This window comes from Microchirus variegatus (assembly GCF_963457635.1).
Source record: "Microchirus variegatus genome assembly, chromosome: 6".
NCBI lineage: Eukaryota > Metazoa > Chordata > Actinopteri > Pleuronectiformes > Soleidae > Microchirus > Microchirus variegatus.
Genome location: NC_139807.1, coordinates 26,194,208 through 26,249,562, shown reverse-complemented (window position 1 = coordinate 26,249,562; position 55,355 = coordinate 26,194,208). Strand labels below are relative to the sequence as shown.

The 55,355-nt window shown below is 41.8% G+C and overlaps 1 protein-coding gene across 1 annotated transcript; it reads right to left on the bottom strand.

Moving 5' to 3' along the window:
- Positions 1 to 5,037: 5,037 nt before the first annotated feature.
- Positions 5,038 to 27,206, bottom strand: ankrd11 (ankyrin repeat domain 11; the record flags this gene model as incomplete). Its single annotated transcript, XM_083891236.1, has 12 exons — positions 5,038 to 5,223; positions 5,315 to 5,407; positions 5,837 to 5,980; positions 6,521 to 6,619; positions 6,756 to 9,462; positions 9,570 to 14,046; positions 14,149 to 14,296; positions 15,282 to 15,424; positions 15,516 to 15,716; positions 16,704 to 16,877; positions 24,611 to 24,743; positions 27,120 to 27,206. 12 exons carry the CDS (start codon positions 27,204 to 27,206, stop codon positions 5,038 to 5,040), a joined length of 8,592 nt encoding a protein of 2,863 aa, XP_083747362.1.
- Positions 27,207 to 55,355: the final 28,149 nt, after the last annotated feature.

The window sequence follows — 55,355 nt, the reverse complement described above, 5'->3', positions numbered from 1 at the left end:
AGTGTATATATGATTCATTTAATGTTATATTCATTATATTCATTGTTATGTTATATTGAAATAAAGTGCTTTTCCTTCAAAAATAAGGACATTTCTAAGTGACCCCAAACTTTTGAACAGTAGTGTATATTTCTAGCAACTTTTACACCAAAGCATGACTGTGTTTGTTACTCACTCACTACTACCAAATAAAATCAGAGGAAGAAGAGTTGTTAAATGCTCTGTATTTCTATAACACTCCTCTCGTCTTTACACCAGTGTCTTTCAACCTTTTTTGAGCCAAGGTACATTTTCTTCATTGAAAAAAATCACACCACCAAACAAATTTTTTTTTTAAATGATACTCTGTAGCCTATATTAACAATTTAGTCATTCTTATCAGTGTCTTGAATATTTATTATTACATTTTTTTTTTCAAAAGATGTTTTTAGACCAAATTAGGTGAAATTTGATAATTTCCCACGGCACACCTGACGATCTCTCACGGCACACTGGTTGAAAAACACTGCTTTACACAACAGTTTTCATCCATAAGCGTTCACATGCAGCCAGCACAGACCAGGTTAAAGGACAATGGTAATGGTCTAACACTCTTTCTGATCAGATGTGCTATTGGGAATGTAGGATTCTCCATCACGACATCGTGAAAACGGCGACACAAGAACACAGAAGCAGGAGGCAGCAGGGGGTAATATTTCAAAGTTTTATTAACGAACATAATCTCTGAGGAACAACAGCAGTTCTCGCGCTCTCTGTACATGCAACTGTAGAAAATAACAATTTAGAATTTTTTCTTTTCAGTTTTAGTCTTTTTTTTTTTTCCACCATCCATCCTCATTTTTCATGTTTTCATGTTTTTTTTTAATGATTTTTTTTTTTTTTTGCAGGAAAATCAACAACAGCTAGAGGTGAAAGTACTGGATTTCTGTTACAGCACTGACGATAGCATCAACAACCCCCCCCCCCCCCCCGCCCCGAACCCCCGTAGCTGCTCCAACAATATGTACACAAATAAACTACATTGTACAGATAAAAAAAAAATGTTACATTGTTACATCATTATCACCGGCAGCGAGCGCACGCAGCTCGTCGCTGTTAGAACCCCACATTCTACGCAATTTTTCAGACTAGTACAAAGAGGAGGGTGCAAAACGTCCTGGGAGGTTTGTTTTTTATTTACAGAGCTATGTACAAGTATGTCTCTTTCACGCATTACAAGGAGGAAAATTTACACAGCGGAGACCACAACTTCAACTCAAAACATACCACAGGTGTCAGAGGAAAAAACAATTAAAACAAAAAAAAAACAATAAAGGATAATAAATAGGTTATTTCTCACCATTTAAAGAGTAGTTCTCCATGCTTTTTATTAGTCATTTTCATTCTAAAAAAAGAAGAAAAAAAAAGAAAAGAAGGAACAAAGAAACAGCTACAGTCTGGGTTTGAATTTAAAAAAATAAAAAATAAAACAAACAAAAGAAAACTAGAGAGAAATAAAAGGCTTGAAATCGTGATTCTACATCATGAAAAAAATAGCAATTATGTATATTTATGTCCATAAAAAAAAACAAAGAGACATTGAGTGAATGTAAGGAGAGTAGAGGTAATATGTTGCTGACTGAGGTGGTGTCAGGCTAGCATCTGTATCACCGCGGCCAAGTGCTCTACTGTGCATCTGAGGACTGATCTGTGTGTGTGTGTGTGTGTGTGTTTGGATTCAATTAAACCAGAAATCACTCTTTTGATTAAGCTGAATATTCACAAAGGGACGACTTTATGAGCTTTGCTGAGCGCAGAAGGGAACGAACAAGGAACAGCACGTCACTATTTCAAGCCTTTGTTGTGGTTCAAATAAATGACTGAAGAAACAAAGGGGGGGGGGGGGGGGCTTAAACCGTTAATAAAAGGTGACGCATGGGACGCACACTCGATGACTTGTAAACAATAGTGAGAGGGTGATGGTGGTGGTGTTGTCGTCTTTCAGGGCATAGATAACGGTATACATTCTGCTGTGTAAGCCATATGATTGACATGCCACTGGTGCTTATGCTTCTATTAGGAAGGAAATAATCATCATCATAATAATAAAAAAAACACACACTGAGCTAAAACACACACACACACACACACACACAAAAGACATCCATAAGCCACCCCCCCCCCCCCACAAAAAACTATAAGAAACCAGATAACAAAATAAAAATCATGACCAAGAGGTTTCTTTAAAAAACAACAAAAAAAAAAAACCCAAACAAATTAAATCTGATGTAAATCCAAATATGTGCGTGTATGTATACGAACCAGTATGTTTGTGTGTGTGTAACTGTCATAGAAAATAAAAATAATAATAATATATATATATATGTGTGTATATCCAAGCATCAAGCCACCTTGTCTGCACAGGACTAGACAGACCATAACCACCACTTTGCCGACTGACAGTGTGTGAATAACTTAAATAATAACTAATAAAAAAAAAAAAATTTCCGATACTATTGCCATCAGGATACATGAGCAGCTCACACACACAACCTAGGTCCAAGAAAACAAAAGCTCTTCAAAAACAAGGACCCACGAACAATTTAGAATCAACACAGATCACCACAAACCAACACGTCCACCTCAGGATTCTGATTTAAAAAATAAAAGAAAGAAAATATGATCTATTCAGTGTTAAGCTCTTTCTGTTTGTGTCGTCTTTTTGGTTAATTCGGAGAAAAAAAAGTCCTGTTACTGTCTGTCCCCCCCCAACACACAACTGAACAACATGAGGAAGTAACCTATTTATTCTTTTAAAAAAAACCCCACAAAGTTCTTTAATGTAAATTAAGCACTGATAAAAATCTGATGGCTTATTTGACGCATTTAAAAAAAAAAAAAAAAATCAACTCAACGGACGAAACCAAACTCTAAGGGGTCGTAATCAACGTTTAAAAACACCCATTCATGTGAAAGGCCACAGGTCTCATGCAAAGCAAGAAGAAAGGTTCTTCTTCAGTTGTTCTGAACCATAGCGCCATCCAGTGAGTAAAACATGGAACAGCACCACCAAGAGGCAAAACAGACAGAACTGTGAAAGTCAGAATGGAATGAAAGCTTCAGACAACGCTTCAGTCTGTTTAACGCGAAGAAGACGCGGAGACGAGCGCGAGAGCAGAGGACGTGTCGTGAAATGCTGAAAAGACCTGTGTCTCCATGGTTACAGAGAAAATGATTTCAGTGCTATTTTTGTTGTAAAGAAAAAAACAAGTCGTCAAAAAATGAACCCATTACTACATGAATACGACGGCATTGCTTGTAAATGACATCCAACTTTCATTCCCACCAATATACTGTATATCTATGTGGCTTTGCCCAACAATGAGTCATTACTTCTTCTTTTTTTCTCCACTGAAAAAGGCATTTTCTTGGTTCGAAAATTGATATAATTGTGTAGTAAAGTAATGAATAATAATAATAATAATAATAATCCTCTGTCTATTCTTTAAATAAATCCTTAACAGTTATTCTGCTACATCCGAGGGACTGTGTGTGTGTGTGTGTGTGGTGTCGGGGGGCCTTGTGGGGGGCGGCTTTTCTCTGTCAGCTGTATTTGTGGTGACGTGGATCCAGAGATGGGATCATAACAACTGCGTACTGGAGTCGTTCAAATACTGACAGAACCGTGTACACATTTTGGCCCATGGATATGACGGGGGGAGGGAGGGAGGGGGGGGGAAAGTGCTGCCCAAAAGTGAACTGTACATAAAAAGATAATTTTTATTTCTTTTATGTTTTTTTTTTCTTTACACTTAACTGAGTGATATTACAGTACATAGGTTATTTACAACTGTGCAGTAATGTGTGGCAAAATAAATTATCTAGAAGGCAGCAAGAATACATTGGTTAACGAATATAAAAACTGTACATCATTTACGGAATACAACTTTTTTTTTTGTCTGGTTTTCTTTTGTTTGTTTTTTTTCCCATTAAACTAATATTGGCTCTGTAGTGTTTCAAGTCACTTCCTCAGAAACAATGAAATGCCCAAGTAAAGAAATAGACAAAAACAATATTTCTCTCCTGCTAAACCGCTATTTTCTCCAAAGTCTCTTTTTTTTTACGAGTCTCAACATTCGTTGTGTTTGTTTCTTTCTGGTTGTTCCTGTGGTGGTTTTTATTTTGCAGTCCATGGCGGTCTGACATGTTTGTGTGGGAGGGAGCGCGGCGGTGGCCGAGGAACACTCCGGTCTGTCCTCAGCGAACCATGCCCTGTCCTCTCCAGGCTGAGAGGCTGCAGTGTCAGTCTCCTCCCCCTCCTCAGACACTGGACACCTGATGTGCACTCACTCACACATCGCTAACGTCGCTGCTGTATCCCAACTCTGCTGCAGGCTCTGCTGCAGTGAATTCAAACAGCTTCCTCTGGGTTGTACTCTCTTAGAGACCCCCAGCCACACCGACGACGATGACAGCGGCGGCTGGCTGTCCAGGCTTGGATACACACAGAAGATCCGCCACGACTCAATCTAGTTCAGCAGAGAACTGGATCAACGGGGTGCTTTGCCTCAGTCCTCCCTCAGGATTCAGACACCTCCTCCCGGTGGTGGTGGTGGTGGTGGTGGTGTTGCTGGGTCATCTATTGAAGCGGGAGCAAAAAGAATGCAGAAAATACATCTCCGTCCGCCGGCGTCACCAGATCTGAGCGCTGAGGAGTTTTGCGTCCTGACGTCAGAGACGCGAAGCAAAAAAAACTGCATCTGCTTCTCAAAACTCTGATCAAACAAAAGTGTTAAAAACTTTTGAGGATGAAAGTGCAAGTTGTGTATTTTCTTTTTTTTTTTTTCTCCGCCAGTAAAAACAAGTTTCCTTCTCTGTGGGAAGGGGAATTGAGAGCAAGTTTTTCATCTTTACTTTTTCTATAGAATATAATTATTTCTTATCTAAAGTCCTCTGTAAATCTTGCTAGCCCTTTCCGTTTCGCTCGGTCGAACGAAGTCTCTTTGAGAAGAACTGATTCAGACAAAAGTTTGCGCTCCATCTGCGAGCACGGGTGTGTCACGCAGGCAGAAGGACAAAGTCGTCGTTGACGTCGACCATTGGCACGTAGAAGGACGGCACCTCGTTGACACAGAGGGACTTGTGCCCCGCCGGGTCCAGCTCCTGGACCTTCAGCTGCCACTCCATCCTCTGCACCGCATTGAGCGCGGCCGCCTCGTGCTGCTGCCGCATCAGCAAACATGTCTGCAGAAATATACGACAGATTTCTTTCACTGAAGGCTTCACATTAGCATGTTGATAACAATTAAATCATTGGGAAAATGCACATTCATACCTTCATGCGGTCATATTTATCGTCCACATCCTGAATCCAAGAAATGAACTGACGAGCGTTGAAGCGGTCTCTCACAGATTTGTTCTCATCACCCTGCCAACACATGTGAAGTTAGAACACAGACTAAGTCATGGAGTGTGTTGCCTCTTCAATTAAAATCAGTAATATTAGACTAGAGCTGAAACAATTAATTGATGAATAAATTAATCGTGAACTATTTTGATAATTCATCAATCTGTTAAATCTGTTAAAACAAGATTTGTGATTGTTTTAGCTTCTTAAATGTTTAGATTTTCTTTGTTTCTTTGCTCCACATAACAAAGAAATCATTAAAACCTGAATCCTTTTGGTTTGTGGATAAAACAAGACATTTGACAAGCTCATCATTTCCTGGTTTGACAAACTGATTAACATTTTTTTTTTAAACATTTTATGAACCAAATGATTCAGCGAAAAAATAATGGACGGATTAATCGATTACAAAAAAAAATGGTTAGTTGCAGCTCTATATTAGACTCTTACCTGGCTCTCTGATGGCATGTTGTACACCTCAGAGTCCAACAGCATGGTGCAGGCACTGAATGGAACAGCCTGATTGGCTATTGTTCTGGCTGCCCTGCAGTGGACCCTCAGAACCTCCTGCTCACAGGAAACAATCAGCTTCTCCTGTAAACAGCGAGCAAACAGAAAAAGAGGATTATTAATAAAAAAAAAAAAAAGTTGAAATGAGTTTAGATCAGCAAATATAGAAATCAGAATCAGATGCATTCATACACTGACCGCTGTATTGACCTTGATATTTTAAAGTAGACATATTATAGCCTATTTCTCCAAGTGAACCCAGTTCCCTGGTGTCCTAAAGAACATGTCTGTGACATGCTCAGAAGTCAACATTGTGTGTTTTATCTCCTGTACTTAGACTGAGGCGGACCACAAAAACATGACAGGAGTCATCTTTTTTCACACTTTGCCTAATCATAGGGCCTCCAGAGCCCAAAATATGATGATAATAAGACGATTAAAAAGTAGATTTTGCATAATATGTCACCGTATTGTATTAAAATGTCCTTTAGGGGAGAAAATGCACACCTGCAATTTCTATACAAAACAGTCTTTGGTCTTTCATCGTAGTGTTTAGTGCATGTGTTTGAGCTGAAAACTGGCACAGGAAATAAATAAGAACAATAACTTGACTGTATTTCTTACCCGTTCTATGCTGTGCTGCAACCTGAGCTTCCCTCTTACTGCCTCCTGTTGTCTGAAAAGCTCCTTCAGGGGTTCTGACAGCGAAGGAGGTGGTGCAATCTGATGAGAAAATATATATATATTTGAATTTAAAACTGTTGTCAAGCACTAATCAATATATTATGTCAGGGAAAAAGAGACACCCTTAACACAAATATGACCAAGCTGAGTAAAAGGTTTAGACGCGGTAACGTACCACAGGGATGTGAAGTTTGCTGAGGGGCTTTCCATCCAGCAGGTACGAGCCAGTGTAGGTCACATACTCAGCGTAGCACTGAGGGGCCTGTGGGGTGATGTAACACAAAATCTTTCTCTTTTCCTCAATCTTCTTCCTGATCTGCAGGTACTCAAAGTAAGGGTTCGAGCGGTCACTGTGGTAGGGCTCAATATCGTCCAGCTTGATGGCGTTTACTACCACGGCCAAAGTCTGCTGAATCATTTCTCTCGTCTGCTGCATCGCCGTGTTCACCAGCTGGACCTGGACGTGCTGCCCAGCAGAACGGGCAAATTTTCTCTTCCGTGGGTGTTGCGTCTGACTCTCGTCATCGTCCACTTGGAGAGGGCGTCCTTTCGTCGTCCTACTGAGAACCACTGTTGCAGACGCCGTCACAGAAGCAGGTACAGAAACTGCAGAGACTGTGTTTGTTGCAGTGGAGGAGACGTGAAGCACAGATTCTTTGTCCTTCTTCAGAGTTGAGAAGGAAGAGCCCGACGTGGGTGTTGGGGTTCTCGTAGGGATCAGGGTGATGCTTGCTGTTGGACTGGTCGTAACAGGGGAGGCAGTGGCAGATGAGGTTATTATGCTGGAGGTAGAAGGGACGACAACAACAGTAGGGGGATTGTTCTTGGCGCGATTGCGGGTTATTCTTTGAGGGATTTCATCTACCTTCTTAGGGATATCTATAATGGTGGATACAGTGTTCAGGGTTACTGGGGTTAGCTTGGATGTGGTCTCCTGAATGTCTGGTAGCTCCACCGTGCTACGAAGGCTGACTGCCACTGGGGGCTGAGGAAGAGGACTGCACGACACAGGCTCTGCTGCAGGCTCAGGCATCTCCTCCTGTCTCACCTCTGACTTGACAGCAGACACTGAATCTAGGGGTAACTGCAGTGACTCAGTGAAGGAGTGGATCTGTATGTGATGCTGCTGACCGGCATCTGATTTCACAGAGGAATACAATATATTGGACTCCAACTCATCGGGTCCTCCATAAGGTTCTTGCCTCTCCTGTTGTTGAATAAGAGACAGAGCACTGTTGACTGGGACACTCTGAGGTTCAACATCCAAGTCTTGCTGGAAGTTTGCGTGCGGTGACGGTACAACTAAATCTTGTCCAGTGGGCTCTTCCAAACTCAGGTCTGCAGCAGCGCATGGTGTCTTATCTAGGCTTGGAAGGTCAACCTCCATGATGTCTGGGTCTTCTCTCTCTGTTATACTGTGTCTGATGTGGCTCGACACAATTTTGTTGTGCTCCACTGGTTCGGGGTCTCGAGGCTCGGCTTCTTCTGACTTGTCTGGAAGTGGTAAGTCCGGCAAAGAAAATGGTCCCAGGTCATCCAGTTCATCGGCATCCGCCGAGAACGGGTCTGCCCAGGGCACCACAGGCTCTGGGCCAACAGGTGGAACCATGTGACCATCAGTGGTATCACTGAAACTGTGTGGGTCCTGTCTGTCGTCTGGTTCTTCTACACATGTTGGTTCTGTGTCAATCTGGTGACTCTCCTCTATACTAGGTTTGTTGCATTCCTGAAAGAATGACTCCAGCCTGTTAGAGGAGGAGGAGGTGTTCAAATAGTTGGGTTCCCCATCCATAGTTGTGTCCTGCCTCTCCGGAGAGGAGGGGATGTCAGCCACAGCCTCCTTTTGCTCATCAAAGTCTTCTGGGTCCTCTTTGGACCACCTGTTCCAGGTAGCATACGGTGGAGTGACAGAAGGGTGTCCAGACAAGTGCTGCATATCATTGTCTGAATGTGAATAAGGACTGGTGATTTTAGAGACGGCAGCTTCTATTTCCCCGTAATTCCGGTGGGGTGATTTGAGGTCCATATCAGGGTTCCAGCCTATGCTGTGCTCATAGCAGTCCTCTCCTTGGTTAGGTCCAGTTGGGGTTGGGGAGAGCTCGTGGACCTCTGACTCGTGCCTCTCTGGAGACTCAGCAGGCCAGCTCTTTCTCAGGGGGTCCTCAAACTGAGGGGAGAATGGACATGGGTCCCTTGTTTGCTCAGGCTCCTCAACTGCACAATGCTCTCCATCATCTCTATCATCCAGATCACATTCTTCTTCTTCTTCTTCTTCTTCTTCTTCATCTTCCTCCTCCTCTTCTTCGTCCTCGTCTTCCTGTTCTTGCTCTTCTGTGACAGAAGGAAGATCTGACAGGATCAGGTTAGGTTCACTATGATGAGGCTCCGAGATGTCATCGATGTCCAGTGGTGGCAAGGCTGCAGGAGCTGGCGTTGGCGGTGCAGCAATGTCAAAGCAGGGCTCCTGAGGGTCTGGCCTGTGAACTGGAGTGGAGGGTTTGGGCAAGTAACTGTATACACTTTCAGGAAGGTGCTCATTGACCTCAGGGCCAGTAAGAGCTGGTGCTGCCACGTCCGGTGTTGGGTGTGCTGGCTCCCGCCGGGGGGACAACAAACCCATCGGAGAAAAGTAGTGAGTCGACAGGCATTCTAGCCTATCTATTGTCGCCGATTTGTCCTCAAGAGTTTGGGAAGATGACGGATCAAAGTCCACCTCTGGATCAGTTTGCTGTCGAAGGAATTTGTCAGCTTCAGCCTTGAACTCGTCCTCCAGGGGCCGGCGGACATCTGAGGATGCAGAACGACTGACAAGCGGCAGCTGGAGGTTCTTCGCAGGGGTAGGGCAGGTGCCTTCCTGGAAGCTCTGGGAATTAGAGTACCTACTGAGTGGAAAACAGAAAAAAGAAAGCATTAGAAACCATGCCTCATTCAACACAGTACAATGAAATAATGGCAACAGCGACCCTCAATGTGTTGTATAATTACTTACCTTTCAAAGAAGGACGGGGAACAAGCATTCATTGACATCGTCATAGCTGATGAGTTCTGACAGTCCAACCCATCCAACATAATATCGGGGTAATCCTCTGCACTGCAAGATGGGGTCCGAGGAGTCTGCATTACTTCTTCAAAACTGGGACAGGAGATGACAGATGTTGGTGTGGGAATACCAGTTGGTCTGTTCTGATCTGGCCTCGGAGAGGCAGGGAGATGCTCCTTCATTTGTTGGCTACCAAGCCAGTCTTTTGAATTTTGACTGTCTGGAGGCTGGAACTTCCTGCCTGGGGACATCATTTGGGCAGGGAGACCTACATCCTTCAGCTTCTTCTCTTTAAGTCCAGATTCAAGACTGTTGGATTTCTTTGAAGACAGCTCACTTCGATTCTTTCTGACTTCGTCTGTGGACTTGGTTTTGTCTTTAAGTTTTGGGTCCCCTGACTTGGGTCTCAGTTTCTCCATCTGCTTCATCCTTTCTTTGTGTCTCTTGTGTTTCTCTTCAATCTCCTGGTCTTTTAGACTCAACATCTGACCAAAACTCGTCATTTGATAATCGTCATCCACAAGCAGTTTCTCACGTGGGCGATTATCTTTCCGACTTATGTCTTTGGACTGAGAGAGCTTCTCATTTTCATCCTTAGTCTTAGATTTAATCTGATCCATTCGGTTATCTTTGTCCAATGTGTCACGATTTCTCTCTTTCTTCACCTCAAATTTAGGACTGTCTTCTTTTGACCTGTCTTTCAGAACGGTGATCTGCGGGCTGTCTTTCAATCCTGATTTTACATCCTCTTTGGAGTGTTTTAATGAGCCAAAACCATCAAGGTACTTATTCTTCTCCTCCTTGATTTTTTCCTTATATTTCTCCTTTTTCTTTTTGTCCTTCATTCTGTCACTGATGACACCAGTTCCTTTGTCTTTGTCCTTTTTGGACATTTCTTTTTCAAATTCCAGTGTTTTCTCAAAGTCATCTTCTCCATCTCCCTTACCTCCATATGGAAATGTGTAAGGGTCAGCTTCTAGGGGCATGGGCTCTTTCTCAAAAGGTAGGCTCTCTCGGCGGCTGTAGGACTCTCTGATCTCCTCCGTCTTGTCGCGTTTATCTCCTTTGTCTTTCTTGACCTTTTCTTTATCCTTGTCGTGGCTTTTCTTAGACGAGGATGAAGACGAATGTCGGTGCCTTTCCTTCTCTCTGAACTTGTCCTGGGGTGTAGATATGGACAAAGAGTCTCTCCTGTCCTCGGACACGTCAGTCAGACTGATGGACTCATAGTAACTACTGGTGAGGACTGGCTCGTGACCTCTGTCAGTGAAACTATCTGAAGAGATTTCACTATTCTTGTCATTGGAGTCGTCCTTGTAGTCGTTCATAGCTTCCTCTTCCAATTTTTCCAAAAGGGACTTTTCATTCTCACCACTGCCCTTTGAGGGTTTTCTTTCTTTAGAATGGTCCAGCTTGTCTTTATATTTACTTTTTGTCTTCTCCTCACTGGTGTCCCTTTTGTCCAGCAGTTTCTGCTTGTTTTTCTTGTCTTGGTTTGAATCCACCGACATCCTGTCTTTTCGTTCCTTGTGTTTTGCATCTCCGCAGTCCTTCTTGTCTTTGTTGTGTTTCTCTAGGGAGCCTTTCCTCTCTTTACCTGTGTCAAATGTGGCCTTTTCCTTCTTCTTTTCTTTGTGTTCTTTGTCTTTTGCCTTTTCTGTGTTATGTTTAGCCTCTAAGGAAGATTTTCGACTTTTTTCAGAAGGGAAGTGATCCAGCTCGTCCTGATCAGGTGTTGAGTCTTTTCGAACAGAGTCAGACACGAGAACACCACTATTGTAGCTGTCGTCATCGTCGTCACTTTCATCAGTGAATATGTCGGCTATCTTGTACCATGTTTTCTCCCGGATTTTCTCAGGTTTTCTTTCCTCTTTCTTTACCTCCAAGAAGTCTTTCTCCCTGTCTGCATGTTTGTCCTGGGAGCACTTTTCTTTCTTATCCTTGGTCAGTTCCGAAGACATCTTTCGATCTTTGTCTTTGCCATGAGACTCTTTATGTTTGTCTTTGACACCCTCCTTCTTGTCTTTGGTACCCCGGTCCGTGTCCTTAGCCAGTTTTTCTGTGGAGCTTTTCTCGCTCTTCTCCTTCTCCTGATCAACTCCCCTGTCTTTTGTTTTGTCTTTATGCTTGTCTGCTTTTGTCTTTTCCCTCTTCTCTGATCCCTCACCTTTCTTCTCTTTCTCCTTTCCAGAGTGGTTTCTTTCTCTGATATCAGAGGACTTGCTGGCATCGATGTCTTTGAAGAAAGCATCGTTGCCGTACTCATCTCTCGTAGATTCCTGTTTGATTTTGATTTCCTTTCTGTCTTTTAAGGACTCATGCGAGTCTTTGCGGTCTCGACTGCTGTCCAGAGAATCCTTGTCTTTTTTGTCTTTGACTGTGTCAGTCAACTCCTTCCGCTTCTTTTCTTTTTCAACTGAGTGACTTGAGTTTAGTTTTTGTTTTTCTGACCAGTCTTTTTTCTTTTCATTCGTCTTTTCTGAGGAGTCTTTGTCTTTCTTTCTCGAAGTGGCCTCTTTCTCCGATCTTTTCTCACTGTGATCCGATTTCTTGTCCTTGACTTTGTTCTCTTTTCGTCGCGTCTCTTCTTTAACAGTCTCAACAATCAGTTTAACGGAGTTGTTGGCTTTGTATTCCTTGTACTCTTTAATGGGAGCATCCCAACTATCTTCATAGAGGGAGGAGTCAGACGACATCTCAGAGCCCCATCTGTCATGGTGGTCATCCGAGGCACTGAGCTTTGTGTCCTCCAGATTGAGGAAACGGTTGTTGACGTCATAACTCTCATAGTCAGCGTCTTCTTTCTGTGCCTTGTCTTTTTTACTTTTTTCTTTCTCCTCCTTGGTGTTTTTCTCTTTGTCCACCTTTAGATGTTTCTCCTCTTTCTGCTCACTTTTCCTGTCTGCCTTTGAGGAGGACTTCTCTTTGGACTTTTTCTTCTTCTCCTCTTTGTGAGCTTTTTGTTTATCCTCCTTGGGCTTCTCTTTCTCTTTAAGATTTCTTTCCTTTTCAGATTTTGCAGGCTTCTCCCTCTCCTCCTTGTTTGTTTTATCCTTAGTGGAGTCCTTTGTTTTCTTATTTTTCTCTTCCTTTGTTGTTCTATGCTGATCTTTACCAGACGACCATTCCTTCTCTTCTGACTTACTCTTCAATATCCTGTCCTCCTTTTTTGAATGGTCTTTATCGTGTTTGGATAGCTTGACTTTGCTCTCAGCTGGTGATTCCGAGTCAACGATTAGGGACTTCTGTCTTGAATCATCAAAATCAAAGGAATAACTTTTGACAAATTTCTCGTTCATGTCCTGATTAAGCACTAGGCTCGGAGCCTTGTCCTTTTCTTTATTTTTGTGCTTATGCTTCACTTTGTGCTTTTTCAGCACTTTGCCGTCGACATCAGTTTTGGACACAGCGCTGTCCACACTGGAGTTTTTAAAGAGCTCAGAATTTTTCTTGTCTACAGCATTACTGTGCACAATGTTGTTCTTCTTTTTGCTCTCCTGTGCTTTCCTCTTCACTTGTTTTATCGACTCGATGCTGGAATCAGCAGAGGAGTAGTCGGACTCACTGGACAGTCTCGTTCTGACTGAATCCGAGAGAGAACTGACGTCTGACCATGTAGTCGGAGATGACACCGTCTTCCATCCATCTGTCCTCCACTGCTTTGGATGCTGTTCCGCTAATGACTGAGCTTGTTTCTGAGAGTTCGAGTTACCATGGGAAGAGGAGGAGGATGCGTTAAAGCCAGAGGAGTCTTTCAGGCTCGCTGCAGAAGAGTCCTTCATACTATTTGAGCCCTTGTCATCCTCACTCTCCATATCCCCACAGTCTGAATCAGATGTACAAAATTTGTCATTGATTTTACCAAACCGGACTTCTTTACTGGCATTGTTTTTGCTCTCCTTCTTCCGCTTCTTTTTGACTTTATTCTTGTCTTTCTGTTGTTTAGAGCTCATGCTGCCAGAGTCTCTAGCCTTGGTATTTGTTTGCTGGGCTTGTTGCCGTGGTGTTGGTGCTGGCGTGAAACACAATGTCCTGTCATCCTCGTCTGAACTGTTACTGTCAGAGATGATCCGCCTGACAGTTTTCTTTGGTGTGAGCGAGTTGCTTTTGGAATAAGTTTTGACCTCCATCTTGGGTATGGCGATGAAGCTGTTGGCGGCAGCGGCAGCGGCGGCGGCGGGCTTGGTGACCTGGTCCTTACGGAAATCCTTTTTCAAAAGGTGTTTGTCGTCCACAGGGGGGACGCGCTCCTCCTCGTCGTCCTCGTCAAATTCGTATTCATCTTTGACCGGCGTGACAGCAGATTTAGGAGGCTCTATGGGTTTCCCTTTCAATTTCAGGCCTTTCTCAAACTCTGAGTCTGTGTTATTGCCATCGACAGAGCTGGACGGTGCAAATGAGGGAGCATCTTCTTCCTCTGAAGATTCTGTGTAAATTGAAAAAAGAGGCAAAATCAATACATGTGATTTTTAACTCTTGCTGCCCCAGCCGTGTCTACGTGAATATCAAATGATCAATATTTACACACCTGATGAACTTTCTTCACTTGAAGTGTAAGTGCCTTTCCCCAGCAACAGATTTAACATCGTTGGAGAGTTGGCAACCTTCAGTGGTGTTTCACCTCTCCTGTTGCTTTGACATGGGTCCCCTCCATACCGTAAGAGCAGCTTAACCACCTGAAATTAGTCAAAGAGAATATGTAATGAATACAAACTGCACCACAAGCGTAATAATAGATGATTTAGTGGTGTAGAATTTACAGTTTATAGGAAACTACACAGTTAAGCATGAGCTATGAAAACTACCATTAACTTTTCCATGTTCAGTAGGGGTGTGCCCAAAATCGATTCACATAAGAATTGTGATTCTCATTTTCTACTTTCAGTATCGATATAAAATAACCCCAGATTAATTTTTTTTAATATAAAGAGTAGTGCTGGCCATGTTAACGGCATTAACCATGTGGCGCGATTCCATGACAACTGGCCAGAAAAAGATGCGTGTCGTGATGTTTTCTACGCGTTGCTTACCAATTAGCTCCATTAGCTGCGTTATCTCCATTAGCGCACTACAGTGGAACTGGAGCGGTCTGTTTATTAACCCATTGAAGCAGGGAAAGTATTGCCGCGTTTTTACCATAAGAGCCGGGAGCGTGGCGACTTTATTCTACCATTGACGCCGGTAAAGTGGATACGTCAATTTTTGGGGGATATAAGAATGCCTTGCGGCCTTGTTTTGTAATTTCTTCGAACAAATATGGAAGACTTTGACAGCCTTGACAGATATTTTTGAAGGCAGGGATTTTGAGGAGTCACAGGTGTAAGCTCTCAAATACTTTTTGAATTGTGTTCCTATCTGTTACAGAGGCTGAGAAATCAATCATTTAGTAGGCATTGAACCTCAGGTTTTAGAGGCAGTTTTTCCAGGCGTTTTAGGCCTTAATGAGTTAAAGGAAAAGTGCAGCACTACAAACAACCAGCATACCTGTGTACTGCGCATGTGTGCCTCTGATTTTAAAGTTTAGCCTTGCTTTAGAAACTCATTTTAACAATCGGGAGTCACGTAAACATGACGTCACGTGCGTCTTTTTTTCCGGCCAGTCGTCATGGAATCGCGCCACGTTGTTAATACCGTTAACATGCCTTTAACATGCCAACATACCTTGAAATGCCCATTATTGGATGCATCGTGTAAAGGGGTGTCATCATCCAGACCCTTGGTGTTGACCTCTGCCCCGGCTGCCAGCAGCTGCTTGGCCACATCATAGTAACCCCTATTGCACGCTTCATGCAATGCAGTCCAGCCTAGAAAACATTAGAAACACTGTGAGAAATCTGCACACAATATATCATGAATGAATGAATATATGTTGCGTCAAACAAGAGTAAAACTCACCTGCAAAGTCTTTTACATTCACATCGGCTCCCTCGCTGATGAGCTCCTTGATGCGGCGTACCTCTCCACGGATCGCTGCTCTGTGCAGCCGAGTCTCTCCTCTCTCATTTCGTTTATTTACTTTGTCTTTGGTTTTAGATGCAGAGTTTGGTGTTCCCTTCTGACCCATACTGGACTGTGACTGATGCTTTGGTGTTGTATCTGTTGGTGGGAGATAGATATTTAACGTCAACACAAGAACATATTTGTATGTTGGGTTTAACAGCTTACAGCCACAGGGAGGCAATCTTGCTCTACCAGTCACCATAAAAGGGGGTTGGTCATACTTCAGCATTTCATCACATTTACAAGATTAAACCCAAGTCTAATATAAATCACATTTACATAATTGAGTTTGCATAGCTATTGCCCCAAATGATATTGACTGAAACACACTCATGTTATTTACAGGATATCCATGCCAACAGTCATGCAACAAAGGAATTAAGTGTCTTACTTGTACTGGTTCTCACAAACCTACTAACCTTCTATCTTAAATGTCAACAGTGAGACTAAAATGCACAATAACAAAACAGTAATACTTTTTTTAAGGTATCCAGCACATGAATTGATTTAGGAGGCTGTACATAAACAGCAGATCTGGATCTTGATGTTGAAAGGCATAAATATACAATACAGCATAACAAATAAAGACAAAAAAGCTTGCAAGCGTGTTATGTTCTAGGGGTGTGCTGTGATTTGGTTCAGATGATGAGATTGCACCATTAGTTCCAGACTAATGCAATACCAACCAGATTAGGTTAGTTTCACTTCCTTGACAGTCTCATGCCGTATTTGGGAAAAGAGTAATTCCACTATGGCTAATGAAAACAATGTGACAACTACAGTTGCAAAAAATACAAACAGCCTTTCACTGACAGCATAGTGTAACATAGCAACTGTATTTAATGTGAATTCATGTGTATATCACTTATTAAACTAAGCTACACTAAAATGGGCAAAATAGCAGCCAACAACATGCTAATTTTCCAAAAAATAAACAAAAACAAACAGCCCCACCTCCTCTCCACCCTTAAGCCTGCCTTCATTCATCACCTGAAGACCTACACGTACACAGTCTACACATAAAGCTCTTTCCTCGTCGGCCACCCGCCCACAGAAAACGTGGCTTCCATGATAAACATGCACCTGGACTGTTGACGGACTCCTCAGCTGTCATTTGCATGAGCAAGGCCACCTGCTGCCGTTCAGAGAGGGGGTACCCGGCCCGGATCCCTGGCATCCCCATCCCAAACGGCAAGCCCGCCTTCCGAGTGTTGGTGGGCTCCTTTTTAATGCGCTTCCGTTCTGGACCTGGTTTCTCTGCAACAACAGTGACGAGACAGAAGTTAATATTAACACGTCGACACCTACACAAACAAATCTAATTTGCAGAACCTTATGAAAGGGAGAAGTAATAGGTCTGTTATTAGTGTTGAAGCCACAAGAGACACATTATCACTGTGTAAATATTCATTGGTGAAAATTGCTTGGCAGTGTGAATGGTTGTTTGTCTCTATATGTCAATCCACTGATAAACTGGTCATCATCAGTCCCCTCTGACCCTTAAAGGATAAGTGGCATATATAATGTTGCATGGACCACTCTCTATGTGTGACTACAAAAACACATTTCCACTAATTATTATTATGATTATTTCAGCACAAATAGTTTGGGGTCACCCGTACGATATCTTTTTCATACTTGTATTCATCAAAATTCCATTAAAAACCTGACGTTTGCAACTAGAGTATTCATTTACCACACAATGTATAGAGTGCATTTCTGATTCATCTCATGTTATCGTCATTGAAAAAAATTGCTTTTCCCTCCAAAATAAAGACATTTCTAAGTGACCACACACTTTTGAACGGTAGTGTGTGTGACTACAAAAACATATTTGCACTTAATAATAATAATTTCAGCACAAACTTACTCGTATACGACATATGCAATCAAGTATGTGAGGAGTTTGGAGGTAGGAGGCTTTGACTTTAGAGTTATTACCCAGCTGCCAGTGGGAGGGGCCACAGGCTGTATGTTTATGTCTGTCAGTTTTCAAGCCAATCAGTGCAAATCGAGAGGAGAGGAAAGAGGGTGTGACTTGGCAGAAATACGGTTATTATGACATATCTGGTGTATGTTTCAATTCAAAGTGGCCTTGCCAAGGTCAACTCATGCCTGTCTGCCAGGCTTACTGGAGACATGGTGCTACTGGACAAAAGCAGCTGCTCCACAAAGACACACCCAGCAATTATTTTCAATAGCAACATACCAGTTGATGACCCTTATGAAGGGTAAAGCTACGCAGGATACTAACACTTCATCAGTAAGGGAGAACAAGAAAACACCATCAACACTACAGACTCCTGCAACTAAAACAAATCCAAAAGTGCATGTACAGATTAAGAAACCTAGGTCTGCATGTGATTCCTGTGAGAAGATTTCTCATTCCAAATCTCGCTCAAGGCCACAAAAACACAATTAAATAAATTCAGGAGGGAACAAGGAGGCTCACAGTTCCGGTGGCCCAAAGATTTCCAGGAAAATATTTTTTCAGTCACGAGTGCAGAGCTGATGAACTTTCACTAACATCTGTGAACACTTAGAGTTAATGTGCACCCCCCCCCCCCACACCCCTCTTTGATACACTCTCATGTTCTCCAAAGCATTTGCCATTTAGACACATTCCTCCTGCTCTAAGACTTAAACAGCAGGAACCACAGAAGCAGTCCAAACATGTTTTCTGAGCAGCAGAACAAAAAAAGTGCTATGCTTGCCTTTCCATGCGGTATTTACAACACTGCAAAGCAGGAAGACGTTCTTACCCTGATGAACCCAAGCACAGGGCTGCGACTAAACCACACAAGGCCATAGTCACCCATATGAGACTCATCATCAGTCAATCTCTGACATGGATGTAATTCCAAATAGCATAAAATAGTGATGGGTGTTTATAATATATACACTACTGTTCAAAAGTTTGGGTCACCTTAACAATTTTATTGTGATTTCCATCAAAAGTCACACTTTTATTCATCAAAATAGTTGCAAAATGAATAGAAAATATAATCAAGACATTGAAAATATTGGAAATAATGATTTTTATTCAAAATAATAATTTTGCTCTTTCGTCAAAGAACCAGCAAAACTGTTTTCAGCTGTGCTAACATCATTGCACAAGGGTTTTCGAGGGTTTTCTAATCATCCAATAACCTTCTAACGTGATTAGCAAACACAATGTACCATTAGAACACTGGAAATGGGCCTCTATACACCTATGTACATATTCCATTAAAAACCAGACGTTTGGAGCTAGAATAGTCATTCAAAAATAAAGACATTTCTAAGTCACCAAACTTTTGAACAGTCGTGTAAGAATCTTGGAACAACACTAACATTCAGACATTCAAGCTTGACCAGTGAGTAATTAACCTAACAACTAGGGCTGGACAATATGGCTGAAAATGTTATCCCACTAAATATCAGTCAATATCAATAATTATGATAAAAGTTAAAGTTGAATAAACCAATTTACTGAATCAAAACATTTCATAGCTTTTACGTGAAAGTGCGTTTGCATATATCATAAATACTGAACCTTTATCATATTGATATCGAAGACTATTATAATGCAATACATCTTGTTACTGAATAGTCGCCCAGCCCTAATATTATCCAATGTTACTGTTCCACATTCTCGTAAATTAAAGGATAGGATTTCGCTTTCATCAAGTCATTTTTTTGGCTTTAAAGAAAAGATTTGGGAAATATAACTGCCCGTTATTCATCAAAGTTGTGTAAAAACACTTCATGTATGACTTACTGAATTACACCGATGTACTAACAGTTGTGTCAGCTCCCATAGCATGGATCTCTGTTGGTTGTCTATTTAGAGAACAGGGCCTTTGTGTGTCTCAGTAAAATGATATTGCTCAGCTTACAGACAGGGCTGTAACCTTACTCTCCTCACTGCATGAAACTTGACTAACAAGATAAGAGGAAAGGATAATAAAAAAAGGAACGCAAGCGAGCGAGGGAGAGTCAACCCATGAATAGACTGTCTACATGGACCATGGGAGGGGACCACATCAAACATAAATGTCAAGCAATAGCTGTTAGATTTAGATACGGCATGCAAACAATCATTCAGTGTTACTGTGTGCCAAAACAAAAAGACTGTCTTGTTCAGTTAGCCAAGTACAAGAAGAACCGCTCTAACCAGATCAACCAGGTAGATCTGACCAAAGTGCATTAGAAATAAAAGAGTTCCGTTTTGGGGCTCTTACAAGTCACATAAACAGGAAGTTAAGGGAGAAGAAGCAGGAAGTGGCCAACAGGATGTTTTGTCAATGCTTTGTATTGAGCAAGAGAGACTCCTAAATGTATGTAATGAATATAGAGCGCTGTACAAAGCTCTGTCTGTCCTCTCTGTCCAGCTGGCACATGTGGAACATGTTGCTTTTGTTAGATAGTGAGTATATGAGCTTCTGTTTTCTGCTTTTGTCCAGACTGAGTCATGGAGACAGAAAGCTTATAACACACAAAGATTTGCCTATTAGCTCACACCCTACTTCAAATTGACAAAACCTGACCATCTCTCCCGTGACAAAACTGACACAATGGGAAAGGGAAGCCTGCAGTTGGAATAAATATCCGAGATAAATAAAAAAAAAAAGGATAAACAAAAAGACCACTTCACTGAGGACCATGTACCATCAAATCTTCTAGAATCATTTAAACTTCTATATAAGTGGGCATGTTCACACCGAGTGACATTTTTATTTGAAATGTTTCCCGCTGTGGAAAGAACAAAGTAAGTCTGATGCTGGGTAAAAGCACAAAAGGCTTTCATTTACCACTTGTGTAATTGCTCATTTTAAATGCCATTACAGCCGATCACAGCACCAGCCTGTATAATTTCAATATATGCTGCCACACAGAGTTGTATAGAACAACTGATTTCTGACCTAAGTTGATAATGGTTCATGAGAAGTACAGACGGAGGATGACCCGAGGACAGAAAAAATGCTGCTGTCCAGCGCTCCCTAATGAGAAGGTCAAGGGAGGCTTGGTGAGTCTTTGGAAGGATGGATAAGGATGGATACATGGGTGTGAGTTGGAAAAACTGTTGTGTAAAGCAGCTTTGAGTGGTCAACAAGACAATAAAAGCACTCTGTAAACACAGACTATTTATCATAATCATGGACGTTTTGAGGGACTTCATTGACCTTCATCTTTAACGATCTAGGGTTTCTTGAGGCATCAGTCCCTGTAATAACTTGCGATAGTTCGCGCATAAACACACAGAGTAGCATCACGGCAAATATGTCACGTCATTACAGAAATAATGCAATAGATTTGAAATGGATACAAATCAACCAACGCACAGGTTAGAGCAGACCATGCTTTGATATTACTCGGTAATTTCCAGGAACAGATTTCAATGCACCTACAAACACAGTTGATGCATTTTATAAAGGGTACTGAAGCAATATAAGACAAACTGATTAGATAGGAATCACAAGCTACACATTAGGGAATATGCCTGAGGTGAATTAATATAAAGCATGCCTTCATACAGTATATCACAAAAGTGAGTACACCTCTCACATTTTTATACATTTTTTATTATATCTTTTCATGGGACAACACTGAATAAATTACACTTTGCTACAATGTTAAGTAGTCTGTGTACAGCTTGTATATATAGTGAACATTTGCTGTCCATTCAAAATAACTCAACACACCGTCATCTAAACTGCTGGCAACAAAGGTGAGTACACCCCTAAGTGAAAATGTCCAAGTTGGGCCCAATTAGCCATTTTCCCTCAACGATTTTGTCGACAAAACGATCGACAATCGTCACTGATACTAGTTCCTTGGAAGTTTGCGGTGGCAGACGTGGAACAAGTGACTGCACGCTTCAAACTGTATGCTACTGTATATCAGAGTCTTTGCTACGTATTTAAATAGTTGTGTGTGTGTAAAACGTCATGCATTTACCCATAGTACATCATATGAATAAATATTTTGTCTTTGGTAGTTTAAAAATAAAATTGATTTAAATCGAAAATCGATTTTTTTAATAAATAAATCTGGGATTTTATTTTTAAGCCATATTGCCCAGCCCTACTAACATGTACTGTTAAATACTCAAGCAGAGCATGATCCTCTCTCTTCGGAAACTGTGCCGCAGGGCAGTATTCCAGCATGATAGCGACCCCAAGCACACCTCCACGATGACCACTGCCTTGCTAAAGAAGATGAGGGTTAAAGGTGATGGACTGGCCGAGCATGTCTCCAGACTTAAACCTTTTACAGAATCTTTGGGGCATCGCAAGGTCTCTAACATCCACCAGCTTAGTGATGTCATCATGGAGGAGAGGAAGAGGATTCCAGAGGCATCCTGTGCAGCTCTGGTGAACTCCATGCCCAAGAGGGTTAAGACAGTGCTGGAAAACAATGGTGGCCACACCAAATATTGACACTTTGGGCCCAATTTGGACATTTTCACTTAGGGGTGTACTCACTTGTGTTTCTAGCAGTTTAGACATTAATGGCTGTGTGTTGAGTTACTTTGAATGGACAGCAAATTGTCACTGTTATAGAACACTGTACACAGACTACTGAACATTGTAGAAAAGTGTTTTTTCTTCAGTGTTGCCCCATGAAAAGATATAATAAAAACACATAAAAATGTGAGGGGTGTACTCACTTTTGTGATATACTGTATTTTCACATTTTCCTCCTAGTTTTGTAGTTATGGCGCTATCACACATTTAAAACACGTTAAAGCTCCCATAGAGTGGTCCTATGGCACATATATGTGAGTTATGGAGGTTTACTTACATACATTAACTTGTTTATATGGTCAAAACTTCCTAATTGCTGGAAACAAGCAAATATACATCTGTCCTCACTGAAGCTCTCGTCAGCCACAATGTTTCAGACTGAAATCTCACCCCCAGAAGACAGACTGTGTTGTGATTGGCCAGCAAACGTAGAGCTTTCCCAACGGTCTTGTGATTGGCCAATACCTGGAAGTGACGTAATCATTACACCAGCTCTCAGAAGCGCAGCTCCCCCCTCTGGAATGGTGGATGCACTGTTACTTATTATCAAAACATTGTTTAAAAATAGCTTTGTCACGACTTCCTGCCGCAGTCCCTTTACGACTTTGACCCAGAGTCATAGGGCACTTTTGCAAGTGAAACACCTCCACAACGGACGTTCTTCTTCTGTGGTTCAATGTACGCAACCAGATGTGCTCGGACTAGTGCCCGGACCAGGAGGATCCACTGTTCAGGAGAACCGCTGTTTACGTAACCAGGCCGGGTTTTTTCAGAGATCCCGCTGAGCCCGAGATTACAACACAACATTCTCAGCAGTGGCTGAACGGTTTGTTTCTAACCTTCAGGACTTCATAAATGAGGTAATGGCGCAGATACACACCAAACAAATAGCGTTAATTGGAACTTCCGGTTCTAGGTCCAATTTAAGAGAAACCCAGCTTATTAAAAAATAAAAAATAAAACACTTAATCTCTGGTCTGTCAAAGAACTAGCAAAACTGTTTTCAGCTGTGCTAATATACTCACAAGGGTGCTAATATACGCACAAGGGTTTTAAAATCATCCAATAGCCTTCTAACGCTATTAGAAAACACAATGTACTATTAGAACACTGGAAATGCGCCTCTATTCACCTATGTACACATTCCATTAAAAAAAACAAAAAAAAACTGACGTTTGCAGCTTCAATAGTTGTTTACCACATTAACGATGTATAGTGTATTTCTGATTCATGTAATGTTATATTCATAGAAAAATTTGCTTTTCCTTCGAAAATAATGTAAATATAAAAAATGCTAACTGCAAGCGGTTATTGCACCAAGAATGATTTCCAAGAATTTTGCCTACTAGATGACCTAAAAATGACTTAAATCACTACAATGACAGACAAATACTAGCACTGTGACCGAATTAACATTGTGAATTACATAATGGCACAAACCGTGAAAACTTTCAGGCTTCCGCAGATTGTCAACACAAACTATCATGACGCAACAGTTGAGAGTCGAGGGCTGAAAGAGACCTTGCCCAATCCAATAGCAGACCAAGCTATTAGCATACTAACAGAAAGTCTCGCTATTGTTTTGAGATAAGAGTTCACACCTGCCCTTTCTGTGTGTGTGTGTGTAGGGGGGGAGGGGTCTACAAGAAGCAGCCTGATAAAACCAACAGCTTAATGATATTAAACCAGTTGTGGGGTAAGAAACAGTATACATTCAGTCCTCTACATGATGCAGGTTTAAGCAGTAATAAGCAATGACATCACATCACACAGAAAAGCAAGAAAGAAAGCAAGTGAACACTTCAATCAATCAAACATTTCACCTCTTTCAACTCACTTGTGCTAAGCAGTAATTACACACACACAAAGCACAACGTCTACAAAATACATGCACAATCTTACGATCTTAGGTGACCCTGAACAATAACAGTGATCTGTTGCAACATACGTAAAGACAACTTTCAGCTCTCCACTCCTGTGTAGAGGCTGAATATGAACCAATGTAGCAACTCAGTTGCTGATGATGAAGGCTGTTACCAAAGTCTCTGAGTTGGACCATTTTCAACAAACTAAATCCTGAACCCTTAAAGCCCTAAGTCAAACAAGCATGAGCAGTAGTCCTTCTCTCTCTAATTTAAGAGAACACAAAGCTGGAGCCTTACCAAATTCAGACCTGGTCAGACTTGTACATCATACAAATCCCCACTTAACTGGATCATGCTTTGTGAGGTGGTACTCTCTTTTTCCGTCTGTGACTGCAGGAACAAACCCCCTATGGTCTGCCATAGACACAAAAATGACTTGAAGCGAGAGCTGAGAGCCTTTCACTTTAAGGCCCCACCCCCATCACAGAGCTACTTCCTGCCTACTCCAAAGAATGTGATACTACGACCCAATTTACTTTTTGATTCCCAGTTTACACTCACATGTGAAGGTAGAGATGTCAAAGCATGAGTGAATACATGCAAACACCCTCCTTACCTGAGTCAGAATCTTTCTGGTCTCCATTAGCTCCAGTAGTAAAGGGCAGCTTCCTTTTAGGGGCCTTTTCTTTCATCTCCTTGACGCCATCACTGCGATCCAATTTGGGTGTCTTGTTTGACAACACTTTATCCTGTAAAGGAAACAGAACAGAGCATGAGTATGAGCATAAACACAAAATATTCAGACCATAAGACTTGCACACATTTAAGCTAGCCATGGATCTTGCAGACTTTTATTGATTGCCATTTTTTCGGCCCTACCTCAATTATATTTTTTTGTGAAGTAAAAAAAAAAAGAAGGAGTTTCCTACTACATTCCTGGCACGAGGAGAAGGGGGCTACGCTGACGCCGACTTAGCTTTGTGGTCTACAGCTGCTGGAAACAATCACAAGCCCAACTGTATATGTGCAACCAACAGATGTAAATAGTTGTGTTTGTGCAACTGGTTTCTTTGTTGTGCTGGGGTATGGCAGAGATGGGGACTTGCTTATCCTGGAGTAGGAGCTTTACAACATTGAGATCTGAAACGAAAACTAATTTACGGAGATAAATTTGAGTGCAAAAATGCTTGAGTAAAGCTCCTTTCACTTGAGCTACAGCTGCACCATAGACTTTAGTTTTGAAAGAGAGTTCCTCAGACATATTCTTCAAGTCAGTGGCCAACTACAGTGTAGATAATCAACCTCCAGTTCACACTGGCAGGCACATGTACATTTTTTCACGTGTTCTTTCAATTGCTTTTTTTTTTTTTTTTTTTTTTTAAAGACACATTTTAAAAAGTGCCTTATTTTTCAGCTGGTGACTGTGTTTTCACAAATTAGGTGACACTCTACAGGAAGTAAACATTACAGGATTAAGCTCTCAGGGAGTTTCCACCAGCTGTGGATTCAGTCAGCTGGAAAACACTCACATATTTGTCACCTTGCACAATTGTAAAGAAATGGTCACATAAACAAAGTGTGCAAACAACGCAAAGTATTTTGGTGGAGGGTTTAGATGTCTTTGATCATTATTATTATTTATGAACAGAGGGATTAAGATCTCATGTCGGATGTGGTGAATTTGTGATGTAGTGTAATTTCTTTCAGTTTCTCAGTCTGTCTCCGACTCATCGCTTTCTCTCCTCCAGGCAGGTTTCCTATTATGTGTGGATTCTTGGAACTCCTCCCCCTGCCCAGCCCCAGTCATAGGACTATGATGTCATGGTACAGTAGAGACAAACAGTGTCAGCTACAGCCGGCTGATTTCTCGCTCGCTGTCTGTATCTCTGCTCATCTACAAGAGGACCCACATTTCACACAGAAGCGTGTGTCAAAGCTGCAGTTCCTCTCACGAGGGAAACGAGACATAAGGAAGTGAAGAAGAACAAACACCCGGCAGTAAATACAGAACTAAATACCCATTGCATTAAAAACAATCTCTGGACCCAAATTTAAAGATAAGCTTTTTAAAGAAAGCTCTGACATTGAGACTTTCCTCAATTCTGCCTTCATAAGACACCCTGTTTGGTGGTCTCCTAGCAATGCCTGCTGTGTTCTTCTCACTCTGTTTTCCACCCACCCCTGTGCTCTTCATTCCCTCCCTCCCTCCCTCCCTCCCTCCCTCCATGCCAGAGTCTGATGCAATCCTTTGCAGAGGGCTGTAAATCCATGCCTGCATAAACTGCACGTCCTCTTTGCCTCTTGACGCTGCTGCCTGTGGCTCAACACTATGACATCATCAAGCTGCGCCTCACACTTTAGGAGAACCTTCTTTTCATAACATTCCAACAGTGAGTATGTCTCGACAGGTCAGTAGCTGCTTATAATCATGGCAGAGGAAACCAAGACATAATGTTTGTGAGAATTTGAAGAATATTAACAGTTTATTATCAATAATATCAATATGTGTGTAGATGTGTAGAAACAGGCTAGAACAGTCGTTGACCACATTAACAATGTATAGAGTGTATTTCTGATTCATTTAATGTCATAGTCATTGAAAAAAGTGCTTTTCCTTCAAAAATAAGGACATTTCTAAGTGACCCCAAACTTTTGAGGAGTAGTGTATCAGCTAACAGCTGATAGTTGTAATCAACAAGCCTAAGAGGGATTCAGGTTTAAAATGTAATTCCTTTTATAATGAGCTCTGTTTGGCAATAGGTTTGTGAGTGTGCCATTGTTCTCTGTCCTTACCACTTGTTAATAATAGCATACGTCTTTTGTAGGATTGCATGAATCATTTTGTACCAATGTGCAAATGCCTTCCTCTGCCACAGAAGAGTCACACAAAAGGATCAGCAGCAGAACAGCTTTACTGAAACTGCTGGACATTCCAGTATCATGTTTGAAGACACTTGGACAGACAGATAGTTTCAGTTGTACGACATGCATCAAGTTAAAGACCAAATGTCTTCTTTATTTCAGGCAACTTTTTGTCCTGTTTGTAAATTCTAAGTGGTTTAGTATCAGATATCAAGGTTAAAAACAAAACACTACGTGTGTGTGTTTGATGGTTTCAGTCTTACCTTCTTCCCACCCTGCTTTTCCACCATGTCGGTGTTGAGTGGGAAGTGGTCCAGCTGGGGGGTTTTAGAACCCCCACCTTTGGGCATCGTTCAGCTCTCCCCACGCCAAGCTTCATTCACGCTGCCATTGCATCGTCATCAACCGTCTGGAACAAAGAGAAAGAAAAGAAAAAGGGGTGGGGGTTAGCACCTGGCCACTATGTTTCTTTGAAAACACATTTACACGCTGCCAGACAATGCAGCCATTAGTGGCACATCAAGCACTCTATTTTCAACCATTACACCCTTGCTCTTCAGGAAACACAGCCGAGAGGGAGGGCAACACACTGGGTTGAAGCTGTGGCGGGAAAATCATCTATTTTCCAGGCTGGAACTAGAGTAAGCAAGGTCTGGCTAAATTTGCTCAAGGTAAAGCAATGATATACTGGAAGTTTGGAGTGACTGGACAAAAAACACTAGGTTAATGTAATACAATTCCCTTCTATTGTGGATTTATAGCAAAACTATTACAGTGACAAGTTGAAATCTCCTTAGTAATGAGTGATGAAGTTTGTTTTATTATGAAAATAGAAAACAGACAGCTGCAATCATTAATGTGTTCTTTGACTATTTGCTTTTTGGTGCATGTACAAAACAACATGATGTGCATCACTACCTATTCCCTTATTTCATGAAGTGAAGCCTTCGGCTCCACAGGGCCATGAATTAATCATACATTCCATCCACCAGTTTTCATAATGCACTTTCTCTTCTGAGTGCCTCCAAGTATAATCATCCTTGTGAACAGATGAGACAATGGCTGCATTGTTTTTATTTTTTTTCTTCTACTGTGATACACTGGCACTCCTATCTTCTTTAGGGCCACTTACATTACCCTGCCCCCCACCCCCCTTCTTTCCCCCTACACAGTTATCCTACTCAAAGTCTGCTATTTATATCCCTCCAGTCAAGTCAGTCAAGAACACCAGCCAGCCAGCCAGCCAGTCAACCAACCGGAGAGGCACAACTGCAGAGAATGTACTGCTCCCCTTTTTATTGGTAAATGGAGACAGAGAGGGAGACACAGCCCCTTCCTCTCTCCTATGGCTCAGTGTTACTCTCCCTTTGCTACGACTGCCAGGAACTCATTTCAACATCCCCTAAACTCCCACTACTCACCACACCAAGCACAGTGGAAGGGAAGGTCAACCACTCTCAGAAATAAACAAACCTTGCAGCATAATTCACATACGCACAGCCGCACACAGACAAGCATCAAACTAGGTCAGCTGGGCTTCTAGAACAATAATCTCTCAGCACTATTCTGGGACTACTATGATGGGCAGTTATAGCAACTGAGCTTTTTTCGCTGACATGTGAAGCACAGGAAACGTTTGAACGTTTGTTAGCTAGCAGTCGCACAGAGTACACTCATGGAGAGGAAACACTGTTCAAAACCACAGGCCTCATTTCCTTTGTAATTCCATCCCAATTAAAAGATACACAACATCTGCTAACAGTGTGCGCTTCACTCAGTGAAGTGTTGTTGCCCACTAAACACTTGATTAATTCCATATGTGCATTTGTATGTACATAAATCTGTGAGAGTTGCAACAATTTTGCACATTCAAAGTTAAGATTCAACCGAATATACATGTTGTGATGTGGACAAGCAGCAATGCATATGATCATGAGTCCTTCAGAGCGTTATATTTCTAAGTTCATGTGGCAGATCACACGGGTGTAGGTCATGATTAGCAATAGAAGAAAACATTCTATATGTAAACATCCGGCTCTTAGCAACCACTGGTAAGTAATAAAACTGTAATTGGAGGTCTTACAAAGGAACTTGATGCACATATGGCAGGATTATAAAAATGATCTATACAACATTAAGATTATCGGAGATATAATTTGCAGATGAAAGAACAACTGAAAGAAGAACTAAAAGAACCAAAATGAAGACCCTAAGGCATCTAAAATGCAAAGTGTGGTGTATTTCTATACACCATAGATGGAAGTGGTGGTTGTGGGGATTTACCCAAATATAGTTGAAGGTATAATCTCGGAGGTGAAGCAGGGTAGTCAGGGGTGAGATACGATATGAATGACCCACACTAGCTTGCACACACACCTTTCCCTCCCTCCATGTTCACTGTTACAGTCTCTGTCCATCCTCCTGTAGCACCCTCTCTATCCTCTGAGCCACTCCCTCTGCGGTCAGACAAAGGCCAACACTTGAGCATATTGCAGCATACTGAGACACTCAGAGATGCGTGAACGCGCACACGCACACCATAGCACAAGTTTGCTTAATTTGAAAAATATCTAACATTAGGGCTGACGTCAGCACTCAAAATGAACAGTAATTTGAAAAGCTAAAACCTAAATTACCTAACCAATCTCTCCCAGTTCCAACAACTAGTGAAACTGTTAGACAAGGTGAGCACTGACCATTTAATTATGAAAAAAGAAATGTCTGGAAGGCCCTTAGACCTTTTTTTTACCATACCAACTTGTCTGCTAGAACACTCACTCATGATTAAATGTTATACGGTGAATAAATAAACACAGTGATGGGAAAACAACAATGTTTACACACGCACAGCTGAAACTCAGTGAAGGTACAGGTGCAGAGATGAAAAGCAGTTGTTTGCTTACACGCCAGGCCACTCCTTACTCATGACTCTCACTGTACAGTGTACACACAAAACACACCTCAAATGTTCCACACTGACAGCTGAACAACACAGCAGCTGCATACAGGGATGGGCATGTTGCTCTCCGTCTGTCTGTGCTGGTGTGTGTGCACAAACCACACTATTGCACAATCAGGCACAAATCAGGAGCACGCTGCCTGACTGTCAGACAACTGATATCTTTTTAGTTGGTTAACGGATGCCGGATGGCATAAATGGAGGAGCAGATGTTCTACAGGTCATGAAGTGTCTTCATGCCAAAGATGTTAATCACGTTTTTGTGTCCTGTTGTAATCATGCTACAGCAACATAGTCAACATTATTTTGACATCAAGTTATCTCTTCCCTAAAAGTTCACAGCCAACAATGCACCTGCACATTTCTACATCAACCTGTGAGAGAATCAAAATAATTGGTCACAAGACATTTGTATTGAGAATATTTAAAAACTGCTTTCAATGATTTATTGAATACTCAACGCATCTCATTTTGCAGCAGATTTGTCAGGGTCTGTACACAGTCCGTCTGATTTTAGACAGAATAAGACAATAACTTGGTTTTCTTAATGTCATGCAAACACATTAGTCCAACTAAAAATTGAGCTATTCATAGTCTGATTATCCTGCACACTTAGTCAGACTTGGCGTTTTGTGCATGCACCAAAAGTTCCCCAACAGTCTTTGACTCAGTAGAAGGAGACGATGTATAAACTGCAGAGCTGTTGCCAGAAAAGAACAAACAACATGATGGTGTCAATGAGAGCAAAAGCTACACAGAATAACCACTTCTGGACTGACGAAGAGTTGGGATTTATGCTTCTTCAGCTGGTATGAAACTTACAGAACCTCAGTACGATCCATCTTTATTTTACTGTAACGTAAAAGGTCAACAGGAAACTGATTCAATACGCACTGGTTTAAAGACAGATACAGTGCCAACTACAGAGACGTCAGAGTCAGACGTACACGGCCAATAATTTAGACTCGACAAGTTGTCCGACTGCTAGTCAGCAGGACTATGGCCTTATTTTGATGTGTATGTAAACCTGGTCTCTCAAAAGCTTTAAATAAAACACAGACCAAGTACTGACATAGTATAATGCACTTGTCATTTGTGTTTTGAGTGTGGTTTTACAATGCTGGCTTTTTTTGCTGGCTTTTAGATGAAATGTGACTTTACTTCTTCACTGAGGGATGTATGGATGTATGAGATGGGGGTGACATATGCTAACACTGCTCATTCCCTCTGAAGACCTGCAGCCCAAGTGCTGGTCAAACAAATCACAATTTATGTGTTTAGGCTCACAAAACTAAATGGAGCTCACAGACAAGGCCGCGCTCTCTCGTTGCTGGTGTTTTTGTCAGACAGAGTGCTCCCATCAACAGCGGACGTGGCAGACATCATGTCACCATTACGTAAGCAACACTACCAACTCCAGCATGTCGACGATGACAAACACTTTGAAGCTAACTTCCGCTAGGCGCCTCCAAGCATCCGGTATGCCCACAGTCAAATGCCAAAACAAAGAGAACGTGTGAGTGCAGCCTTAATGTAACGTAGGAGTTGACAACCTGTCTCTCCTCTGCTCATTTTGGCTTTATGCTTGTGTGTTGAGAGGATTGAGAAGCTGACACACACACACACAGTGAAACAGAGAGCAGAGGACAGTTAATGCTCTTACACTGAGCTGCAATGAAAACCAGAGCACATTGTTTCCCCCCCCCCAAGGCGACAGCAGGTGAAACATTACGATTTACTGTAATCTTGAGCACGACTCAAGTACGTGTCTCTGGATTACCCAACTTTGCCTCAAACCTCCTGTGAGGCTATCAATTTGATATTTGGTAAATGATGACTGGACCATGTTTTCAGTGTTGTCCCTCACTATGAACCATTGCTCCCATATAGAATATACACTACTGTTCAAAAGTTTAGGGTCAGTTAGAAATGTCCTTATTTTTGAAGGAAAAGCAAATTATTGATTTTTAATGGAATATGTACATAGGTGTATAGAGGCCCATTTCCAGTGTTCTAATGGTACATTGTGATTGCTAATCATGTTAGAAGGCTATTGTATGATTAGAAAACTCTTGAAAACCCTTGTGCAATGATGTTAGCACAGCTGAAAACAGTTTTGCTGGTTCTTTGGCGAAAGCAAAATTATTATTTTGAATAAAAATCATTATTTCTAATCTTCTCAATGTCTTGACTATGTTTTCTATTCATTTTGCAACTCTTTTGATCAATAAAAGTGTGAATTTTAATTGAAAAATTGTATAGGTGACGCCAAACTTTTGAACGGTAGTGTACATCTATGTCACATGTAATAAAGCAAAATCAATTTTCAGTCGTACCTTACCAAACTCGTTATCACCACCAAACAAGCTAATGAAGCGATGTAAAGATTTAAGTAAAAAGATGTATGTATGTATTGCAAAGGAGCTTGTTAATATCAACATTGTACAAGAACCATTGTGTGCATTGTTTACGCTGTAGTGCCAGAGGCAATTGGTTGACATGTCATGCAGGAGAATGGTCTACAGAAGAGCGGCAGCAGCAGCAGCAGCAGCAGCAGCAGCTAACTAGCCTGTTTGGTGTGCAAATAAACCAGCCAGGCTCAGGCTGCTGTATCCTGGCAACCAGAGCCCAGCTTCCCTGCTCAGTCCCTGACCTGGGCCCATTCACTTCATTATAAACCTGTGTAGAGAAATAGGAGAGCGATTCATGAACACACACAAACATGTGCTAACACATACACACGATCCCGAAGGAAAGCTGCATTATGCTAGAGGAGAAGAGTGTGTGCTCACAAAAGGGAGTAAGAAAGAGCTGAGTTACTGAGTGCATTGCACTCGATCAAAGAACAGAGATTATCTTCGCTTTTTCCCTTGAGTATTCACACAGATCTCATTCATGTTTTGTTTCAAACATTTTGGTTCATTTTGCCAAATACACAAGTTTTAGTTTGAACTCAGAAAAGTCAAAGTTTATGATTCACATTAACCAGTATTTGGTCTAAATATTACATTTATTGTCCTTCTTTATCACAGTCTTCATCGTTTAGTATCGATATGAGCAGCAAGTGACAAACAAGGGCATCTGGAAATGACAAAATACATTTGAAATACGAGTAAGTGGGAGTGGTTCTATTATCCATGAGGCTCTAGGAGTAGAGAGAGAGCCAGACAGCAAGAAGAGAGGAGTGAGATGTGGGGAGGAATCCAATCACTTGCTCTGATTTCCTATTCTGAGCACGTTCACTCTCCTTTATACCTCTGTGTTCCATCCAATAAGAGCTCAGTGCCGACTGCCTGCCTGCCAGCCAGTCTGGTAAATCATACCGTCTTTGCCAGTGACCTCACTAAGACAGTTGCAGGCCTGCACGCACAAACACACACACAATATATATATATATTATATATTGAATGTGTGGAGGCACACGCATACACAATCTAGTGCTTTTTTGGCTCGTCCCTCTCCAATCCCTCAGCTTCATCAATGCTCTGACTCATGCTCATTTCTTTCCCCTCTCCTCCCCGAGTACTCCTCTCTCATCTGCCTTTCTCTTAACTCTCTCCCTCTCTGTGGCAAAAGCCTGACATTGCCACAGCAACGTGTCAGCGCACGTACGCACACATGCATGCATGCACAGAAAGCCTGTTGCCTAGCAACTCCAAGATGAGACAGATGCAGGCCTATCAGAGGACCCTGTGAAAGAGTTGTGAACGAAGAGAGGGAACCAATTGATAGAAGAGTGCCTCTACATATCAACATCAAGCAAAAGAAGACTCAATCGCTTCATGGGATCAGCATGGGACCAAACAGAGGTGTTTCACACACACCTTTGTGCTGACAAATGTCCTTTCTATAGTGCACAATTGTTTGTTCCGTTTCATAAAAACACTAAAACACAAGTGATTGTATTAATGCTGTTTTCTAGTCATCGTACCGTGTAGTAAAATAATCAGTGTGAGACATCAAACCTACGACTACTGCTATAAAAAAACAACTCCAGAAAGGACCATTCAAACATGAGCTGAAGCCACATTATCTGCTCCAGTTCTCCAGATAACTTGTCCGATGAAGACCCACCTTTCCATTTACAGGGAATGCACCCAAGCTGATTAGGATGATAATCACAACATCCAATGAAATAACAGCAATTTATTTTGAAAATGTGTCTTTGTATCTTAACACTTACTTTGAGGACTAGAGTTGAGTGTTTGACACAAGCCAAGTCTGTGATGTGTAGATGCAAATGTGAAGCAGTAATATGGCAAGCTACTACTTATCTGGGAGATATCATTGAATGAGGTAACATGATGGTGATTGTATTGCATAGTATTTTTAATATTAATATTTTTATTCCTGAAAAAAAGGCTATATTAAGTCAATGCTAATGCAAACAAAACCTTTGTTGTGACCCCATGTTGCTAACATTGAAGTGGCAAAACACAGGAGGTCATGTGAAATGCTGTGTTCATCATCAAAAATGCATCGGCAAAACATTCATTTTGGCATTTTTTAATATCTGCAGATCTGTTTGAAATATCACAGTGAGTAATGGAACAAGGTGGAGCTGCCACAGTGGGCTGTTAGATGAAGAGCCGCCAGCGACAGGCTGCGCACCTCCAACTTCTCTGAGAGGTAAACAACTGCCTTGTTATTCATAGACTCTCGAAGTGTGCGGCAAAATCTGATCTCTGCTGCTCATACAATGATGAACACGTATATATATATATATACACACATATATATATATATACACATATATGTATATATATATATATATATATACACACATATATATATATATACACACATATATATATATATATATATACACATATATATACACATATATATACACATATATATATGTATATACACATATACGTATATACATATATATGTATATACGTATATATATATATATATATATATATATATATGTATATACATATATATATATATACATATATATATATACATACATATATATATATATACATATATATGTATATACATATATATATATACATATATATATATACATACATATATATATATATATATACATATATATATATATAAATACATACATATATATATACATGCACACTCTTTCACTTGGAGCAGCATGGTGTATCTGTAGTTGTAGTTTCTATGAGGTTGAAATTGTGTTTATTATTGTTGGATAGCACTAAACTTTATTTTTAATTTGTGTGGTTTCATGTTTGCTGTTTCATTTGATCCGATAGTGCACTATTGTTAAAATAAAGTTTGTGGTTTGGTTATAGTACTGTACTTTTAATTATTTTTACAATGCAATATTGCCTTTGCTAGTCTGAGTAGTTTTATATTAAGATATCGAAACCGTACTGATACCATGGCCCCAAAACCGTGATACATACCGAACCGTGGAGACACTGTACCGTTGCATCCCTAATATATACATGTATATATATATATTTTCATTACCTGAATCCTTTAGGAAAAACAATAGATTGTTTTGCTGCTCATATTTCTGTAAACAGGCATTTTAAATGAATATTTGCTATAGGTGTTGAGGCATCAAGGCACACCCACACAGAGCAACTCATTTCATTTAGATCCGAGGACAGGAATAGTTGTGTGAGAGCCAGTAGGTGCCAGCATAATTTACAGTAATCAATGCTGCGTCGTCTTTCCTTCTCCAGCCTTTGAAACATTAACCCTCAACACTGCCACATTGGTTTTGCACGTGTAAAGTCAAATGTAAACCTGGGATACATTAAAGACCACCTAAATAGGTGAAGATCTCTGACCCACTGAAGTATCACAGTCAATTGTCATGCATCGCAAGACTCCTGGGCTGATTTACTGCCACTATATTTACACTGATTGCTGCATACATTTTCTTCAAATGATTCAAATCTTCTTCCATATGCAAGTTGTGCATCGATTCCCTAGTGCCTCCCAGCTCTTCCATCTCTCTCTCTCTCTCTAGTCTCTCTTGCAGCAATGCCCAGTGATGCAAACAACCCCACAGATAACAACAGACACATCTGCATCGTGAATCTGGCTAAAAACAACATAATATAATGACTGTGTGGATTTGCATACAGAGCGGGGGAAGTGAGATCCAATCACAAACGGTCACATGAGACACATCCAATATACATAATGATTAGGGCTGGAATTCCCCTTGCAGTGACTTAGTGCGGATTAAGAACATGTGCGGTGTGATTACGTGTGGAAATGCACTGCGTTAGCAAGGGTGTTGCTAACAGGGGGTGTGAGCTATGATTAACCTGTTTGCTCAATGGATTGTTGGCCACAGACGTCGAAAAATTGCACAATTAGCCAGGCCAAACCAGTTGCCTTTGTTGTTGTCTGAACCAGTCTGAATATTAGCCATTGCTGCGTTTAATTTTTGAGGCTATTGTGACAGCCCTCATGTCAATGCCATCTTTCAAACAGATGAATACTGGCTACTTGTGTGATCAGATCTGAGACAGGATGTCAAAGCTTGAGTCTGAATTCTGCTTCTTTTCAAATGTTATTTATCAAAATCCTCTTCACGTCTGGATAGCCATCAAAAAATAAATATGTCTGTGGAAAAAACATAAAAAATAAAATCTAGTGTAGTAGGAGTCTGGAAAATGTTGCAATAGTGTACTACTATAAACCAACAGAGCCCCAAACTTTACAGGTCAACACCACATCTAAAAGAGAAATAAAACTATACAGGTTCACGTACACTGATGACGTCAATTAAAGACGGAGGGAGGAAACATCTTTGAAACACCACCATTTCATCCATGTGAACATTTCATTTCCCACTGGTGATCTCCATTCAACTACTTAAACGATGAGGAATAAAGGTCAATTACTTGCCCTTTTTTTCTCTTTTCACTAGTGTGGTTAAAATATTAAGCAATGTCTTCTGACTCAAAGTAACAGAGGTGTGGAAAATAAACTGACTGCACTGTCATAAACTAAATATCTTACTCAATTTGGTGCTTTATTTAAAAACATTCTTTGTTCTGAAATAGATTTCAAAATAGATTTCAAACCATTAAGCAGAACTAAAGCGGGAGGCCGCGCATAAGGATTTCCTGTTCTTCATCAACTTATGGCATTATGGTTATATACGGTATGTGCTTTAGCTCACTGAGGTCACGCCATGTGCCTATAATTGTAAAAATGTGCGGGATGTTAAGATGTCTCTGTGAGAGCCGAGGTCATTATGCTCCTGCAAGAGACTGACAGAGAATATAAATGACTGAATGTGTGTGTGCTCAGAGTCTCTACTTCAGAGAACATGAATGAGCGTGTATGCGTTCAAGAGGGTGCGCATGGACGTAGAACGTGAGGCACGATGACTGAATCTACATTAATTAAGGATTACGTGAGGAAGTAAAAATAAATGCAGAGCAGAGGGAGAGCGAGAAAGCCGGGATGGATAATGAACGACAGAGAGAGCGAGAGATCAGCAAAGCAGGAGAAGAGGCACAGAGGGTGGATGTGACCTTTTCACAGATGAGCATCATAATGTCTCGCTCTCTCTACACACACACAGATGTAGAATAGAATTGTAGCCCACATCTAAAAAGTATCCACTTTAAAATGGACTGTATGCTGTGATGCAATTGTGACTGTAAAGTGCAAGGCATTTTTGAAAGGCACTAATAAATACAATGCATTATTATTATAATTATTATAATAATAAATGCTGTGCTTATAAACCACACTAGTGTCATGCAGCAGGACCGATACCTAGCTATATGATGCATCTGTTACAATCCTAGCTACTATTAGCACTTTTCCATGATACGATTCTAGCACTACTCTACTCTACTCAGTTTTGGTATAAGGCACGTCGTTTTCCATTACTATGATACCTCCTCAATGTGGACAGAGTTATCATAGGTTTGCTGCACTTAACTGTCATGACGTCTATACACTAGTATCATGACTATTCCAGGGATAAAACTCTACGCCAGTCAGTGCCCGGCAGTCTGCTGAAGTCACATTTTAGTATCTGCTAAGCTCACTTGAACCCCGCCAGAGCAGGTACCAAAATAAGCACCAGGTATCAGGTATTATCCCTAATGGAAAAGCAAAAAACAACAACAAGTAGAGTCAAGTCGAGCAGTGCTAGACCTGTATAATGGGAAAGTGCCACAAGAGAACATTATAATCTGTCTTTCCTCACACTGGGGTCTAAGCTTACAAGACAGTACAGCATCTTTGTGGAGTCCAAAGGAATCCAGATTTTCAGCTCATCTGCATACAGACTAACACACCTAAAAACAGACCATGATGACTCAAGCATTGCCTGGACTGAGGAGTGGGTTTGTATGGTAGGGGTAAAGAAATGCAGTAGGAGGACCAACCAATCACATCATATCATGTTTATGCAGTTAGCTCAAACACTACACCATCCAAACTGAAACTTTGACAAGACCTTCCTGGACAGCGCACACACAACAATAGCGGAGATCACTTTTTATAAAGTTTAGCAACAATAGCAATTATTGTTATGAAGTTAACTTCCATTAGCGGTCCCCAACACCAAGAGTCAAGGCCACATTATCGTTCTCCGACTGCGTATGCGCTATCCGTCTGCGTCACCACGGAGAGGCCTCGAGCCTTTATACTTCTGCGTCGTGGTGACGGACACGCGCTGCAATTTCCCACCCGATCAGTAGGGGTCGCTGCGCGAGGTTGTTCTGCTTCACGCTACAGTGAGCAATGGCGTCCGAGAAAGAAAGAGAGAGAGAAAGACTGTTGTTGTTGAAACAGTAGCCGTTTCTCACTTTTCTGTGTGACGGAACGCAGTTTTAAGATGATTTGAGGCGAGAAATTGGCCATTTAGAGTCTAAACATGTGCTATGTGTGTTAAGATATACCGTATTTATAGTTTGGCAGCGGCGTTATCGGCGGGGATCAGCTCCGCGTCTGTAGACGCTCGGTGCTCACTGTGAGCCGGCACAGAGCAGCTTAGCTCGGCCTGTCCTGAGGACCAATCGCAGCTCTTGCTGTCTCCGTTGTCCCTTGACGGAGTGACGGACACTTAAAAAATATTTCGTGCAGTTGGAGACGACGCAGAGGCTCTTCGACAGGCTCTGCATTGACGCAGAGTCTCTGCGTAACCTACGCAGAGCACTTTACGCAGAAGTATAAATTGGGCTTCAGGCCCACCCACCAATAAGCGTTAAAGTCACAGGTACTTGTTGGTAAACACTGCATTAGGAGCACTTGCTCCTCAGTTGTTGTCATTTAGAAATTAGATCATATAAGAGGTTTGAATTTGTATCAGATTTTTAAATATGTAGCCTCATCAAAGCGTTTCTCCTCAACATTCCATCACCTGTTATTACACATGGGCCAGAAGATGGCTAAATTATGAAGCCAGGAGAACAAACCAAACAGACAAGAAGCAGACAAGACGGAAAGACAAGCAACGTGATGCCTACAATGACAGAGGAACACAGGCGGGGCCAGAACAGACTAAACACAAATACAGTAGCAACCACTCCGAATGGAGCCTCACTGGCTGGGCCTCGGAATCATTCCTCTCACTCTCATCCACACACACCCACCCACACTGACAGACACACACGTGGATATGGAGTAGCAGGGGACCAAACAGAATGTTAATGCTGTCCTGGTGCAGAGGGGTGGAGGAAGGCAGAATCCCAGATGAATTATAAATCACTGGGCAGGGCCGGATGGAGGGATGAAAGGCCTGCTACTGCAGAGCACAGCCAGCTGAGGGCTGGGGCGGTGCCTGCTTAAAGAGGGGGCAGGGATGCCAGACTGAGGCAGTGGTGAGAGCATGGGCATATTTCTAATACGAATATGCACATTAGGACAACTGTGTACATACTACAGAGATTTTGACTACAAACTGCACTAAACTATGAAGTTTGGATATATCCAACTTGGTGCAGCATTCAAATATTATTATATATTTATATATTAATATCTCAATATTTTTTGATTTTGATGATATCATATATTTACTTGATTTTAATTGTCTGAGTTAGAAAAAAAAAGTATCATTCTTTCACATTTGCACATCGTTTAAACACAAATAACAATACTATCGCAAACGATATATATTGCCACCCCTCAACGTGGTAGGTAATAATTCAAACCTGAACCTTAAAAACACTCTCAAGATCAAAATGTACAGACTGGAAGTGCATCAGTTTGAGGAAGATAGTGTTGTGAGCAGAGCTTGGCCTGCATCAATGGCCTCTTTGCTCATCAGTGATTAGCAAAGAGTTGTTTTGTGGGGACAATGGAGCATACAAACAAAATAAACTGACAATCGCTACACCACCGCATCTAAACAGTTTCTGTTTCTACAATAGGGGTGTCACGATCTCGATTGTAATTCAAATATTGATTGAAACAATGTCACAATCTTGACCTTTTAAAACAAAAGTTTGAATTGAGGATTCAACCACGCCCCCATCACAGTGTTGTGGTTGTAGCCATTGTAGCACAACTACACGGTACCTCCTCCCGCTAACTCGAAGCTGCTGCCAAAAATAGTAACCATGGCAACTGCTGGTTTGGGTGACACATCTACCAAAATCAAACCCCCTCCTGCTTGATGAAAAGGCCTTAGTGTGGTGATGATGATGATGGACATTATATCACTCATGACACCATATAGACAATTGAAATGGGAATAAAAATTTTACATAAAACCAATGATAAATCTAAAAATGCCAGACCCACCTGCACTTAAATAGAGGGAGGAAAAAAGAAAAAAATAAAGAAAAAAAGTGAACTTAAAATGGAAAATTTAACCAAAGTTAATTTGGAGATTCTCCAAGTATTTGGAGAATCACAACACCCCTATTTTACACCATATAAGGCAAAGCAACAAACACATCTGCAGATTCAACTGTTAGCTCTGCAGTCACAAGTGACGATCATGGTCAAGTCCTGCATATCTGCCAAAGTCGTGCAAGATGTGTACAAAGGAAACCGCAAATGGCATTTTTAAAACCGATTAACAGAATTTTATGAATCAATATTGCATGCTTCAAATGAAGGTAAATATAAAGTGGAAAATTAATTTTGTGAATCCAGTCCTAATCACAATCCTTAGCAGACGCTCATAAAGCTACAAAACTATATTCACGCAAGTGTAGCAGAAATCCTTGGGTGCAATGTTTTTCTGCATCAAATTACTGAGATGTTTCTGATGTGATGACAACATTAATATACATTATACCTCATTAGAATTGAATTGAACACTTAATTAGAATTTAATTACTTTTTTTTTCAGTTGTTCTGTAGTCTTTCGACCTTAGGAATTAGAAAATTGCAGGTCAAATCCATTCACTATTGTTTTTGTTTGACTTTTATTTTGTACACTGTAGCCAAAAGCACAACAACCTTGCGCAGCGACCCCTACTGGTCGGGCGGGAAATTACAGCGCGTATCCGTCACCACGACGCAGAAGTATGAAGGCTTGAGGGGTCTCCGTGGTTACGCAGTCGGATAACGCATTACGCAGTCGGAGAAGTATAATGTGGCCTTTAGTGGGATACAGTAATGACTTCCATTCATTGGGAAAACCAACACATTATCACTAACCTATACCATAAATAGCTAATGTCCAACCATTAATTTAATCTCATCACACAATACCGGCTCAACTCTAATCTTAATCTAATCTAGTTCCACAGTAATGTAGTTCAGCCTTTATTAGGCCCAGGCTTTGGTCCACATAAGATCTACTGGTCCCGACAAGGTCAATGACAGAAAAGGTCTCACACAATACATGTCAACATGCATACATATCATACATGCAATAGTGTATTTAGTTTGCCTATGCAAAACATGAATATGATGCAGGAGAAACACAAAAAAATACACAGGTGGGCGAACAAACAAACAAGCTGACCAGGTAAGGTCTGCGGCAGGCCACACTCACTCACAATAGAAGAATCAATACACTCATCAAATAGGACATAGAGGCTCCTATTAGTGGTTAGAGCAAGTGCCGTTGAGAATACCTTGAATGGTCATCAATGAGGCCACGGGACACCTATGGTATACGACTACGTTCATTCACAAGCACTGAGAAATCCAACACACCTGAACTTAGGGCTGGGCGATATGGCCTCAAATCAATATCACGATATATTGAGCAGCTCACCTCGCCTGAGCCCTTGATCAAGCATTTGTGTTTTTTCTCCCTCGTCGTGCTCGCGTGGTATGTTATAACACGTCGTCTTGTGTGTAACAACAAAAAAAGTCGGGAGATTTGTCACAAGTGGCTTTTGACAAAAAAAAGTCGCTAGAAGGAGTCAGAAAGTCACCAGATTCTGCGACAAAGTTGGCAAGTTGGCAAAACTGCTACAGCACCCGCCGCGGTTGCCGCTTCGTCTATCCTCACCGTCTCTTTCCCTTCTTGTTACAGAGGGCGTGGATTCACGCGACTACACACGCTCCAATTTATATACACACACAGCCAAAAATGACTTTTATTTTCTTTTTTTTAAGTTATCGAATATATCGACATGGACAAAATGACATTGATTATCGATAAAGATACATTTCCGGTATATCTCCCTCTCCAATTAAAGAAAGGTCATACAGTTGTTTTTGAATGATCACAGCAAGTGTATTGTGTCAGTTGTGAGCTTGTAGCAGAGCTAAAAGGCCTAAAAACAAACAAAATTGACTGTAGGGTAAACACTACCGTTCAAATGTTTGGGGTCACTTAGAAATGTCCTTATTTCTTAAGGAAAAACACTTTTTTTCAATGAATATAACATTAAATGAATCAGAAATACACCCTATACATTGTTAATGTGGTTAACGACTATTCTAGCTGCAAATGTCTGGTTTTTAATGGAATATGTACATAGGTGTATAGAGGCCCACCCAGTGTTCTAATGGTACATTGTGTTTGCTGATGGCGTTAGAAGGCTATTGGATGATTAGAAAACCCTTGTGCAATGATTTTAGCACAGCTGAAAACAGTTTTGTTGGTTCTTTGACGAAAGGGCAAAATTATTATTTTGAATAAAAATCATTATTTCTCATCTTGTCAATGTCTTGATTATATTTTCTATTCATTTTGCAACTCTTTGATGAATAAAAGTGTGACTTTTCATGGAAATCACAAAAAATGTATAGGTGAAAAAGGTGTAAAGCCATGCAATGTATGACCCTGCAGTGCTCATACTTGGAAGAGAGTACAGGAAGGGTTGTGTGTATTTACTTTTTGAGATATTTTCCAACAGATATAGGCAATGTAACTGTGGTGGAAGATCTTCTTCACTGTCTATTTTGCTGTAAACTTCTTGCAACATTCGGCAACCATAGATCAGCCCCCTGACTTCATAGAAGACCACCATTGCACCCGTGTAAGAAGCAACTCCGATGCAAGACTTAAATGAGCAGTGAAGCTGTTTTAAATCTGATAACATGGCCACCAAAAAGCAAACATCATCCAATGTGGTCCAGGCATAAACAAGAAAAAAGAAAGAAAATAAATTTCATCTCCAGAGATGAATTTACTGTTGGTTGTGCAAGTGGAGACCATATATACTACCCCCCTCCCCCACATTGAACTAAATCAAGCAACATAACTATATAACAGCATCTTGATCAACAGATTTTCACTGGGTAACTAAAGCTCCCATCTAATAGGCAGATAAAGATCTAAGCCAAGCAGCACAAAGCAACTTGTTTTTATGCAGTTCTAGAAAATCAGTATATATGAGTGTCTGGACTGGATGTGTGAATGTGTATTTCTATCTTCAAACTGCAACAACTAAAAGAGGTACTTCCTTGAGGGAATTATCCTTCTGGTGCTCACAAGGTATCACTTCTCAGCATGTGAACCTGCACACAGATGTGCTTTTGACACACACGCACACGCACGCACAACCTTCCAGGCAGACAACAACTATCAACATATGTATGCAATTTAGCCAATTTAAAGTTTAACCCCTGAACCCCAGTGCAGCCCTACCGCAGAGGTAGTACATTGTTTTGTTTTTTTTCATGTGAGAAAAGACAGGGAATTAGAAAAAGATGTTTTAAAATTAGAAAGCAGAAAAGGCGAGAATCATGTGTGATTAGTAAACAGCAGAACAACAGTTTCCTGCTCGAGCTATTTCAATGACAGTTCATCATTTCACAGAGCCACTTGTGACACACACACAAACAACTTTTCAACAAAAGAACAATTCAATTACGACAACAATAATGAAAGTATGAAACAATTTTCTACGCATCTCAATGTATCAAACTTTCAATTTCCAATATTACTCCAAAGGGACACTTTTTCTTGAATGAATCAAAAAGTGATAAAAAATATTATACTCCTACCATTATAACGACTTTGATTTACACAGAAGCTATTAGTTCTGCGTAGGTTACGCAGAGTCCTCTACGTCGACGCAGAGCCTGTCGCAAAGCCTCTGCGTCGTCTCCAACTGCACAAAATATTTTTTAAGTGTCCATCACTCCGACAAGGGACAACAGAGACGGCAAGGGCTGCGATTGGTCCTCAGGACAGGCTGAGCGAAGCTGCTCTGTGCCGGCTCACAGTGCGCACCGCGCGTCCACAGAGGTGGAGCTGATCACCACTGACAACGTCGCTGCCAAACTATAAATACGTCATATCTTAATACACAAACCACATGTTTAGAGTTTCTAAATGGCCAATTTCTCGCCTCAAATTATCTTAAAACTGCGTTCCGTGACACAGAAAAGTGAGAAACAGCCACTGTATTAACAACAACAGTCTTTCTCTCTCGGATGCCATTGCGCACTGTAGCCAAAAGCACAACAACCTTGCGCAGCGACCCCTACTGATCGGGCGGGAAATTGCAAAGTGTATCCGTCCACGACGCAGAAGTATGAAGGCTCGAGGGGTCTCCGTGGTTACGCAGTCGGATAACGCATTACGCAGTTGGAGAAGTATAACTGACAATGTATAGGTCTGTACTTTCTTTATTTTCACAATGTATGAACTGATACCGCAGTGCATTCTGTATAATTGATGAGTGTTGTGAAATAATATAATAACAAAATCCCAGCTTGGTTGCATTCTGTCAGTTCGTGAGCAGACTTCAGGTTCATGCTAGTAACTCAGAGCAGCTACCACTGCTACCACTACATCTCAGCAACGACTGTCAATGGTTTGAGGACAATAAATCAAGTATGATGAAGAAATAATTATAGAGGAAAAAAGAATATGGTGACCTGAGTAAAGAAAATAGTTGGATTTAAAAACAGTAATGAAAGCACACTTGCCACACAGAATGAGGCTCTGAGGAGAGCCAATTCAAATTTAGTATACAAAAAAAAGCTGACTGTTTTTGTTTCCTATTGGACCGACCAGACGGAGCTCTCACGCAGCCCAAACTAGTCTGAGACCTTTGGGTGCTCTTAAAACGCTGCCAAACACACTCTCGATCTTCTCACTTCTCTCTCAGCCATCCCCTACCCCCACTCTCTCAGGCTGGAATTTCCTGTTGATGGCCCAATGCAAACGCCCACTCTCTTATGGAAAAGTTGCTTTGAAGATGCGCAGGAGAGACAGAAAGAGAAAGCTGCAGAATAGAAATGCATGTCATAATGGTGCCTTCTGGCTAAATCTGGAAAGTTTACACTGCTGGCACACCAACAGCACCATTAACCAATGCCAGGGAGACCAACTACAACTAAAATTACACCAGTGGAAAATACACAGATTGACGGAGAATAAAAGTAGTTGACCAGGTTATAAAAATATGTTGGTAGAAGTATTACACAGAAAGGCAAAGCGGAACCGCATGCAGGATTGCACAAACATCAGTCTTTCCCTGGACAGCATCCACTAACAGATGTTTAACTAAGTTTCTGGTCTCTGCATAAGAGTGGTTTCAAGGAGGGTTCAGAGGACAAGGGGTGCACAGAGGCAAGGGGAAAGGGACAGATGATACAGGTGTGTGAATGTAAAGCCCTCAAACTTAGCATACTCAAGTTTCCTTCACAAAGCTTCCATTTTGACTTGGTGGACCCAACCCCCCCTCCTCCTCATCTTGCACACAGATGCAAATCCCTGCTCCACTTCTCCCTAACTTGTGTTTGCCTGGCATTTCAAATTTGCTTTCAGCATGTCATGTTAATGCACAATGGAGCGTGTGTTTGTTGACCACAACAAGGACAAGTAGACGGACTCTTAACTGTCAGTCCACTCTGTACGTGATGTAATATTGGGTTGGAGCACTGGAGGGGGGTTTGGCGTTGCTTGGCATTGTGTTTTCGCTTCACCCCGCCTCCTGTTTTTGTTCGGTTGAGTGACTCATCAAAAAACGCCCCTGTGCACTCTTTTGTATCCATCTAAGGTCTGGCCAATATGAAAGCAGCCCTGGAGAGAGGAAGACAAAAGGATACACATGTGACACACTAAGGCCTTTTGGGGATCTGGGTCAGAATAGAAGTGAGCTGCTTCTCAAAGCCGGTCTTTCACTAGAAAACGCCTCTGACAGCCTGTAGCCCGAGGCAGGTTCACTATATCCGTATTCACCTATAGTTTCATCTTAATGGCCAACTTCAAATCCAAATGTCATATGAAAAAACTGATCCTTCTTGGACAGGGCAGATGTATACACAAACACACACGTCAAAAAGCCTGTGGTGTTCACCGGATTCGTCAGGGCTAAGAAGCAGAAGGCAGCATTCATATGCAGATAATTCACCATGTGTGGAAGGACCAAAGAAAAAAAAAAGGGGGCTTCCCTCCACACGATAACTTGGCGACACAACCTCTCATAAGGATGTGACACATTCAGTCATCATGTAGCAGGCTGGAGGACTAGTTAAAGCAAAGCCTACCAACAGATGTGCAGTGTGCACTGGCCTGGATTTGACCCACTTAGATTGCTAACATGGTCACGCAATGGGTTCGGGCTTAAAAACAAGGAAGACACAGAAGAATACACTAAAGTCCTACATTGTCAAGAAGTCTGGCAGCAAAAATACAAATTATTATTGCAAATAATTTAAAAAAACAGAGTCATGCAGGTGAAAGCCATGTCCACCGCTAGCAAAACAAGTAAGAAACAAAATAATTAACGGTAATAATCTGAAGTGCCAGTTAGGCAGAAACCCAATTTCAATCACAAAATGGTTGTCTGTAATCCCGCTCCCTGCACACTGTCAAACACTTCTCTTACACAACGAACGAACGTGAGAGGGCTCAAGATAGAGCAACTGAGCAGGGATCCAGCTTTTGAAGCATAAAGGAGTGAGTCATGATGACCTACATAGGCTGTGGGGAGAGAGTGAGCGCTAAAGAGGGGGGGGAGATTCCTTCTGCATATCAAAGTGTTTACTTGGCTCTGCATGTGCCTTCTCTGTGGGAGAGAGGGAAGGGAAAAGGGGAAGCAAGAGGGGGGTAGATAACATTAGGATGGAAAAGAAAATGAGCGAACAGGAAATGAGTTAAATAATACAATGGCTGTCACTGTTGTTGTTGCCTCTTTTTGATCCCTGCACTCCTCACGCACCGTGAGGCCAGCCATACATTTTCAGAAAATGCACCTTTAATGCAACGCAGATCTGGACAATCACAAGGTGGGTTTTAATTCAGTCAGTGTAGAATATTAAAACACATCTAAACGAGATAATAAGCAGATAAAGGATGATATTTATACAGACACATTTAGACAACATCGCAGCTTCCTTATTTCGCTGCACTAAAAAAATAACAGAAGCGGCGGAGGAGAGTAGGAATGAGTGGACCGATGAGGAAACCACAACATTTCCCAACTTAGTGCAAGAGTCAAATATTACTACAATAATAGATGCAGCAACAACAAAACATAACCACATGACAGCGGCTAATGAAGGACTTTATGCCATCAAGTTGCACCTTCCACTCATTCTTCCCTGGTTAGATATATTTTATTGGAGATAGCTTTTATCAGAAACCTAGCTCCACAAGACATCATGCCTCTACGATTAGTTGTGGTCAAGCTACATAGATAAAACAGGATTTAAATGTACGCGACATGGGCACAGTGTTTTCATGATATCTCAGCTTGAATTGACTCCATTACAAAAGGGGGACCAGCAACATTCCTGACCGATCAATACTGTACAGCAAATGGATCCAGCTGCGTTTGAAGTAAAGCCGTGGATCTGGTTTCCTAATTACCTCTGCCACTGAACCCAGCTCTGCCTCCCTCTTTTGTCTCCACCACACATTTCCCCAGTACAATGGAGAAGTTTTCACACTATGTGTGGGCCTGAGCTGTTGGGGAGAACAGAGGAGTAGCAGCGACTTCAGGGAGAAGCACTGAGGGGAAAGCAAAGGAGAACAAGGAGAAGCGGTGATGCAAACAGAAAAAGCTCTTATTCTGAAAATAGACAAATGTGAGAACAAAACACCAAACTCTGTGATACATTATCTGCAGTTGAAATAGCTTTCAGATCAGGCTGAGTACTGTGATGAGACACCTTACTTTTTTTTATTGACCAGAATAAAAGTCAAATTAAAGCAGTGCTATGTGAAAAGATGAACACCGAACCAAGGCCATGGCACATGCCGATCTAAAAATCACAGTGGAAGTGAATTCATAATACGAGCATATTTTGTTTCACAACAAGTACTTAGCTTTTAAGAACATTGCCACTAATGCATTCAAATAAATAAATGGAGTTTGTGAAGAAATACTGACAATTGGGCAATAAACAGAGTGGCAGAACTCACTGCCCTTTCCGTTTCTTTCAATTTTGTGCTGTATCACCACTAAATGTGGCCATGGGAGCTCTGCCAAAGAGCTGTAAGACTGCCATCCACAAGAGGATGGCTGCTACCAAAACAACCGACTACGTCATCACTCTGAGCACACTTTCATCCACCAGTTCTCTCTCACACACAGACACACAAAAAAACTGGAATCATGTCTCCATTTTGCCTCCTCCACCAAACACCAGATAACACAGAAATACAATATAAAAGGCAGACATGTTACAATGTAGAGTGGGGAGGGAATAGTCGTGGACACTGATCTGCGTGGACATATGGTAACAAGAGAATGGGGAGTAAAATGAAGGGTGTGGTGTGTTTGTGTGTGTGTGTGTGTGTGTGTTTACGGGAGGTGTTTGGAAATGGGCAAAGGCGACTCAAGCGAGATGAGGTTAGGGCAACAAGGGAGGAAAGAGGAGGCGGCTGGGGGGGGGGGGGGGAGAGAAGGGGATGTAAGGGGGAGGAGGAGAAATGCACTAAAAGGACTGGTGAATTATTGATGAGAGCCAGCAGGCTGGCCCTTAGTACTGATGCATGCACACACGCACACACACATTTGAAAGGTGCACACAGGCATTTACAAGGAGCATGGATACTGTTACACATTACATCAGCTGTGCCCCATCCCCTCTCCTCTTTTATCCTCCAGCCACCACCCACAACTTTAGCTTTTATTGAGTCGGGCTGTCCCATTGTGCCTCCGCCTCAACCCCGTCCTTTGCCCTCTGTCACACCATCTCCATATTATATTTCAAGTCAGTTTAAAGTATAAAACATTTCTATCAACTCTTGTCTTACTTGTGGAACCTCCGAATCACACGCTAAGCAAAAGAGCAACAAAAATAATAATAATAACAACAGCAATAATATGTGTTGAGAGCAAAACTGTGCAGGTGCCGACCACAATATTCAAGTTCATACAGAGGCTAAAAGCCACACACCCCCCCACACACAATGGTGTGTGCAGGCTGAGCTCAGCATAGTGTTCCTGGACAATTCCATTCTGCATAAATATAAGGGCGGGGCAGGGGGTACTGGACCAATATGACGCCACCCCTGTCCCCGCCTTCCTGTGTGTGTGAGAACAGAAGGAGAGAGAGAGAGGGAAAACGTGCTTGTGTCATGGGCCCTGCAGGAAATGTTGTGTCTGAGAGTGAGGGAAAAATAAGGAGCACAAAAGTGACATGGGCTTTAGGGGTCTCCAGCAAACAGAGATGTTCTAATATTTGATGCTGGAGCACGGGGCATATATTTAGGGTTTCCATACGTGCATATGCAAACAGAGCACTGCATGCTGAAGTGAGCAGAGCAAAGCTGAGCTGCATAAAAGGCTGCCTACTTGCTCTGCCTCAACATTGTTGATGCCTCTAGAGCTCTGGTCTGCCCTTCCCCCATTTTCTCTATCCTCTCTCTCTCTCTCTCTCTGTCTCTCTCTCTCTCTCTCTCACACTTTCTGTTTCCCCTCCCCCTGACTGCGGCAGGCAGGCGAGCAGGGCAGATGGTATCCTAGCAAGGAGAATGACCCTGGTGTTCCTGCCCCCTTGTTTTGAACCTGCAGTCTTGATTGTCCAAGCCTAATCCTACACTAGCCAGAGCTGCTGGAGCACTGCCAGCAATCCTACTAAGCGCACAAAGGCTTTTCATTCCAGCTAAGGTGCTAGCTAGCTCATCAGTCAACACACTGTGGCTTAGTGCCGTCACTCAGCTGCTCTCCTCCATCCTTCCTCTCGCAGACTTGCCTCATGAATTTGATGTTCATGTTCATGTTTTGCCTGCTTCCATTCTCCTCTTCCTGCTTCTCTGGTTCTAGTTTGACAATGTTGTTTTTTGCAGGGCACTTGTGTTACATTTAGTGTAGCAGTGACACAGTGTGATTGTGAGGGATAAGAGAGTGCATTTGAATACCACGAGGTATTGACTGTGGTCTGAACGTAATGGTTTAAACACATGGAGTGTTAAGGTACAAGCGACACCACTGTAAACACGGCAGAATAATGCTAAGACGATTAAGGCCGAGAACAGGCACTTTGTGGACTTGTGGGAAAAGTGACCAGAAGTAAACTGATACTGCATGTGAAAAGGTTGTTTTACTGTTCTACATGTCTTATTGGAGATTAGGACACATTAAGCCAACTTCCTATGCAATCTAATCTGTTCTGATTCTGAAAAACATGTCAGATATACAATTAAATGCAAGTGCAAATTGAAATGTCAGCAAACACACGTAATTCCAAGTAGAAAACAGGAAAACCATTTCTCACACAGAAGTAATTGAAATCACGAGAATTACAAAAGCTTCCATTAATTCACTGCGACCATGTTAAATCCATGACCATATTTCTCTCATGCCTCTGCCGTGCACTCCGAAACACTCGCTCATTCTCGCTTCCTCCTCCACTCGTTTGTGTCAGTCTCTCGGAGCTAAAATCAAAGATTATGACTGAGAATTATAAAGCCCTTTGCCTAGCAACCTACACAAAAAGCCACACTACATCAGATCACATGAGGGACATGTGCAGGCTCATACACACCCACACGCGCACAATAATATAGGGCTTATGCTTCCCTGAAGCCAAATCTAGAATGACTGGAAAACAGAAATGGTTCGTGTGGGTGAATACCTATTTTTCCATAATAAAAGTGATAAATCCTTTATACCCAAGTCAAGGAGAATAGCGACACGTTCATTTTGAATGAAGCAGAACTCTTTATTGCCATTGTGTCTATTGTGAGTGACAATTACAGTTAACAAATAGATAACGCTGATATTTTGACTGAGACAACTGCAGCAGTACAGCATGTTGCTAGGTGAAAGGCACCAACTCGTATAATGTGCTGAAAAACAGGACTAACAAGAGAGAGAGAGAGAGAGGTGGAGAGAAAGGACAGCATTGTGAGGCCAGCACTCCTTGGTTTAAAGACGGGTCATAAAGAGGGACAACCTTACACTTTTACAGCTGTAATGTTTACCAACACAAAAGGTTCGGAGCAGAGTCCAGTTCACTGTTGCTCAGCTCAACCAAACGTCATTTAGTCCCGAGATCCTTTCAAAGCTCTTTGAAAAATTTACCTTTTGGTGGCCAGTGCTTTCTCTTATCGCATGGTGTTGGTGAGACTTACTGCAGTGGTTTTCTAAAAGGCATTCGACTTTATTAACACAAGCAGGTAAAGTCAATGTAGATGATATACAGGAGGACAGCTTCAACCACACCAGCTAACCTTCTGTACTTAAGAATCCATCAGGCTTAGTGATCAATAGAAATAGGTCGTGGCTTTGTGCTGCAGCTGCCGCATTGTAATAAAAGCCTCACTGGGCCTGACCCGGCAAAAGTAAAGACTGATAAAAAGGCTGTGTTGGATTACCTGCATGCTCTAAACTGCAATATTGGTCTCATACTGTACGCTGCTGCAGTCCCTCTTTTCATCCTCTGTATAAAGGCTCCATTTTTGTTTTTGGCTCTTCTCCCATTACTCCCAGTCTGCTCTGATTGGTCAGCTGGCCCACTCTTTTATGATTGGTCAATCATGTAAAGAGTGCATCGGAACTGTCAGACCCCTTAAGCAGAGGCTTCCCGATTAGCAGTAAATGCCACTGTAGCCACGGCAACAATGGCGTTGATTCCTCCGTACCAATTAAAGACCAACGAGACAGTAAACAGACATGTTACAAGTCCGTTGGTGACGCAGACTCTTTGCAGAAATAAAGCCAGAAATGCAAATGAGATGCTTCAGGCTCTCTAGCGGCTGTGTTTTCTGTGTGAAGTGTAAAACTCGCTTTGGCCTGAACTTTGTAACTACAGTAAGAAAACCCTTTCCATGCGTGAGAAGCTGCATCACACAACAAAGCAAAGGGAAGAGCTTAACAAAAAACCCAAAAGATGGACAACTTATTATGCTACAGAAGGACAAGGAGGCTTAAATATGAGAATATCCACATAGATCTTGCTGCAGCACAGCAAACACTCTTCCACATTTCCTCATACTGCTGCAACCCATTACACATGCTCTCACATTTCCTGTTTTCACTCGCTAGAGTTCTGACAGGATTACATATTAGTGGTGTGCAACAAAAGGTAGCCTCCTTGATTTGAAGGATGAGGCGGGCGTGTGTGGGACTATCACACAATACTCTATATGCACACACACACAGAAAGCTCCTTCTTTTGTGTTTCCACTACAAAAAAAGACATCAAAGATGATACAAAATACTAATCATTATTCAACACATCTTTGAATCATTATTCAACACATCTTTGAAAATGATTGGTATCACAAGCTCAGTTCCAAGTACAACCTATAATACACTTTCCAACAAAAGCATAGCAAAAACATTATAACTCCAATACATTATATCGTATATCATATATCATACGATATACAACTAACAACTAAATTGTGTATGTTTTAATGTGAAATAACGAGACAACAAGAGAGACTGCTGGTTTAAGTCTTGCACGGCTTCATTTTCCCTTGTTTTCCTCGCCTCTTCGGCCTGTGACATCATCACCGCTCCAGAGATGCGCTCTATATTTAGCTGCTCACATCCGTGGCTGGGTCTCTCTACTCCTGTCAATGTCTTGGCTGAGCTCAATCTTCCTCCCTCCCTGTCTGCCTGCCTCAGAAGGTTCATCTCTCCCTGTTATAGCTAGTAGGTTGTTGGATGGTTTTTTTCAAAAGGAAAACATTGCGAGAGCTGGAGAGACATTACTAGAAAGGGTCTGAAGGTACATAAAGGGGGGACATACTAATGAAGAAAAACACAGGAGAATAGCTGTGCTGTAAATCAGGCTCTCCAAAAAGTCTCACTGCAAGAACGGCTCACGTGTTGCCTCGTTACGCCACACTGTCACAATGTGTGCCCCCACGCTCATGCACTGGGAAAAACACACACACAAAAATAAGCCCCTGCAGAGCTCTGCAATACTACACTGCACTCTTCCACTGCTGCTCAACGGTACATTATAAAAGACTGTGTGGGAGAGAGGATGGGGGAGGGTGCACCATGTCTGTGACTGGCATTTCAAACATCCTCTCTGCACAAAATAACATCCTGGGAAGATAATCTGTGAGTGTGTGACAATTTATTCAAGCGCACGTTTCTGCAGTGTGTGTGAAAGCCACTGAGTGGTAGAGGGGAAGTGCAGGAGACCACGGACTTCTTGTCTAGAGAGAAACGAGAAGCTTCAGAAACCACAGAGAAGGACACACCGGCTTCATCTCATTTGCTGTATCAAATCGGCCTCACTCAGTAGCATCATCAGCACTAATTAATTATTCTACCCATTGCTTTATTTTTGTTGTCTACATCACAGCCTCAGTCTCTTCAACACTCTTGCTGCTGATAGGTCTGCTGCGAAAAACTTAAGGTGTGGCATGGTTTCAAAAACAAGCTAACATGTTAAGCAGCTAGAGGGTTTTTACAGTATCATCTGATTACTCTATTCATGGTTCTCTTCATCCAATTGTCCCCGTCTCATCAGGATCACATGGGATATGGGATATGCTACGTACGCGTGCCACAAAACGTTCTGAAAACGTGTAATCTGACATTAGCTGGTTGCACAGAAAGATTGTCTGCAGTGCCTGTCCTTCCTTGAGCTCGACAACCAGCCCAGGCAGCTGTCCTGAGTTCCCTTAAACAAACAGCACAACCATCCACACTGACATGGATATAAAGCAGCTGGTCAGCAAACATACCCTGAACTCAACAGCTGTCAGCCATCCTTACCAGCTACCACGATGGTTGATTTATGCTGCTGGTGTAAAACCCTATCTACCAGTGTAAATCCTGCAGGCTCAGTAGCATTCCAGGGAAGTGGCAGTAAGAAGGCCGTTCCTCGGAGGTTTACTTGTCGTGCTAGAATTGCACAAGCAGTACTGTAGCAAAGGTTTGTCGGTTTTACAAACACTGGAATTTCTCGTTCAACCACACATGCCTTTTTATTCCTGCCCTGGCATATAGTCGATCTGCATATGAGATTCTCAGGAAAGCAGCTCATGTATGGCACACGTTTGATTGAAAAGTCACTAATCTCCCAAACTACCAAGCTTAATCAGCAATGCACACATCTGTTAACTATATTGTCCTTTACCCACCATGCCATAATCAGTCATCTTTCAAAGGTTAAGTGGCTTTGCATTCTTTGAGCCACTCTTGCATACTTATCCATGAATACACATTAGTTTACCCCGCCAGTAATGCGGTAGTGATTGAAGAGGCAACAAGAGGCTGTTCCAACAGGTGGGTGTACACATGCTGTGAGGGAGATTCATCAGATTATCTAGCCAGCACTCAGTGCAGGCTTTCCTTGGTGCACCGTGTGTATTTGTGTATATTAACCCTCTCGACAGAACTATTGAGAGGCAGATCCGCCTCATCTCATTCCCAGTCACATACAGATCCAACCCCAACTCTCCCATTCACCTACACACATTGCATTCACAACCTCACAGACTCAAACTATGAGTATGGGCAAAGAACTGATCCACTTGAACCTTCTTTTTATAACCTCCAGTCAATGCCAAACGTGGCAGAGTTCAGTTGACGCACGATGTGGCCATCTTTTACCTTCATTTGACAGTACATTTTAATGGAACAATCAGACAGGAGAAAATCAATTTATTGACGGTGTATGTCTGACTCCGCCTCCGTAGATGCATGGCTCTTGTGGTTGGTGTGTTGTCTGAAGAAAGGACGTTGTATGATTTCCGGCAACAGTAATGTAGTTTATACTTTGCTTACTTTGGGGTCAACGACTGGGGGTGGAAATTTTGGTACATGTGCAT